Genomic DNA, 68361 nt, shown 5'->3' on the forward strand with positions numbered 1-68361 from the left:
GAACACTAGTACTAACATCGGATCATCTGGTGAGTACACTCTCACAAACTAGCCGATGGAACCCCCACTCAAGCCTCTGTGAACACGAGATACTCCAGTGTATACCGCAACTCCATCACTGGATTATCCGGTGAGTTATCTGAGCCATTCGAGCATCTGCATCTCCTCTGCACAAATTGCTCCGGTGAAAACTCCGGTGTGCACATCTTTATCACCGGACTATCCGGTGGGTTGTCTTCAACCAAACGAGCCAATGCAACCCTCTCTGGAAATATTACTCTGGTGAGATGATCTTCAGAGCACCAAACCTTCCGGTGAGGTCACTGCATTCTCCCCTTTTTCAATAATGCTCCGGTGCTTGCCTCCGGTGTGTTCAAATCAATCACCATACTATCCGGTGTGTTCTTCTGCTTCTTCTTCCTCTTTGCACTATTTATTGTCTGGTGTGTGCACTTCTATAGCACCGGACCATCCGGCGTAACACTTGCGTCTATTTTGCCCACGTATCACTAAGAAATACTCCGGTGTTTAGCAAACACTTGGCACCGGACTTTCCGGTGAGGTCAAATGCCTCTGGACATAATGCTCCAGTGTGTTCAACTATATGACCATCCGGTGAGTTCATTTCTCCTGAAACTTTTTCCAATTTAACCAAATTTTGTCCCAACTGTGGTGGCTGCTTCATGTATTACATCCATGAGACCTACAAACATATATTCTTAACAAATATGTTAGTCCTATTGACTATGTTATCATTAATCACCAAAATCACAATCATGGCTTAGTAGGGCCATTTTTGCTACACACGTACTGCCCTGGAACGAAATCATCTACACGTGGGCACGACCGACAAAAGCACACAAAAGAAACACATTAATAAAAGTGAGAAACCAAGTTGAAATATGCCTTGTTCATTTGTGATGAGTGATGGATAAGGTTGTGGATTTAATTTGTTGATTTATGGGGTTGCAAAAGCATGTATATGCACTGCTATTATGATCATGACTAACCAAAGTTGCAGAGAAAATTGAGTTGATGTGTTTGTCTCTGAGTCTAGAAAAAATGTACACGCCGGATGGTCCGGTGCTCTGGAAGTTGAACTCGGCGGATGGTTCGGCGATCAGATGGAGTACACGCCGGAGTAATTCAAGATAGAGGCAAAACTTAAAGTACACGCCGGATGGTTCAGTATTGGGATTAGTGAACGCCGAAGTATTTTTTGCAGAGAGGTTGTAAATTAGCTTTGGCAGACTTGAACACGCCAGATGACTTTTGCAAAGAGGTTGCAAACTTATATCTTTGCAACTCTTATTGTTAGTTACTTTTAATTTATATGTTCTATATTAAATTACTATTTGTTTTTTGTGGCTGGGAACTCAGTGAAGGTTGATAAAATGTTTGGTCTTAATGCTCTGCAGATTTTCATTTGGAGTGGAAAACCATTTTCCCCTAAATTCTAGCATACAAATAAATTCAATTCTCATATAAATAGAGATAGTTCCCAAATTCTGTACGGGACCTGCAAGAGCCAAAAAGAGATTAGAACGTGCATTTCTAGCGGTAGCATCATGGTGGCTTGATTATTTACACCACCATTTATCATGCCATCTTACTATTCCTTGTTTTACATTTCTGAAGGATGCCATGATCCCAACAATCCTTCCAAAACATGACAGTGTCTCCTTTCCCAACCTTGCAAGTAGCATAGCCCCTGAAAGTGTCAAACAATTTACAGAGGTCCTTCCACCAGAACGAGCCCCTCAGGCTCATAGCATGTGGAGCCTGCATTGACAGATAGTGAGCTTGCCAAACCAACTGCACCCATGGGACATTTGCTTTGTTGTAAAACTTGTGTAAATGCTTTAGGAGGAATGCCTTATTCAGTGCAACGATATTGATTATTCCAAGCCCTCCTTGATATCTAGGGCGACACACACGCCGACCCTCCGATATCAAACTCATGTTATAATTTTGGTACCTCTTAGTACCTTTTTCAAGGACTGTAAAAAAGCCCATAGAATTAACAAGTGTGGTTGTTCACAAGTATATTCATATTGTTTAGCTTCCACCAAGTGGCAGGAAAGATGAAAAATAAATAAAGAAAATGTAGTAGATAAATAAATAATTAAGAATGAAAAGGAGAGGGTGGTATGGGGTAATCCCCTGGGAGTAAACTACACAGATTACTAGTATGTTATAGTTTCAGTTACCTACTTGTAAGTTTTGTTGAGCTGTCTGACAAACTAGTATTAAGGGGCATATTTCAAGCTTCAATAGGCAGTAGCTCTACTCCGGAATCTGATTTGGGAGTTGCTAGGAGCCTAAGTTTATTGAAAGAGGTAGTATTGATTTCAAAACTGCAGTCAAATAGGTTTACTATATCTCAGCTGCACTGCCCCCCGTTTCTTTTTCTTCCTCTGGGATTGTCCTAACCTGATTTACTGTATCATTTACTATACTACTTTGCACCAATTGACTAACAAACGAAAGAAGTAGAAGTAGAAGATGTAGTGCTACTATTAGATGAGCTATTTTATGTTAATTGTGTCTGACATCATACTTTGTTTCTTGCTGATCCCGAGGACCCAGTGGAATGAAGCTACGCAGGACAACTGTGAGCTAGGACCCATCATCAAAAAGCTCATCTAATAGCTGGAATATATATGGTCACAGATAGATAGATCATTTACTAAAGTGTACTATGAGGCTCAAACAGGAATGAAAACTTAATTTAGAGGAAGCCATATGGCGCCTAAGAATTCATTATGTATGATATTGTATGACTTGAGGAGCGGTGCACATCCAGAAAAGAACACTAGAGTTAATTTACCTGAAGGGCAAGTGAACTGGTCTGAGCTTTTACAGTTCAACTAGTTGTACCCATGCACCCTGCAGAAATCGTATGCAACAGCAATACAAAGTATGTATGGTCATGAATAGCAACTCCTCCAACGAGATACCTCTCCAGGTCTTGGGAACATTCACAGTCAACCAGCCGGGGGTGGGGATCTCACAGGCTGAAACCGTTTTGCCTTGGACCGTTACAAAGACCAGCAGACACCTTAAAAGTTCTGATATACTGATAAGGTAGATTTTCAAGCCAGACAGACCAAGGATACATCACTCGTTCAAAAACTTCAGAACAGTCATACAAAGCCAGGACTGGCTAGATTTGCATGTGTCATATAATGCATCATATGTACTTCTTACAGGACCACTAACGCAAACAGGAGATCTATGATCCTGGGACGATTTATTTTGAGAAACTGAGCCACATTAGTGCCCTGAACGCAGCTACGAGACTAAACGGATGTTCAGAAGTCATGACACCAAGTAGAACTGAGGTGCTTCAATCTTTGACAACGGCTCGCAGGATTTTCACTTCATGGATGGGCCTGGACCAACCAAGGTAGAAAGCTCAGTAAGGGTAAACAGGGAACAAATACCAAAATAGAAGGATACCAGAGTTTCACTACTAGATCGAAATGGAGAAACATGAATTTCCATGTAAATATGGTTTGTCTATATATTCACGCGTCATATAATGATATAAGGCATCCTATGTTCATTTCCAAGGAACTTTTGACAGTCCAACCAATTGTTATAAGGCTACAATACATGCATTTCTTCTTCTTTCGTAAGAAATCAATTGTGTCATGTGCCCTTCCAATTCTACAGATACAAAAACAACTACATGCACAGAAACTCCTAATATAAGCTATACGCTGTGAAGCCATTGCCATACAATTAAACCCTTCCTTGATGAGAAATCAGATGCAAGATATATGGTGTGATATGTACAACTATAGGATATAGTTGAAGTATTACCTATCATTTTTGTCGGTCTGCACACTTCCAAGGCGCTTAACAATTTCCATTCCTCTGCATACCCTCCCAAAAATTGTATGCTTTCCTGGAACATTACAATCATGTTAACTGTATGAAATGCAAGCATAATGAGATGATGGAAAATCCAACATGAGTTTTATCTATCATGCCAAATTCAGATGTGAGCAAATTTTGAGAATTGACATTGAGACACAAAACCTCCTATGATTGAATATATCAGACAAAGACAGGTGCAAGAAATAATAGCACAGTTATGCAGCCATTATAATCCCTGGACTGTGTGCATTAGGCACAACATGATAACATAATGATAAAAAAGGAAACACCAATATTTGTCAATGTTTAAACAGGTACATAATGAGCACTTCAAACACCAATGTGACTTAGGTCTTCGCAGTCCTTCAGATTAAATAAGCAAATGCAATATATGGCCAGTTAACTCAATTCCAATCAATTCTATTAGAAAGGACAAAGATATTCAAATATCAGTTTTACAGCTCATGTGCCCACATCACCAATAGACGTCTACTTAATCGACATGTTTTCAGGTGGCAATCAGAAAATCCATTGATGAATCAACCTGTGGAATGAATTTCAGCTTTCCAGTGAAAAAGGTCGACAAAATTCAAAGAAAGCAGACAAGCAAAAAGCATAGATGTACAATGGTGGTAGCAATGATCCAAAGTGCCTAGCCTTACCATCAAGTGACTGACAAGGTGCAAGAGTTATGAAGAACTGGCTTCCATTAGTATTTGGACCAGCGTTTGCCATGGACAGAATTCCGGCCCCAGTGTGCTTCAACTCTGGCTTTATTTCATCCTCAAATTTTGCTCTGCAAAGACAGCAACAGCGGCAAGCGAACCAATCTTAGCCAAGATCCCAACTAAAGAGCAAGAATGGTACAAACAATTTCATCTTATAACCAGCCCTAGGGAAAAAACAGTCTTACAACCGGTGTAACAAATTAGCTTATCCCCAAATAAGACCACATACAGCAGGCCAAAATAGTGGTAACATGGCTACCGAAATGGTCTGCAAACAGAGTAGCTAATCTTTCCCAACACAATGCTTAATACCCATACATGGTATACATCTATTACTTCTGTAAGCTACCATTCATTCAACTTCAGTGACAATGTAATCGTTGATTCAAGAATAAAGCAAGGGCAGTGGACAGATTGCTCACCCGTAGATGGACTCGCCACCTCTGCCGGTTCCAGTAGGATCCCCACCTTGCACGATGAAATCCTAAACAGGCACATGAACACCGTCCACTCATTAAGTAACCTCATTGGATTCGGATCAGACAACACAAGCAAGAAGAAGTTGAGAAGCGAAAGGATAAAAAAAAAGAGACCTTGATGATGCGGTGAAAGATGACGTTGTCGTAGTAGCCGCGGCGTGCTAGCTCGGCGAAGTTCCGGCAGGTCTTGGGCGCGTGCTTGTAGTACATCTGCCGATCGAATAGAGCGCCCAGCAAGCAAAGAACCATCAGCATCAAGAACCAGAAGGGGGAGAGGGGTGGGCTGGTGTATTACCTCGACGGTTAAGGCGCCCATGGAGGTCTCTAGGGTGACCTCCGGCGTCCCGCCGTCGGCGCTGCCCCACATCCTGGGCACGGCGAGGTGGGAGGCGGCGGCGCGGAGGAGGAAGGGGGAGAAGCGAGGGGGGCCGTGCGAGAAGAGAAAACAGAGTACAGGGGGCTTTGGAGATATTTCGGATAAAATTGCATAAACACCCTCCTACTATATATATATTACTGACTCTATTCTTTTACTTTCCGTACGTCTTCAACAAACATATTTAATCATTATTTTTAACAAATACTTCTTGATAAAAGTTGATAAAAATTAGATAATGTCAGAAGATTTTTCATAACAAATTTATTACTATCATTTTTATATAACAAATTCTAATAGTTTTGTGTATATTAAGGATCAAAGTTTTTAAAATTTAATTACATATATTCTAAGACGACATCTATTTGAGAACGGAGGTAGTACACATAAGTCCGGATATGCTTAGAGAATGTGTTATGGAATTTTTTTCTCAACTGTAGTAGCATAGGTATTTAGGTGAAAGACAATATGTTTATTTAAGTATCACCGCTTATATTAGTGGTAGCAGGATAATTAATTATACTTAAGTATTTGTAGTCTTTTTTACCTAGAAAATTACAATTTTTATGTTGGTGTTTAATATTCTCTTTTTTAAAACACTTAGCGTTGTTCATGCCATAAGGTCGTGCGTGTTCGTCGCCGTGCTTCACTTGGAGGCAGCTGAGAGTTTTTTTAGCATGCGTTACACACAAATTGCACTCCTGTCGTTAAGATCCAAAGGTTATATTTTCGCATATTTCCTTGTATAATTGTGACATGCTACATATTTCCTTGTATAATTGTGTAAGCTGAAACCACGTCACATTGGGAGCTATGTATACAGTATGCTGAATGTCCTTCCTTGGTGTGGAAGGCTGACAGCTCTGACACAGACAGACAGACTATGGCGTTCGTCGGGATGATGTACTCCTTGGAGAAGCTCTGCTCCATCATATTCTGAGGTTCAGCTGCTCGACGAAGTATCGATAATCCCAGGTCGCAGACCTCAGCCTCAACATCCCCTGGTTCTCCAGCGATACGAAGATCGCTGACCATCCGCTTCGGTACACCTAATAACAACCAATGTTCTTCAGTTTCATCAATGTTCAGAATTCAGAGCAAAGTTATACCTGAACTTTGTATCTTGCTTGCTGGTCGACCAAGTTGGTAGTTCTGCCGCTGGTTCTCGGCCCACTGCTAGTTGCTGTCTCTGAATCCACTGAGAATATGAAGAGTGGATCGATGCTCATGTCAGAAGGGAAGAGCACCAAAAGTTTTCAGGTAATGTGGCTTAGCCGACAACACAGAAATCATATCCATCCAGCTCGTTCTCGGTGTTGTGCAACAAACTGGAGCAGATTGAGCCTGACCACCAGCGTGCACAGCCAAGTCCACCTGATTGACCGAGGCTACCCGTTTCTAGCGTCAGCAGGAACAACTCAAAACTGTTGAGAATCCTTGCTCAGACGTTCTCCATCTCTTCTTCTGTTCTTTTACGGGATATACTAACTCTATTTTCATATCAATCACCTTTTCCCCCTCCTGTACAGGCTATACAGGTTCTGCTCTCATATTTCAAAAAAAAAAAAACACGGCAGTGTTGTTAATTACTTCTCTGCAAATGCTTGCCATCAACTCTTCAGCAAATGCTGTGGAAAACCCATCGTTGTTATTTTAATTCGACCAAACACCAATTCTAACTAGCTTAGCTAGTAACATGACAATACAAGTACACACTGAGAGCCTAGCAAGGAACAACCCAAGGTATTAATTAGTTATTTTATACGGCATCACATCATCGTCATCATCTTGCCAATTAAAACAGCTACACTATGCCACTTCATCACTTGTGGCACCAGCCATTGCACTTCCCCATCATTCAAGCAGCCCAGCATGATGAATCGGAGGGTTTAAGAAATGCATTGAACCTTTCAATTACTGGGAGTTAAGTGATACATCTGTTTCCTCTTGCGAGGATAACAGGGTAAAAGCTAACATTACTAGACCATCCTATCTTATAAATATTCTCCTTCAGTATGAGGAGTTGTAATTTTTAATTAGATTACATCGCAGGGGGCTGAGATTCTTATGGTCCTGTTGGATCTCAGACCTCCAACAAGCGAGCTTTCTCGTTTATAATCGGCCCAAAGCCTTCCCAGAGCTCCCACAGCTCGTTCCTTAACCATGACAAGTACATGACAGGTCCCAGCGTCGATGGTACCTGAGAGTCACAAACTCTGTCAGAAAGAAGATCATGCGTGCTGTAAGCGTGGCACAGTAGCTTGAAAACTCAGCCGTGCTACGCTAGGCAATGCGTTCTGAACAAGTCAGAAAAACATGACTTGGTAGGGCAAAATGGTAATGATGTCTGAAACCTGATCGTGTAACCAGGCAACACCTACCAGGTACAGTAAGGCGGGCTGGGGAGACTGAGACAAGATCCCAGCAGCCAGTGCAGCTACCAAGCCAATACCATACCCTATTAGGGCATACCACACATAATTCCGCCGTTTTGATGGAGACACGTCTGATGGAACATTCACATCCTTGTGCTTCCGGTTATCAAAAAAGAGCACAAGAGCTAGAAGCATCCCTGGAATGGCCTACAGACATCACAGCAAACATGTATACAACTGATTATAATCATGAATCATGAGTAAGGATAGGGGTTACTTAAAAGTACAGGCAAAGCTGATGAATAATGCAACAATCAGAGAGAGGTTCAATTTGATGCGATGTGACCGCAGCATGTATCTTGGAGACTATTAGTCACTATTTTATCTGAAAAATACTTCATGGTGAATACACAAGGAATAAATAATCGGCAGCAGATATGCTGCCTAAATACACTAACTACACAATGATGAAATCTACATGAATGTAGCTATGAGGAGGCATTTTAAGGCTTCAAAACTTGTAAGGTCAGACATCCTTTTTTTTTCTAATTGTAACATCACAATCCACACCTACTACTCGGTCTGCTTCTATCTCTGAATTGTGAGCTTTAGAGTAGAACAAGCAAATATTTACGTTTGAAGCAGATCTGCCCAGTTAACTATAGAATTTGTGCAGAGTACCGTACTCTAGTGCAATCTTGTACACCAAAACTTATTTGTTTATCAAGCTGATTGGGGAGTGTGCTGTGTTCCCGTGCGTGGCTTGCTGCCTTGATAAACTATTTACCACAAACTGACAGAAACTGAATGGAAAGTTACCGAAACTCAAGTTCACAGTGAACAAATTCTTGCATTGATATAGCCTAGCCTATAAATTCTTTAAGTGAAAATTCAGCCGTTGCCATCTTATCTCTAATGTCAGCTCCATCTAGCGTAAACAATGTTTACTAGGTTGATAAAAAGTCGACATGTCAATTGGCGATAAACTTATCCTGGAACAGAACAGATATATAGTGTGTAGTTCAGCATAAGTTTTGTGGTACGGAAAGTAGGATCCAAGACTACTTATTCTATAGCGTGTTTAAGGATCACATTAGAATTATTAACATCAAAGTCTTGCGAAAACAAAATTGCAATGCAAGTAACTTACCATGTCTCCAAGGCCAAGCATCATGTAGTCACCAGGACTGCTTCCTGGAACAATCCCACCCAACAAATTCCTGGGGAAGACAAGCTTGACCGGAAGCTCCAACTTCTTTGCAATCAACTGCAACCCAGGCAGACTGAGCTTATTTGCTACTGTATGAACAGGATTAGATGCCTTCTGAGTGGCAACAGAGACCATGACATTTGCTCCAAAGAACCTCTCTGAGAAGAACACCCAGAAAATATCGTACACAAACAAGCAGACAAGAAGCAGCGCAGAAATCTTTATGTTGGGAAGCCTCACATGACTGACAAATGCAATGCATATGGAAATCCCCAGTAGATTATTTAGCAACCAATGCCCTGACACCAACCAGGCTAACACCGTGACTATGCAGAACAGCATCAGCAAGCCTTGCAACCGGGTAAATGACTTTGAGCAGCACCTCGACACAAAAGGATCCATTAAATTGTATTGTGACTTGAGGTAGGTGATGTACGGAGACAGACAGAAGAAGAGTGCCATCGCTGAGGCCACAGTAGTAAAGGCTGTCATGAGATCAGAAACAGATGAGAACAAATAGAACATCAGCAACAAACTGCATGAGCTTGCAAGAGGAATCGTCAAGGCTTGTGACCAATCCAATGTGATGGAGGCCTCTGAAAAATCTAAGTTCCTCTCCATCTCCTTGCCGTAGTCCAGAGCACGCGATGCTGATGCATAGGCCACAGAAACGGCAGTTGCTATGAGAGCAAGTGATGCCGGCTCAAGCAAGTAGGTCAGCTTCCACAGGGATTCCATCCTGTGGCAAATTAACCGCACTCCACTCTTATTTTATGCTCTGACTCGACCAATTTTCTGTACCTATTATGCCCAAAATGTAAAACAACAGTAAGCACCAAGGGTAGCTAAAACATACAAGGCAGGATTTGTTCTTCCAATTCTTTTCTTGATATGATCTTGTGTCGTGTTGCACAGGTTACCACCCTTAACAGAACACTTCAAAAAGAGAAATTTGAAAGAAAAAGCGAAGTTTTTGCAACAAAGATACCAACTTTGTTGAAAACTTAGCTCTCTTCCAGGGCGGATTTAGAAGAGGCATGGTGGTTCAATCGATTTTTTTTTCTGGAAAATAAGCAGTTATTACTAATACTTGCTTAGGGTAAAACACCCTAATAGAACAGAATTTGTGTGCTTGAACGTGGGCGGATGCACCCGCACCATGGGTAGTCCAAGGGAAGCAGCCAGCTGAAACGGATCTTGCGCAAGCTGAGGAAGAAGAACCTAACGGAATACAGTAGATGAGTACTCCACAACACCGCAATCAAATCCTAGACTAACAGAGTGGAGAGAAGGAAAAGTCCGGATTCGATTGCCCACGGTCTCAGGTAAAGAAAAGGGAAGATCCCTCGGAACAAAGCTAACTGTTAGAACAGGGGAATCCGTCCATCCAAGCAAGGTAGGTTAAGGGGTTCCTTACCGAGGAAAGAAGAAATCAATCCAAGCCCGGAAGAGGAGGGGGGAGTGGGAGGGTTAGGCCTGGGAGAGAAGACTTGGGTGGAATTAGGCGCGCATGCTGCAGAGTGATTTCGGCGGCGCGGTCAGGCAAGGAGGATCAGTCCGTGTTGACCATGGACCGGAGGGCTGGGTGTCGGGGTGGGATAGACATCCTCTAACATGAGCAACATGAAGTCAGAGTTTACACAGTAAACTGAGTCTGGATGAATACTATTTTGCAGTTAGCTACTTAAAACAGGCACTGTTCACAATACTGTACGCTTTTACTGTTTACCGAATACTATAGTACTAAATCTGAATCGTTCATCTGTGATCCAATAGCTCAGATCCACTTAAAGTCACTGACTTCACATATGAGTGAAGTTAGGTGACTTAAAGTCAGATGATCTGCTTCCGTCGGGTGGGAATTGGATCCTTTGACTTCATCGACGGGTGAAGTTAGGTGACTTTAAATCTCCGTGAACCGTTGAATCCTAGATGAATGGATTAGATGTACTGCTACAGCGTAATGGGAACAATAAAATCGATACAGTAAATTAACAGAACCGTTACTGCATTACTTTTGCTACAGTAACCAGCGTCAGGGAACTGTTCACCTACTCATAATTTACTGTTCCCTCATGACTTCATACCTGAAGTTAGGGATCCGGATCCGTCGGGGTGAGAGCCGGTATGACAAACCGGCTGCCGGTGAGGTGCTGGAGCTGGAGGACAGCTGGAACGCAAGTCTAAAAAGGTTGTGATTTACTATGATATTTTTGATAATTATTCAATTGTCCCTGTTAAAAAGTGATAATTATTATTAAAAATAATATGTGAATCATCTGAGTCTATTTATATAGGTTAGGCGGTAAATAGGGTATCACCGGAGATCCCTATAAAAAAAATTATATCATGTGCGGTAGCGCAGCGGTCAGCTCGTTAGAGTAGAGCTGGTCGGTGCGGGTTCGATCCCCCGTCTGCACACGCCTTCTCATAAGTAGATATTTTGGTCCTACATTTTATAAAAAAAAAAGAATATTCTGATATATTTTGGTAGGTCCTTCCTTCATTCCTTTTTAGAAAAGAGAAACTATGCATCGTGGATGCTCTCATCCTACTATGGCACCGGTGCCATGCAAATACCTGGACTGGATTCATGCGAGTGTGTTAGTTGCTTGACACCCGTGAACAGGGGTGAAACTAGCAACCAAATTAGGTGCAAATACCTGGACTGTTCATCATATGAACAATAAATTATTATTTATGCTAACTATTATTAGCAGTGTTTTTAGATCGGAGGGGTGTACGCACATTCATACTCTATAACTTGGCTCCGCCACTGCCGGTAAATGGATCTACAGCATTCCTCACCTGGTGATACATATGAGTACCATAATTAACAGAAATCTCGATGAATTAATAAAACATCACTGTCCTAAAATTGTAACAAGAGCTAGAAATGGAAGCTAAATATTGAGAAGTACTATTAGGCATACGTACATTCAGCCTGTCAAAAGAAGATGTTGAGAATCAGCTTCTGAAACGGGTAAAATTCATCTATACAACATCTCAGCTAATTGTGCAAGTATAGACAACACGAACGGTCAATATCAAATTAGCGTGCTAGTGATTGTGACTAAGAAGTGCCCAAATTGTAGTAACTCCGTAACAAAGAAATACATGCTAACTGTGATTAAAGGGATGCACACCTCGGAAATGTTGATGAATTCTAGATGAAATTTTTGTAAGACCGGCATATTAATTGAAGCTGTAAACTACGACGTTTAGCAGTATAAATGAAGTTTGAATAGTTCAATCAAAGGTTAAAAATAGCAGTCATTTGACAAACAATAATCACCTGTTAGACGTCATCCTTGATGATAAAAGGTATCTTCCTTGTTGTCCCAGATAAAAAATAATAGGCTACTCAGTAAACCTGTTGATATCACAAGATGTTCTCAACCAGAATGAAAAATAAAATCGTGAAGCAAATAAAATGAGAATGCATGTGCTTCCCACTTTGTGATGTTTATATGATTCATGAACTTAAAATCATGTGGCAGCTTCTAGAACCAGATGCACCAAATATGCAACACTGCTTCCACTCCGCAGCTACTTGCCATCAGTGGTGCCACCAAAATTGTTATTATTCTTACAATGATATATAAAAAAAGAACAAAGGCGTTCTACTAACTTAAAAGGTCTTAGAAAGAGGTAGCTGCCATGAGTGGTTCGACAAAAATCCAATGGCTATTATCAAAAGCGGCAATAAACAAGCATTCATTGTCCACCGTCGGGAAGAGATTCATACAACAAAGAAGCACGCCCTAAAGCTTGAAGAGCAGAACCAAGAATATGCAATTCGCTCGGAGGGAAAAATTTGTACCATAGCTTTGATTCAATCACCGTGAAGAATGAGTAACCGCGGTGCCAGGAGGGTAAAAATATGGGGAGGGAGATGCGATGTCACATAGGACGAGGAGCTCATAGGCCAGATCTTAACACGACTGTCCATGGGTTACGGTTCTAGCGTAATGGTTTGGAGCCAAAAGATGTCTCAAGATCTACAGCGTGATTCGATGGTGTTGGGCTCAGGTGGGAGCCTGTGCAAGGAGAGAATACGGCTAGCCACCGCATCCTCCTCCCCGACCTCCTATTGGAAGGCCTGACTCTGCAGCCTGCACGACTGCTAGCCTCGTCAACGTGCGTGCATGGGGGCTAGGAGGGAAGAGATGCAGCGTTTGGTGAGAGAGGCAAATGGATAACACTTGGGGCGTGGAGGATGGGGGCGGGTGGTTGGAGAAGGAGGGGGAGGGGGTTGTGGGTTTTTTCCGGGTGGTTGGAGAAGGAGGACGGGTACAATTTTGTGGGGTTTTTATCTGTTTTTTATTAGGTGGATGTTGGGAAGGAGAGGTAGGGTGACGCACGAATCAACTCATACTTATAGAGGTTTATAGTGGAGTGTTAAGATTTGAGACTATTGAGAAGTCATGTACCTAGTACTTGTATTCTTTTAACCGTGTTTAGCATGTACATTGGCTCCTTACATGCCTTTCATTTCCAGTAAATTCCTCACGCATGACCTAATTCACTTACTTCGATATTGTAGTAAATAATACTGGAGTAAATAAAAAAGGCACACATTTAAGGCCGCAATTGAGATACCAGACTTCTATGCTTCCTCATAGGAGGGAGCTAAATGATTTTGGTATTTTTACATCATTCAGCCTACCACAGTAACATTAGACCTAGACCTCATCTAAAATAGTCCAATGAACAAAATTTATTGTATCTTTTTTTTAACACCAGTCCTTTTTTTACTCGGGACCTTCACTGGAGGCCAATAGAGGGGAGTGTGACACCGGGGGATCAAACCCTGGCGGGCTCGACCGCACCCTGCAAAACCAAAGCATACGAGTATAGAACCCATGCGCAAAACCAAAACAAAACTACAACATACAGTGTCCAAGGACAAACGTTGAACCCGATCACTTGAGTCTTCAATGGAGAATAGGTCTATTTGATTCCAAGATGCATGACAATTTCTAATGAAAACATATCAATACTTTAAAAGATCATATATATTTATAGACAAACTCTATCTTTCTTAGCCTGACACACATGACTCTAAGTTTTTGCAATGATTTTATAAAACCTAGCACCAAAATTTACCCTAATTAGAGCGTCTACAACAATGGTCACATTAGTAAGCTATAGTGGTCCACATTATTTTGGAGAGTGTGCTCGAGCTGGATTATAGTAGTCTTTTGTGTTATATTTTAGATGATATGGCAATGAGATAGTATGCTATAACTTGAAGATAGCTATAACGCGTATAGACGTCCTTATCAAGCCATGTATACTGTGAGACTGATAAATTTTACTAGTCACAACCATAAAGTGGTACCATTGTAATTTGTAAGTAGAATATTGACTGGTATCTAGGTATGGATTGTGAAATCAATATGCCCATGGAGCAAAAGGAAAAAGAAAAGGAAAAAAACATAAAAAGAGGAAGATGAAAAGTTGGTTTTCTCTGCAATTTACTAAAATTTACCACAGTGAATACTATAATCCAGCCGAGGCAAAAGACACCCTAACCCGGTTGTGCTGGCTCGTCGGCTTCCTCCCGCCGCCCGCCGCCGCACGCCTCCACTTGTCCCTATCCATCCACCCCATCGCTTCTTAGTTCTCCCTCTTCCCCACCCGAAAACCCTAAACCTCACTCCAAACCTTGCCGCCGAGGCCGCTATGCAGTCCCTGGCGCTCACCTTCCCCTCCCTCCCGGTTGCCGGCCCCGCCTCTGGCCGCCGCCGATGCCGCCTCCAGCGCGTCCGCGCCACCGCGGTTTCCGACGAGCCCAAGCTCAACAAGTACAGCGCCCGCATCACCGAGCCCAAGTCGCAGGGCGCGTCGCAGGCCGTGCTCTACGGCGTCGGCCTCACCGACGCCGACCTCCGCAAGCCGCAGGTCGGCGTCTCCTCCGTCTGGTACGAGGGAAACACCTGCAACATGCACCTGCTCCGCCTCGCCGAGGCCGTACGCGACGGAGTCCGCGATGCGGGAATGGTGGGGTTCCGATTCAACACCGTCGGGGTCAGCGACGCCATCTCCATGGGCACACGGGGCATGTGCTACAGCCTCCAGTCACGCGACCTCATCGCCGACAGCATCGAGACCGTCATGGGCGCGCAGCACTATGACGCAAACATCTCCATCCCTGGGTGCGACAAGAACGTGAGTCCCATTCGGCTAGGATTGCACTATTGCGCCGGAGATGAGGAATTTTAAGTGTTCTTAGATGTGTTCGCGCTTCAGTTAGTTCAGTAGGACTGTAGAAGTAGAGATAAAGCTTGCAACTTTCATCATCGCTGCACTGATACTCCGAAGTGCTTTCATCACCGTTACATTTTGATTTTGATTAGTGCTAACTTTTGTGCCGGAGATAGGGCCGACTAAGGGTTGGTGTGCTAGAAAGGGGAAGAAAAATCAGCAAGAAAAACTGGAGCTTTCTTCTCCTCTGCACAACTGCATAACCATCTCAGTAATGATTCCCGGATGCAACAAAAATGCAGTATTTGCTGAAAAAAAGTACGAGCTTCCCTATGTATTTGGTTAATAAATTTGTACCCTGTCTGTTGTTTGAAGGCTTGCTGAGGTGATTGGACACGTCTTTTCAGTGCAATCTTAGGAACTAGGAGGGGGTTGAGCTTTCTAGTTTGCACAACATGAGTCCTAGAATAATTATGCACATTGAGATCTTAACTGTAACTGGATGTAACGTTCCTTTGCATTGCAGATGCCAGGTACAATAATGGCAATGGGACGGCTAAATCGACCTAGTATCATGATATATGGCGGAACTATTAAGGTAATTATCCCCTGCTCTCTTGCTGTATTTGTGTAATTAAAAAATGTTCTATTGTTCAACAGAATGTTTGATTGGTTTGAATATATGAATGACAATTATGATGGAACAAACAGCTTTCTAGGACATAAAATTGGTGCTATGCGCAAGGATAAATTAGTTACTGCTAGTTACATGTGGAGTTATTTATGCTAGAAGTCTAGGTTAATGTAGTTGGGACCATGTGTGTTTTGGAGTCCTTAACCAGTTATGGAACCCCTTAATATATGGGTTTCTGAACTGTCTTACCGACAACTTTCTGACCGATTTGTTTGATGCAGCCTGGTCACTTTCAAGGCGATTCTTATGACATAGTATCTGCTTTCCAGGTATGTCTGTCACCTTTGTTCTGTTCAACAACCCGTCTTATATACAAGTACTTATTCAACAATGTACACTCTGCAGCATATTCTTAGTTTTATTTTGATGTTTTATGCAGTGCTATGGAGAATTTGTCAGTGGATCAATCACCGATGAGCAAAGAAAGAACGTGCTTCGCAATTCATGTCCAGGTGCAGGTGCATGTGGTGGTATGTACACAGCAAATACTATGGCATCTGCTATTGAGACTATGGGCATGAGCCTTCCATACAGGTTCACATGATATCTTGATTTTTTTCCTTGTTTATCAGTAAGCAACAAAGATGGTTTTCTTTTACATCAATATGCTTGGACTATGTAGTTTGACAGTTTTTTTAATCAATCTTGCTGTTTTTTATGTACCAAAGTTCTTCGACCCCTGCCGAAGACCCACTAAAACTAGAGGAATGCCGTCTTGCTGGGAAGTATCTTTTAGAATTGCTAAAGATGGATTTGAAGCCTAGGGACATTATCACTGAGAAGTCATTGCGGAATGCAATGGTTATTGTCATGGCACTTGGTGGGTCAACGAATGCTGTGCTGCATTTGATTGCTATTGCTCGGTGAGTCATCATCTTATTGTATACACTTAATTGCATAGGTAGACAAATGCTCATTGATTGCCTTCTTTCAGCTCTGTAGGTTTGCATTTGACTCTTGATGATTTCCAGAAGGTCAGTAACCAAGTTCCTTTCCTTGCGGACCTTAAGCCCAGTGGCAAATATGTCATGGAGGATCTGCACATGGTAAATGCTTAATGCTAAAATGATTTATTTTTGTTCAGTTTCGGGCACAAGTTCAATCCAGCTTAAGTTTCTGTTTTTTAGCTTTTCTATTCACTAGTGTTACATAATGTTATATTTTTCATGGGCTTACACATTTAAGTGATCTGCTTGTGTGAAGCTCTAAGAAAATTTAAGGGCTTAAACCAACAAAGTGAGAACCCATAGACTAAAATTAATTAATGAAATGAGTTTAATAATAAGGAACACTTTACAGATTGGTGGGACACCTGCGGTAATTCATTATCTTCTGGAGCAAGGTCTTCTTGATGGGGATTGCATGACTGGTAAGTACAGTTAATAACCGTTTATCTTTTAACATAGGAGCTCCATTTTTTGGTTAATAACAGTCTTTCTTTTCTCCCCGTCAGTCACTGGGAAAACTCTAGCTGAAAATGCTAAAATCTTCCCTCCTCTCTCTGAAGGGCAGGTAAAGCTCAATTCTGAGTTCTTCAGCCTTATTATCATTTTCGAGATAATGGAATAAGTTAAACATATCCCGCCCTCTACATATTTAGCCTTGTCATCTAACTCCTTGAATGGTAACATTTATATTTGGACACGCAGCAAATTATTCGACCGCTGGACAATCCTATCAAATCAACTGGGCATATACAAATACTTTATGGCAATCTTGCACCAGAAGGCTCTGTAGCAAAAATAACTGGCAAAGAGGGACTGTTTTTCTCAGGTGAATTTTGTTGCTTCCACCTTCAATCATTGGAAGCATCCATATTATGTGCGGAATTTAACTGTTAATGGTCAAATGCCAGGTCCTGCATTAGTTTTTGAGGGTGAAGAATCCATGATTACAGCTATCTCAGAAAACCCAGCGAATTTCAAGGTAATGTGGGCGATACAAGTAATTTCAGCACGTGGTGTTGTCACTGTTGCTATCCTCTTTTGAGGAGCACAGGATCACAATTGCCTTTTTCTGCTCATTGCTAATGGAATATACCTAGTTCCCTAGGGCAAGGCTTGTGTTCTTATGACGAATTGCTTTATTGCCATGATGGTTACGGCAGGGAAAAGTAGTAGTGATCCGAGGAGAAGGACCAAAAGGCGGGCCAGGGATGCCTGAAATGCTGACTCCAACAAGCGCAATAATGGGTGCTGGTCTTGGAAAGGTACTACTTAGCTCACAGCTTGGCATTTGTCAGCTATTATATACTTTAGTTTTTATTTGCTCTTAGATGTAATACAGTAAAACAAGGTCGCTGCCATATTTATCACTTGCCCTTTAGTGCCACACATTTATGAATACTGTAGAAGTGTTTTGTAATGTGACACATACATTAAGACAGCAATACAGCATCTTCCTCGTGTCATATGCTACATAATTCTGATGTTCTTCTGCACAGGTGTAGAAATTGTTGAAATTTCAAAGCAACAAAAATCCTTCGATGCTCTTAAACGCAACACAGGGATCAGATTTCCTTTGCTCTTAAAAATATCAACTTGACCTGTTCTTTGTATTTGAACTTTCTGGTTATTTGTGTAACTTTTGTATCTTTGGTGCCTAGCAGCATGCATGCCAGACTTGTATTTTGCTTCCTTCAGATTAGTTGTTTTTCATGACAGTCGAACGTCGACCACCTTTTAACTTTTGTGTAATTTTATTACACAGGAGTGTGCCCTACTGACCGATGGTAGATTTTCTGGAGGGTCACATGGATTTGTTGTTGGACACATATGTCCTGAAGCACAGGTACTGTATTTTGCTACTAGTTTCTCTTCCATGGCACTTCCAGTTTTTTTCGTCACCACAGTTCAATATAAGAAAAATTAACAACAGAAGGTTCGTATTATTCATAAATGAGCTATTTTACAGGAAGGTGGTCCGATTGGTCTTGTCCAGAATGGTGATACAGTCACCATTGATGTTGTTAAGAGAGTAATCGATGTTGATCTGTCGGAAGAGCAGCTGGTTGAAAGACGGAAGAAATGGAGTGCGCCATCATACAAGGTCAACCGTGGAGCCCTTTGGAAGGTAGATTAGCGCAAACATTAAAAAGTCCTGTTCATATAAGATTACTCATTGGCTCTACGCATCATATTAATTCTTTTCCATCTATTCTTGTAGTACATAAAGCTTGTGGCTCCAGCGTCAAGAGGATGTGTCACCGATGAGTAGGGGTAATCCGTTGTGTCTGGTTGTGCACATCATGTGCTGCCAATCAAAAGCTGATTTGTCAGGAGCAATTTTTCTTGTGAGAGTGATTCATGGTAGTGCGGCTTGAGTGTGGTAGCTAACAATAAAATGTCAGCTTCCTAAGAGCTTAGCAATGTCAAGGAAACTGCTGAATACTCGAGTGTTATTGGTCTGTAGGAGCTAGCGGGCAATTTAGCTTCACTTCTCTTTTGGTTCCTCTTTCCTAGTTTGCCTGTACTGCTTTGAACACATGGGCAATCATGTGGATTGTTCTTTGATCGGCTACTGGAAAACATCTTGAGCATCTGGTGTTCTGAAATCTCGGCCGAGGGCTGAGGCTATCTTGTATTTCTTGCCTTCAGAAGCGGCTAAAATTTTCTTGTCCAACTGGAATAAGTATAAGATCAGTACTGCCACCTGAGTTGTGCTTTTGCCAGCTTGATGGTTTCTGCCACCTGCATTACTGGAGAAATAATTATGCAAAGTTGTATTCCCTATTTTTTGCAAATCTGTGAACAAGATGATTTACATGTACAGTGAATGAATCAAAAATCAGCTTCTTGTTTTTTTTGTGTGGAGCAACAAATTAGCTGTTCTCTTCCGTAGTATGGGCTTGCATTCTTCATAGTAGGACTGGCCCACAAACGACGGCTAGACCTGGGCCCACTATACTTCTCCTGCTACCTTTCCTCCGTCCAGAGTCCGCAGCGCAGCCGCGTTCATCTCGTTGTGCCGCCGCCTCCTCCCCTCCCCTCCCTTCCCAGCCCACCGAGCCGCCGCCCTTCGCGACTCCTGCCCGTTGGTCTGCTGCCCTCCTGCCCCCGCGCACCGCCCCGCCGCTTCATCCGACCGGGCTGCTAGCGATGGCGACCGAGCCGCCGCCGGCCGAGAAGAAGAAGGCGCCGCTCCCCAAGGTGGTCACCCTCAACAAGGCCCTCAAGCTGGTGAGCTTCGCGTCTCCGCCTACTTGTCTGCTCAGTTCCTTCTCTTTTTCCTTCCTTCTGAAGCGTGGTTTCCTCCTTCAGTGGTGTTCGATGCAATGCTTCTCTTGTTCGTCTGAAAATTGGGATTGTGCCAGAGAGTGAGTAAGGACCATGTACGCTGGAGAAACTAGCACGCCGTTGGCTGGAGCCTGCTAAACCGGAGTTCTTATCGCTTGATCAAATGCACCCGCTTTAATTTTGTCATGTGATGCAGCAGACCCTCCTAAACATCTCCCCGATTGATGTCATTTGCTGTCTCCTTGGCGTTCTCAGCGCGCTGCGTTTGTGCTTAGATGTGTCTTGCTGCATCAAGTTAGTGTCCAAACTGCAGCCCTGCTGTTTCAAAAGTAGATCTTTGAAGCGCGTATGCTGCATCAAGAAGCACGCACGGCCTCTGGTAGTGTATAGGTTTCTCTTTGTGATATTTGTGAGTGTTTGATCAAATGGTTTCTCTTGGTGATATTTGTGAGTGTTTGATCAAATGCTTTGGAGTATGTAAAGCCGACGGTTGCCATGAACATTTCCATGAATTTCACATTGCTTTTGCACTCTCTTTTTTTTTTTTTGGATTAATTCCCACCCTTCTTACCCATCCCATAAATCATTCTCAGGCTCAGACATGGGTGGACAAAATGAGTGCGTCAGATCCGGATGAACCAACCGATAAGGATTTTGAGGGCCGGCCATCAAGGTATACTTCACGAATTCTTCTTGTTACTATTCCTGGATAGCTGCTGTGTGACTGGAAAATTTTATTCAGGCTTGGTCTTGGTGCTAAAGTGGCACCTAGTGTGAAGCGCGCAGCTCCCACCGATCCCGTTGAGCGGAGGTTGCTTGGGAAGGTGAATGCGCAAAAGAGAAAGTCCATGGAGGATGAGAATAAAACTGCCAAGGAGGTGAATGAGGCTAGTGATGATGATAGCGATGAACCTGAAAGCAGAACCAATGCCTTCAACAAGAAGAGGACATTGCCTTCAGTTACTTCCATGCCTTTAGGGAACAAGGCAAAGTGACAAGTTGTATGCATGAATCTGAGCGTTCATATCTGCATGTTTTGACCAGAGTTTGTACAAGCTCCCTGGTTGATGCTATTTCATGGGCTAGTATCCCCTTTGTCAGTCTAGTGTGTAATTTCCGAATGTAAAGCGATAGCTGTGCTGGATATTGTTAATGCTTATTTGTAGTTCGGAAGTTCCAATACTGTCTGTTCAAAGTTGAATACCCTGTGATATTCTCATTTGATTATTTGAAGTTTCTAGCCCATTGATTTTACATCCTATCGGTTTACGCTTACTGTACAGCTTTTAGATTTTCATCAACTAAAATTGGTTCATATGTTGCATTTGTATAAAATTATTATGTATAATCATTTCTCAAGAATGGCCGTGTGAAGGTTCCGAAATACAGTATAATTAAACCTTTGCTGTTGTGTTTTTTTGAAGAACAATGTTTTTAATAGTTTACATGCATCATGTGATATCATAATGTTTCTACCTTTAGATAAAATATGACAAATGACTTTTCTTTCTTTTGGAATGGAAATATCTCTTCTGTGTTTTTTTTCGTTATTTTCCTTCCAGGGAAGCCTATGCAGAAACGAAAGATGGGTCCTTGAGTCCTTCAAATAGATCCCTTCTATAGGTTAGCGTTTTCTGTACCATCTTGATGCAGGAGTGCCACAGCTGGTGATTAGAGGATGGAACATGACATTTCTATGACTATGAATGCAAGGTTCCTTATGCTTGTGTCGTTATCAGTGAGCAGATGGATGGATGAGAAACCCTTGCTGCTGCATTGCACAGACCAAACTCTGTAAGTAATCAGTGATACATCAGTCTTAAGTATTTCTAGCCTTTGGGCATTCCATAAGGTACCTAACATGTCCATTTATTTTCACTATGTCATTAGTCTATAGCTAGACAAGCAAGATGTGATGTCAAGACCACTTGAACTTAGTACAGAATACCTTAGATACTTGCAATTGTGCATAAATAGAAAACATTTTTGCAAAAGGAGTGGGGGAGAAAGTGCAAGATAAGGAGCCAGAGAGGCATGAATCTACTCTAGGGAATGTGTGAAAAGAAAAGGTTAGATCCTTGCTTGCAGTAGTGCTTCTGTCCTAGGTAGCAATCTACCATTCTGATCAACAAACCATGTCCTAGCACGAGAGGATGCTGATATGACTCGAAGTCGTTGCCAAGGCCAGCAGACATATCTTAATCTTCTGCGAGCACTTTCTCTCTCCTTTCTTCCATGTGCATCTTCTTGCTCTATTTGTCTTGTCAACTCTTCTATCCTCTGTTGCAGCCCTGCAGATCTTCTGTCAGCAAGCTTGAGACATGCATCTGCAGCAGCTTGCGCTGCCATTGCACTGGCTGCTAATTTCTCTTTTAGCTGTAGCTTACTATTTGCAGCCTCCAAGTCTGCTTTTACGCTTCCCAGTTCTTCCCTGAGCAAAGTAATCTGGATAGATACCTCATTAAAACAAGTGCAACTTATCTCATAATTGAGAATGATGATCTACCATTGAGATTTTGCATTAGTAAGGTATTATCAATTCATCACAGATGCTTTTTACCCTGTTGGTATGACTGCAAACTCAAGGAAGTCAAACTTGTGAGTTTTCTATGTTGATAAATCGTGCATGTATTAACTAAGGTACCTCGTTAACATATGTCATTTGCCAGAATGAGAAGTACATCTCATGACATCATCTTAAGGAAACTTGGGTCAAACTTATTTTTGTTGGATTACCTCCTTGTTGAGTTCTTTGATGGCAGATTTTCCAGCTTCTACCTCCAGTTCACATGCCTCCCTCCATCTTGCAGCCTCCTGTTCTACCGCTTTCATCCCTAGAGTGAGCTCGTCCACCTTAGGCATTGAAAAAGAGATTTCAGGTCCTTCTCATTTACCTGGCCAGTGATGAACATGCTGCATAGATAGATTTCTTCTTACACTGTGAACTAGGAGCCTTTCTCTTTCTTCCAAATCTTTTACGTGCGATTCATGATTGATTATCTTCTGAGCCCGTTCAGCAGCAAGAAGTTGGAAATGATCACAATCTGACCTGTTACAGCAATTTGACATTGCCATTTAGCACAGATCACAGGAAGGCCCTAAATCAGTCCATCTTTGGTCAATGTCTTTCTTGGTTTACCTGGACTCGTCTAAGGTCTGCCTTAGATCACTGATCTCGTGATGCAGGGTTTTCATTGTCTTTTCAACTATATAAGCCTGAAAGAGAACAGCTTGAATTATTTGATTAGCTGACAAGTCTTTTAATGCCAAAAGATAGTTGCGTGAATGGTCATAGAATATGATTTTTTAAAGACAATAATACTTGATTAAATAATAAAGACTTAAAGGTGCCAAGATGGGATGATGGAATCACGGGAACAATTATAATTGGAGGGTTCTATTTGCAGGACGATTAGTTCTTAAATCACAATGTTTGATGAATTATTATTTTTAAATGAGAAAGAGCAAGACCAAGGTGTAGGGCAATATTTATTCGACGCGAGTTATTTTGAATTTGTCGGCCCCACATAAATGCTTCTAGAAGGCCTTGAATAAATCGGATACTCTTTCGTTAAGAGAGCACCAAAGATTAAGGGAGTTTTGAATCGGACTCGCAGTTGAAAATATGGCTCCTAGAAGGGTGAATAAAAAGAAACAGAAAGATTAAGCCGTCTAAACTCACATGCAACCATCATTCGACGACATACGATGACCGTGACACAACTAATTAGAGGTATTCTGTAGGCTTGTCCTGCAGATGTAATTAACTAGACATGTCTAATCAGGCCTCGGGAATCAGCAAACTAAGCAGTTTCTCTAATAAGATAATCTCTTTAAGCATCGATGCAGAAGACAGAAGAAGGCAAAACTCCAACGGTGCCATGTATTTTGTAAAATCACAAAATTAATGAAATAGTGGTTCCTGGCATATGCGTGTGTTATTTGTCTTCATGTTGTTTTCACAAACACACACCTACTGAATTATATTATAATTCGTAGTAGCTGCAGGAATCAGATAATTTTTAAATAGTTCTATTTGTATGCATGGTCATGGATGAGATTTTTTCTAAGACAACTTCCTCCAATCATAAATAAATGACGTTTTGGACAAGACCCGTGAAACTTTTGAAACTTTGATCATCAATAACTTTTAAAATATTTAGTTTCAAAACATGAAAAATTATAAGCGTGGATTTGTCTTGAATACTTTTATAATCTCATAAACTTATTGGACTTAATAAATATATTCTAATAAAAAATAGTGGACAAAGGTACGCATCTAAGACCGTGCCATGTCCAAAAGTCAAGTATTTTTTACCTAAGTGAGTATTTACTTAAACAATAAAGACTTAAAGGTGCCAAGATGGGCTAATGGAATTATGAGAAAAATCACTAACTGGAGGGTTGTATTTGCTGGACAATTTGTTCTTAAATCGCAACTACTGAATTATACTATAATTTTTAGTAAGTGCAAAGGGTTATTATTCTCTATTAGCTAAGCAACAGAACCACTGCAAATAAATAAAGACTAAGCTAGTAAGGAGTGATGTAGAGCTATTTACCAGACTGATAACCTCTTGTTCATTTTCTTTTCCATCAGATGTTGCAGTGGCACTGAGAGTGCTCAGCTCCTCGCTTGCTGGTTCTCCACTTATCACCTCCATGATGAACCCAAAGCCAACCTTCTGTAATCCTTTCTCAGCAATCTGCAAGATCGCACTTCTTCCCTGCTCTCTTTCATCCTTCAATGTACGAAAGCTATTCTCCGTCGCCTCCTTCTCAGTTATGGCAATCTTCAACATGCTGTGGATATCCCTGTTCTCCTTCATTAAACTTGATACTTTGCTCTCCATCCTACTTTTCTCCTTCCTTTGCATCTCCATACACCCTGAGAGCTTGAATTCGACCTCCTTGGCTAGCTCATGAATGTTATCAGCCTCACACGCCAGAAATTTCAGCCCATCATTTGCATCGAAATATAATCGCTCACCAATTCTGTCAGCTTTGTCATCAGAAACCATATCCAATATATTCTCCAAGATCCCATGGACTGAGTGGAGTGAGCCAATAATCTGTTGCAAGGCAACGTTGGGTTGATCCATGACTGATCTAGTGTGTGCAGATATTGGTGTAAGGGAAGAGAAGGGAAATTGCTTGGGGAGGAAAGCATAGTACTACGTATCTAACAGTCAAGGAAAAACCTTGAAGAGTTGTTGGCTGAGGGGTTTGTCCTTCTTCTTTAACACATAAACCTTGAAGAGTAGTTGGCTGATCCATTGGCTTGTTTTTCTTCTTTAGCGCATAAATACAGTGTTGTCCTTCACTCTCAGTGGCAGGCAATTAACTTGGTAAATCCTACAGTTGGCTGATCTCTGTCAGACTAGGACTCTGATTTGAAGCTTTAGTTTTGGACAATCAGTAGGGAACTAGGGATACAACAGATGAAAAAGAATTTCACTGAAACTAGTGCTGAAGACTGGCAACAAGGAACAAAATATCCTTGCATTGCTCTCCATTTCTTATGCCAATACCTGAGATAAATTTTGAAAGTTTAGGTGATCAGAGTTGTTACTTAAGTGTGTTAGTACTCAGTAAGATGCTATATTTTCGTTTTTTTAAGAAGGATTACCTTGGCATTCTTATGTTATCCTATCCTTGATCGACTGACTTTTGGTACAACACTGGTTTGCCCAGCCTGAAAGTTACATCGATCATTGGAGGATGACAAGATGGCAACGGAGAAATGGAAGCGAACGAACCAAGTGGCGGCGGCTGTCAGAGACTGATGGTGCCATCGTCGCACTCAGGGTGGGTGCTGGATGGGCAGCAGCGATGCCAAGCTCCAGCCAGCAGGTGGCATTCCTCCATGGGCCTTGTGTGCAGGCAAAGCAAAAAAGATTTTTCCTTTTCTGTTTCCGTCAGAGACCTTAAAAAAAGGCCGCTTGGCCTATGCATACATAATGGATGGGGTGTTCTGACCTTGACCCCTCGCCCCACCGCGACGTGCTCCGCCCCGATCACGACGGCCGCCGCCCTCCATGGCTGCCGCCGCTACTTCGCTCCCCGCCCCACACAAAGCCGAGCCCTCCTCTCCCCGACACCACCACCCCAGGTTCGTTCTTCGCCTCGCCCCTTCTCTCTCTCTTTCCCCGTATTTATTACGGTTTGGTTGCTTTTCCGTCTCTTTGGCGATATTGGAGATGCGGAGGCAAAAAATTAGTCGGGTCTTTGCTTGTTTCTTCGTATTGGATGATTGTGTGTGTGTGTGTGTGTAGTTTGCTAAGATATGCTTTCCCCCTTTGAGAAACCGCTGTGATGGCGTTGCTTTGTGTATCATGGTAAAGATGAGATTTTTCTGATTGTCATGTGTTTGAACTTATTTTCATGGCATCCTGCAGGCCCAGCGTGGCAATCTCATGGGATTCCGAAGGTATCTATCTATCTGCATGCCTGCGGCCGCTCCCGATTTTACACTTGCGTTGCTTCCCGACGCTTGCTGCTCCCCAATGACCAATATACGGAGTACTTGTGGATAGAATGTGACAGTGTTAACGCAGTGTGCTAAATCATTACTTGGAGCTGTACCATTCGCTGTGCAGTTCGAAAAGAAAACATTGTATCCTATCGTTTGCATCAGGAAAGTGGATCCAATTGCATACAAGTGTATTGCATTTCTTAGGAGTCGTTGTAGGTTCATTCTGTAGACGCTTGTTTAATGTCGATTCTGTTGCTTCGAGTATTACAAATATAGTTTCTTTTTTGAAAGAGCACAAATACGTCGTCTCTCTGAGCATACAAAAGGCCAAACAGTTGCAGTTGGGAAGATATTTCTTACCATACTTGCCACCTAGGATTGAGCCTGCACCTGCAGTTCCATGATCTGAAACTTCTATGCATGCTGTAAACGATACTATCTGATCTAAATTTTGGATAACATGCAGCACTGAACAGCCATGCAGAAAGCTGCGAGATGGAGTCACAGGCAGTCGTCATTGATCCTGCTCTGCTTCGAACTCTAGAGGGTTTACTTCAGGAAATGTATGCATCATTACAACCAGAGCCAGTCGACTATGAGCACCGATATCTTATGATCAATGTCTTCAACAAAATTGCTGAACAAATTTTTGGTAAGAGATCTTTTGTGTGCCATCATGGGGTCAAGGACTTATATTCTCGTAATGTGCTCTTGTGATCATTGTTAACGATGATGCCTGGTGTTTATTTAAAATTTAAAATTGTATAGACATATATATTTCCTGAAGTTGTGGAGATATACTTTAGAATCGAAATGTTTTAGACTTAGTAGGACCAAAACCGAGTATATGAAGTGCGATTTCGGTGTTACTAGGCATGATGGAGAAGATGTTAGTCTTGGTGGAGAGGTGGTTCCCAAGAAGGATACCTTCCGATATTTAGGATTGATGCTACAGAAGGATAGTGATATCGATAAAAATGTTAGTCATAGAATCAAAGCCGAATGGATGAAATGGCGTCAAGCTTCTGGCATCCTCTGTAATAAGAAGGTGCCACAAAAGCTGAAAGGTAAGTTCTATAGGACGACGATTTGACATGTGATATTATATGACGCCGAATGTTGGTCAACTAAAAGGTGATATGTCCAATAGTTAAGTGTAGCAGAGATGTATATGTTGCGATGGATTTGTGGCCATACAAGAAAGGATCGGATCCGAAATAATGATATACATGATAGGGTAGGTGTAGCGCCAATTGAAAAAAAGCTGTTCAACATCGGTTGAGATGGTTTGAACATATCCAACGGAGGCCTCTAGAGTCACCTGTGCATAGCGGGATACTTGAAGGCGCGCTGATAATATGAAAAGAGGGGTCGACCAAACCTAACATGAGAAGAGTCTGTAAAGAGAGACTTGAAGGAATGGAGTATCCCCAAAGAACTATCTACGGATAGAAGCGCGTGAAAGTTAGCAATCCATGTGCCAGAACCATAACTTATGCATTAGTCTTCTTATACCATTATTACTTTTATTTTGTTACTGTTACTAGTAACTTTATTGTCATTATTGTTTCCACATCATCTTTTTAGTTGTATTTTGTGGGTTTCATATCTAGCCTACTCTAACTTGTTTGAGACAAAGGCTATTGTTGCTGTTGCTGTATAGACATATATATAACTTGAAATTACCACATTCATGAATGGTTGAAGGTTGCAGAACACCTATTATCTTGTAATCCTTAAGCACATGTGCAATCAGGTATGTTATCGAGTCACACACCAATGATATCTCGTTTTTTAAACACATGACAATTCAGATAACTATGCGACAGCAGAATAGGGTTTCACCAATCACCATACACCTCATTTATGATAGATATCTTACAAGCTTAGCGTATTAGAAAAAATATTACGCTTCAAATGGTAGGAAAAAACATATAAAGCAAATTTTGTGCTTGAACATGATAGAGCATAAAAAAAAGTGCATTCTGAAATCTGAACTTGGTTTAATTTATGACCTGTTAAGGTTTGGGGAATTTTGTTGGAACTTGGTTTAATTTGTGTTAAATTCCAGCCAAGTTCAACTCTTTTCAATGTCCAGCATGCGTTCTGCCGAATTGCATATCTACCACTTTTTACTAGGAAGGCTTTGCTTTCCATCTGAATATTTCGAAGTTGCATGATGGTGTGACCTGTTTGTGGCTGGTCCTTCCTTTCAGGTAAAAAGAATGGGCTTCCAATTGTGGAAGCATTTGGATCATTCACAATGGATCTATTTACTCCTAAAAGTGACCTTGACCTCTCTGTCAACTTTAATACTGATATCAAGGATCAGTTTACTCGCAAGGACAAGATTTCTGCTATTAGGAGGCTTTCCAAAGTTCTACATTCTCATCAGAGTAATTATTGTTCTTAGCAGATTTTTGTTACATCTTTCCTAGCATTTGTTTGTCCTTTCATCTTTGAATGTCCTCTAGATTTTGTTAGATATGCATTCTTAATTTGTTCCTGAATTACTTGCAGCATTAAGGATTGGAAAGTAATGTTAAACCATGTGTATTGGAGACCGTGTCGATGTCCTAAACAACGAGTAAAAGAGAATAGAGGTAGTACAAAGTAATCTTGAAGTGACCATAAATGTTCATCTAAGGAAATATAACTGCAGCAGTAGTAAATAGAGAAGCTGGCCGTGCAGTTTAGTGGAAACTGATCTGCTACCTAGCTTGCACCAGCATGTGCAAACAACAGTAATATGAGTATATGACACAATACAGACAATGTGAAATGGTTTTCAAAAGTTCTGACACACAGTGATGCCACCATGTGTGTATTAAAACTGTTTTGAAGGAAAAATTAAAAATGTAATGCATATGCTTTATTCACCTCAGATTGGCGTCTACATTGAGTTCAATATTTACTCCTGCAAAAGTCATTAATCCAGATTCACCCTTATAAAAAACTAACATGTTACTAATACCCTACAGAGGTGATTTGCACTGATCTTTCCCTGAAATGTTTCGTTATTGTTGTGAGTTTTGACATTACTGTAATCACATAAAATTGGGATGGCGATCTTGACTTGGCAGCAGCTTTCTATTACTATATTCCTTGAGCACTTGTACAATAAGATTCTTTTGTGACAGGGATGTAGAATAGGATTGATATAGGAGGGGTGTAGTGGAGGGGAAAAGTGAGGATAATGTAGCCAACAATTTTTCATTCTGATACATGTTGTTAGATTCCAGCATATTTTTCATCCCTGTACACGTTGGAATGTGACAAGGCTCTTAGCAGAAGCATTTCAATGCCAATAGTGTGTTGTCTTTTCCTTGTCTAATATATCTCTTATATTATCAATTTCAGGATACGGTCGTTGTTATGGGGTTTTACCTATTGTAACTGCTCGAGTTCCTGTACTGAAGGTTATTGATCAGGGAACTGGCGTAGAGTGTGATATTTCAGTAGAAAACAAAGATGGCATGTCAAGATCAATGATATTTAAATTTATTGCATCAATTGATGAAAGATTTCGGATACTGTGTTATCTGGTATAGCGATTTGTGTTGATATCTTGGTTTTGGTGGAGATGCTTACTGACATGAAACTACCCATATAAATTGTATGACAACAGCCGTTATGTTTATTTTGCAGATGAAGGTCTGGGCTAAGGCACATGACATTAACAGCCCCAAAGATCGAACAATGAGCTCGATGGCAATTATTTCTTTAGTTGCTTTCCATTTACAGGTAAACTGACTTTGTTACTTTTAGTAGCTTCACCGTTCGTATGGAATTTCCATTATAGATCTGTGACCTGAATGTATATGATGGCTGTTAGTAGCAGCGCTCTTTCATATTCGAACAAGAAGAAAAATGCATGCACTAATTAATTGTACAATGTGAATTGCAGACCCGGCGTCCTCCAGTATTACCTGCATTTTCTGTCATATTGAAAGGTACTCCCTTAATTTGAGCACATGTCATTCTCCTTGCTACTGCATTTTCTGGGATCATCCTGCTATCATCTGGCTATAGATAATAGTAAGATAGTTTCTATCCTCTTGCAGACGGTTCAGATTTTGCTAGTGTGGAGAGGAACGTCTCGCTGTTTGAGGGTTTTGGGAGCAGAAATAAAGAATCTATTGCTGAACTTTTTGTATCACTAATGAATAAAGTGAGTGGTTTAAAGTTCACCTTCTATTTATGTTTGTTGCATATCAATATTTTATGTTTGGACCCATAGGAAATGCTTTGATGACTTTCTATTTATGGTTTTGGGTATAGTTCAATTCCCTCACGACCCTATCATAAGTCGTTGTAGCTCATTCTGCTCATTTACATATACTCTGGGCCTTCTCTCGTGCAGCTAGTTTCTGTGGAGGGTTTATGGGAGCAAGGGCTCTGTGCCAGCAATTTTGAAGGATTATGGATCTCGAAGACCTGGGAAAGAGGTGTTGGCAACTTGAGTGTAAGTCTCCTATGAATTTGGATTTTAACTTTACATTGGATGACAAAACATTGTTCATCTACCCCAACAATTCATGCAGGTTGAGGACTTCTTGGACCGGTCTCAGAATTTTGCCAGATCGGTCGGGAAGGAGGAGATGCAGAAAATATGTGAATGCCTAAGGGTTACTGTTTCTAATTTGAGCGAGTTCTTTATGGGTAAAATTGATGCGCCCAAGCTAAAGGCCCGTTTGTTTGGGGCCCTTAACCAGGATAAGCCAATCACTAACATCAGTCAAAAAAATGCTAAAAGGAAGCGTGTTAATCCGAATAAGACAAGCACTAACCCTAGTAAGAAAAATGATAAGAGGAAGAACCTTGATCAGGATAAGCCAGTCACTTCTCCCGTTCAGAAAGATGCTAAGAAGAAGAGCAACCTGGGACCTGACTCAGGAAATAGTCATGTGCAACCAAGGAAAGCGAAGCATACTGTAAACACCGTCGGTGCTGCTAATATTCCTGTTTCTGGTTCACGGCCTCCTACTGTTTTTATCCCTCCCCAAATGCATCGACCCGTCTTCACCCAACCAAGTACTCAGTATGCACATATACCTCAGCATCTGATTACCCCTTCAGTGCTTGCCTATGGGTTGCCACGACCGCATTTGCATTCAGCTTATCATCCTCATCTGGGATTGGTAGGTCAACCGCAGGGTAATTTCATTCATTTAAATCCTGGAATGCAACTGCAGCATCAAGGCCAAGTTATGTTTGCTCCTCCAGCAGCCCACCGTCCAGTGATTGATGGGTTTCAGCCGTATGGTATCAATGGTGCTCTGCAGATGCAGCATAACGATCATAGGCTTCTTCAGAGGCCACCATCTGGAATTGGTCCAGGTTTCTGGAGATGACGGTTGCAGTTTGTAAAAGTAAGTAGCTAGTGGGGTTGAGGCAAAAGTTTAGTTTGTTGTGTACGTGGTGCGATTCTATTTGATCTGTTGTAAAAAAGAAATGTAACATCAGAAAGGGAACTGTAGCATCATTTGATTTATAAGCTGCTGATCGTACCATCTAGTTTTATCATCGTGCACATGATGAGCTTGTTTGAGGACTGAGACCAACATGTTCAATGTCATGTGGGGTGGTAAATGTGTCAGTCACATGCAGTGCCCTGCTGAAGGTGGTCAAGTTTGAAGTTTTTCTATAGATGGAGACTGGGAGCTGTGCGGGCAGCATTGTTGCTTGGACCGTGGAAATGCCGGATACATACTCTGCTTTAACGTGGTAAAGGCAGATAGGAGCAGTAGTTCGTGAGGCGTGCTACAGTGTTGGAACAGTACTGCAGCTGATTTTTACTGTTCATGAGCATACTATGTATCTTAATCCCAGGAGGCAACTGCTGCACCAAAATCACCTTGGTAGATGACCAGGATCTTGTGATTTGACTCTATGGATTAGCAGCGTTGAACGGAACCTCTTGTGGTCATTCCTGTCACGACATCATCGTTGTGAAGCAATGCCATAAATATTCAGTAGATGCAGAGCTCAGCTGAGGTATGTGGTAGGTCTTAATCGCTCTTAGACATGATCACTAGCTTTTAAAATTGAACACATACATTTTTAGCAGAAGCGTGAACGTATTATTGGAGCCGAACGATGCCATTAAGTACTTGATGATAGCTTGGAGCAGAGAGAAGTAGATGCAGCAGGTCTGATGCAGAATCAGATCGCCTACATGTAGTCGAGCCTGTGGACGCTGGCTTGGTGTAGCTGGTCAACGTGAAGATGGTGGCGGTGGCCTTCATCCTGTTGTTTGTGCTCCTCTGATCGTCTTAAGGTTTAGGAGTCTAGGATCAACTTAAAACCTCACAGGCTCCCTCTCATCTATATAGACACAGCACGAAGTGGGACCACAACCAAAACATTCGTGTGCTTCTGATCAAACCATGTATGTGAGGGACGTAGTCTCCCTTAGGACTCGGTCTCCAGTTTAGTTATGTGAGGGAGGCCGAGATCAATATCCAACATTCTTCCCCTTGATCATAAGGTTGACATCATGAACCCACTCTCAATGAAACATCATACCAAGGCAAAGCGTTACAACTGCGAAATGCCACTGAAACCAAAAAACCTCGAAATAGATATTCGTTATGCTTAATGAGAGTTGGTTCATTTTATGATCATTTTATCTAGAATCATAGGTTTTCCAATAATCCATGCTGGTAACATAATCATGAAAATTATAGGGTAGTAAGCCTTTAGTGAGAGGCGTCACAAGCATTGTCTTAATACTTATATGCTTAACATTGATAGTTTGTTCTGGATTCTACCTTTCACAACATAATACTCAATGTTGATGTATTTGACAGCACCACTCGACATGTTGTTACTCGTTTAGAAAGCTAAGTATAACATAAGTAGTTTAGTAATGCTATCTTATATTCTTAATTCCGGGATAACATAAGTTCTTTAATCATACAGCTTGCCTGGTAGCTTCATAACATGTTACAAACTCAGCTTGCATCATTGATGATATCGTAAGTGTCCGTTTAGAGTTTTTTCATGAGATACTCCTTTGACGAGGGTGAGGATATAACATGTCGTGGATTTCTTAGTATCAACGCACCTCATAAAATCTGCATCCGAACAACCAGCAATTTTAAGGTTATCAGATTTTCTAAATATGAGTATGTAGTACTTAGTGCCTTGCAAACAACGAATGCCTTTCTTAACGGTTTTCCAGTGGTGCAGTCCTGGATTTGACTTATATTTGCCAAGCATCCCAGTTACAAAAATTAAAATTAGGGCGCGTACATAATACTTCTTACAGCTGAAACATAAGGAACCGACTTTATCTGATCAGTTTCATAATGGTTCATCGGACATTGTGTATTAAAATATCACAAACTTATTACCCTTAACAATATGAGCAGGCGAGACACAATAATTATGCATATTATATTTCTTTAGCACTCTGTCCATGTATGCTTTTGGACCTATCTCGGAGAACATCAATACAAAGAATATAAAAACTTCACTGAGATCCTTCTTATGACTAAGATGGTGAATTTTCCATTCTAAACTTTACTTAAATGCACTTGCTCGTGACTTTATAGAGAATCCTTAGTTGAGCTTTATTATGGTCAATCCCTTCTCTTTGAGTCTTTCTTTGAACCTTTTGATGCTTCCTTTAGAGCCACATTTGGTTTTGTAGACCCATATAAAGCCTATTATTTTGGCCCCATCAGGAATTTCTAGTAAGTCTCATTCATCATTATGTGAATACTCTTTATATTAGTTGGGATCTTCTGGGACTGTTGAGACTCATCGTTAGGTGTTTCATTAGGAAAAATCTCAATAGCTCCCCCTCAATTTATGCAATAGTCGGAATCAGAGAAGTCTAAATGGTGGAGAATCGTTGCTCCTAAAACGTGACCTAAAAGATAATACCACAATTTTGAATAAGTTTCATTATTCATGTCACAAACATTTAGATATATCAAGAATTCATTCAGAGGAAACTAAATAATTTCTGAATTTAAACTTAATAATACAACTATTATCTCTAAAATTACATTAATAACCATAATCGTCCAATAAAGAAACTAAAGTAAGATTGCTCCTATGGAGGAAACATAAAAATATTATTAACGGAGCTTCTTCTTAAATTTGTAATCCCCTTGATTTTTTTTTTTTGTTGGAGCCACTAACGTTATGCTTATAATATTTATTTTTGGCCCTCAGTCTCTCCTCCTCTAGGATACACATCGCGATCAAGTCGCTCATGGTCTACTTCTTCTTCTGAGTGTTGTAATTGATTTTAAATGGAGTAAACTCACGAGGTAGAGAAGTCAAAATGAAATACATAAGAAAACCCTCAGAGATTTTCGTGCCCATACCCTTGAGCTTGGCAGTCATGTCTGTCATCATCATGATGTTATTTCTTATGCCGTCGGACCTATTATACTTAGTGTTGAGGAGTTTCTGAATATGTGTACTGGTATAAACCTTAGAGGTGCCTTTGAATTGCTTCTCCACGGATGTAAAGTATATCTTAACATTCGCTAAGTTAGAAATTGCTCCCCTTATAGCATCTGAGATCGAGTTCCTCATTATCATTAGTGATATGCGGTTCTGAAAGGATCGAATGGTCTAAGAGGGGTGGTGAATTAGGCTATTAAAAATTTACTTCTACCAAATTCTAGAACAAGTAGCAACTTTAGCCTAGATGAATTGAAATACGACTACACGATCAAACTAGATGGAAGCACGATCAAGTTAGAACACAAAGTAAATACGAAAAGAAAAGCTTGCAAGAAGTAAAATGCGCAAATGTAAATGCAGAAAAGTAAGGAGATGGACAAGAGAACACCGATTTTTTCCCGACGTATCGAGAATTTGGCACTCTCCCTTAGTCCTCGTTGCAGCATCCACAAAGGATATAGCTCCCCCTTGAGTCATGAAGTCTTAAGTTCTCACTCATGATTATCATTTCTCTATCTCTAGATTGATGGGCATCAAACCAAACACATAGCTCTTTCCGAAGCTCCCACAAGAAAAAACTCCAAGAACTCACCGAGACACCTCCAATCACCAAAGACCGGTTAGGTGTTGCCAACCACCAAGAGTAACAAGCTAATAGCTTCACTTGATAAAAATTAAGCCCAGACTACAGCTAGATGCACACTCGCTACTCTTGAAGCACTAATAAAGTCCTTAACCTTCAATTAGGGATTTGAAAATCAACTCAAACGCTCTCTCTTTCTTTTTGATGACATACACAGTGTATGAAACTCCTCTGGGTTGCAAGAGTAGGGATGTCAACGGGGTCCCGATTCCCGTTCCTCGACGGGGAATTCCCCTATTAAGGGATGGGATGGAGCCAATTCCCCCCCCCCCCCCCGCGGAGGGTTTAATGGGAGAAAACTCTCCCCCGTCGGGTATGGCGGGGGCGGGGACGGTTCCCTATCCCCCGTCCCCGTTTCCTCGCGGGGCCAATTTCCCAAAATACTTAAACTCCCCATGGCCCATATATGCAAGAAACAGCCCAACTAAAGCCCAACCCACCAAAGCCCGTCAACCAGCGGGCCCTTCACCGTGCTAGCGTAGCGGAGACGGGGAACCCGTCGGGTATACATTCCCCACGCGGGGACAGGGATGGGAGAATTTTCTCCTCCGCAGGCAGGGATAGGGAAAATTCCCCCAATCGGGGCATGGATGGTTACTCATTCCCCGCGGGAAATTTTCCCGTTGACATCCCTATGCAAGAGAGAGAAATGAAACCAAGTGAGGTGGTATTTTATAGCCTAGGGATCCAAAATTAGCCGTTGTCTAACCACCCACTTTTTCTATTAGCACCAGATGATCCAATGAGTACCATCTCAAATACACTGGACAATCCGGTGAGTAGAAACTCCAGAGATAACTATGTCAGCTGCCATTAGCCGTTGATCCTCCTGTGTACTAATCCAGTGACCATTGAAGTAACATCGGACAATCCGGTTAGAAGAACCAGACCAAAACACTCATTGCAAACCTCTCTGCAAGAATTAGTCTGGTGATGTAATCTTTACCTACACCGGACCATCCGGTGAGTGAAGCCTCTTCTGAACCTCTCTACAACATTGCTCTGGTGAATTTGTCTGGTGAGCACAACGTAAACACTGGACTATCCGGTGAGTAAAGCTTCATTTTTTTGCACTTGGAATTTGCCTTTGCAAGAAATAGCCTGGTGATCCCCTCTTTCTATCACCGGATAATCCGATGAGCTCAAATTCATTTTTCCTTGGAAATTTTGCTTCTACTGAAAAAAGTCTGGTTCACTCACCACTCTAACACCGGACCATCCAGTGAAACACTTCGAATACTTTTGAACACGTGTCATCGAAAAAATCTTCCAGTGATTTCACTAGTTAGACACCGGATCATCATATGCACTAAGTTCTCTTCTGCTTTGAACCAAAAGAATAACTTCGGTGAGAATTTTTTTCAAGTCAACGGACTATCCGGTGAGGTATATTTGTTGCTGAGCTCGTCCAATTCAACTCTCTTTGAGCTCTAACTTCTTGACGACTCAACCAAGGCCTTCTATGAGTTACCTACTGCAAGAAATTCATAAATATGCATCAAACCAAGTCTAGATTTAGTAGATCAAGCTACTACTATTAGCCTATCTTTATAGTACGACTCAAAAGACTAAGAAAAAAGATATATACTACTCTAAATATCATACATCTACTTTGTGACACTTAGAACTAAAAGATCATTAATCTTGACGCACAAGACTTTTGATCGTCCATATAATCAACTTAGGAAACAAGAATACCCAATTATCACTGTGAACTAAAATTTTTGATACCTTTCAAAACACACTTGTTAGTCACAATGATACGATTGTCATTAATTACCGAAACACTTACCACTTACCTAGAGACCTAGATGCTACAGGTTTGACCACTTCCACTTATTAGAAAGTGTATCATAAGTTTTCTTTAGTTCATCATAATTCTCCACGCTAATGGCGGGAATAGTGGAAGCGTTAAAAGTCGAAGAGAAAAAATTTGGGTCAGATTAAAACATTATCATGAAGAAATATTTGCATGAAAATGACCCTAAGTTAGTTTGATTAAATTCATGCAAAACTCAATTCCAATCTGTATCACAGTTGTACAAAAAATGTAAAAGAATTTAATAAATTCGTAAATGGCATATAATTACAATCAATATGGGTCAGAAAGTAATTATAGACCTTCATAAAATTAATCATAAAACTTAGCGCATGATTGCAAACAACGCTGGTCAGTATACAGCCTTGGCCAAAAAGATGTCAAAATTCTAAATTTTCCCGTTGTTTCCAATTTATCTAGAAAAATATTCATAAATTTTGGTACATAAAATGTCATTATTTGATCCACATTAGTCAATTAAACCAGTGCATAAAAGAAAAGCATTAAGTTCACTGGAAAAATCAATTTAGAGAAATAATCATGAATTTTAGTACATTATTTATTTGGACCATTATCATAAAAACAAAATTCCAGTGCATAAAAGAAAAATATTATAAATCACTGGAAAAATTACTTCAGAGAAGTAACCTTAAATTTTGTCACATTAAAAAATTATGTATTTGGACCATAATGATCAATTAATCTAGTGCATAAAATAGAAAACCTTAAAAAATTCACTGGAAAAATTCATTTAAATAGAAAATCCTTTCGGCCCAAAACGGCCAGTCGGCCCAGCCGGGCCAGAGCAGCTCATGCACGCGCGCTATGCGGCCTAGCTTTCTTGCACCGACCTATCTCTCCTATGCACGCTCTAGCCTGCGACATCGGCCTAGTAGGGCTACACTGGGCCTAGCCAATCTCATGCGCACCATCAGCCGTCGAATTCAATCCAACAGTTCACCGCTAAGATCGGCGGAACAAAACCCCACCGATGATGGGCCAAACCCTAACCCTAAATCATTTCCACTTCTCTGATCAGAAACGTTCGTGAGTGAGAGAGAGAGAGAGAGAGAGAGAGAGAGAGAGAGAGAGAGAGAGAGAGAGACGTTGTTTGCGATCTGAGGGTTCCGGTGGTGTCCTGCCCACCGGCGAGAGTGTGACAGACGAGAAAGCAAGGCGATGCTACCGTTGCCCGTCGTTAGTGGAGCTGCGGCGACGCCTGACGTGCGTGAGGCAAAAAGGAGGAGGGTCCGGCATACCCCGATGCACGAAGGAGACACGACGTTGGTGCGGAGATGCCCCCCCCCCATCTGAGTAGTCCACGCACGCAACGGAGACGTCGAGGAGGAGGAGAATCCGTCGGTGAAGTACGAGAGATGACAACGGTTCTCTATGGCAACAACGACAACAATACGTAAGTATCGCCTCCCCTTTAGATTTTAGGGTTAGGGATTTGAGAATTGGTTTCGGATTTAGGGATTTTACGTTAGGGTTCTTAGGGATTTCTCCTAGGTTCTTTCAAAAAAAAAAGATTGCTTTCCTTCCTTCCTATGCTGCCCGAGACCATAAGACCCCAAACCCGAGCCAAAAAAGAAATGTATGCATACACATTAGCTCTAATCTGAGTCTAGTCAACTAAAACCCGAAACCAAAAGCAAACACACATACACGTACATAAACACGATTGAATCGTGCTCAATGTGCTCTAAACCAAGACCAAAATGAACTAATCATGATCATGTATTGCTGATTAATGGATAATTAGCACTAATCCAAACATAAAGTTTGGGCTAAAACACATTTAACCGAGCCTAATTCACCCTAATCGAATAAATACAACGCTAATCTGTAAATAATTAGAGCTCAATTAACATCAAATATACCTAATTCATGAGCAGACGTGCGTAAACATAACATAAGGTACTGATCCGAGCCTAATTAATCTAAAACCGGAGGCTAATTAGAGCTAAACATGGCTAATCTGTAAACATCTAAGCCCTAATGATCATCAGTCTGCAATAATTCATCTGTCCTGAGACTAATTAACTTGAATCAAACATTAATTTACATCATCCAATTATAATCGAACATGATTAATCCTAATTGTGTTTGATTGGGGGGTTAGCAATGCTCTGATACTAGTGTTAGAACTTATTCACCATAATACATGGCCCTCAAAACCGTACATTTATAATATTAGTGGGAGTGTGAACACATACTATAGCCGGGCGATGCCATTAGGCTCGGTGCAGAGAGATGATGACGTATATGTAGAAGTCGGTGAAGGCAGTCACATCGGTGTAGATGAGCTTGGTGAAAAACCAGCATGACGTAGGTGCGAATGGCAATGACAGTCTTCACCCTGTTGTCTGTGCCTCTCTGATCAACTTAGAGTTTGAGAGTTTAGAATCAACTTTGGTTATCCCCTTATCTATATAGGCACAGCATGAAGTAGAATCATAATCAAAATATTAGTTATACTTCCGATCAAAATACGTATGCGAGTGACATAATCCTTTAAGACTCAATCTCCAGTTTAGTTACGTGAGGGAGGACGAGATCAAATATCCAACAGAATGCTGCGGATTGGAAGGAACCGTCTGCTCTGCTCTGCTCTGCTGTTGGCTATCTGAAACTGCGACTAGGCAGGACATCTGAAACTGCTTGCTGCTGGAATCAGGCAACGAAACCGGTTGCGCCTCCCCGCCCATGGTAATCGGGGCGGGTGACGACGACTTCATGGGCGGTGGAGCACTACTGAACCTGGAAAGAAACGGCATCCATGCATCTCACGTAGCCGGAACGGGAGGCTTTCGTCGGGCGCCAACATCACGCTTGCCGTGCGCAGCTGCCTCAGGTGAAGTGATGGCATCGACAGGGAGAGATATTAGACGAAAGAGACTGGTCGGCCTGCCTTGCACCGTTTCTGAGTGAACAGTGTCTTTCCAGGAGTTGTGGTGCATGGAACTTAGCTACCTACAAGTTTTGGAGCAATGCATGTAGGGCAAAGAAAAAACTCATCTGTACATGGCTTCTTCTGCTTGATTATATTGGTTGAATGACTAGGCTGTTCCCTGGAGAAGAAATTAAATAGGGCAATTTAGTATCCAACCATGTAAAAGATGCAGATTATTGAGCAATTCTACGCACATGTGTTGCTCCCAAGTATATATATACCATTCTGAAAAGGAAGAGTTGCTTTCGGTGGATACGAGATGAAATCTTTGATTACGTGTCCGAAATCTTGAGCATGTCGGTTGCTTGCCTGCCTCTAGCGTGTCCTCGGAACAGAGCCTGGTATATATTGTGCGTGATTATTATTATCATTAAGCAATTTTGACTAGTTTGATAGAGCTATCTATGTAGGCGTGGTGATGCTACCACATATGTTGATGCAGTGAATCTGAAGCTAAAAGACACAACGGGACGCAGTGTCTGCAGGGACCCTGATAAGAAATGAAGCATCAAGTCAACAGCACCGCCTCTGAACTGATATGTGGTTTACCTATCGATCAGTTGATTGTGTTTTTGCAGCAGGTTTTTTCATGCATTTGGAAATTAGTAATCCAAATATGAACCACTGTCATCCTCGGCGAAAACAGAGAGAAGGCAAAAGAGAATGGCAGGTGCATCCATCAGCATGCATGGAGATATTTTCAACTGTAGCGACGGGCTGTGATTCTCCCAGGTCGTACGGGTGGCACCGTCTTTGAACTGTTAACGCCCTGAATTACACTTCACCGATCTCACTCAAAAAAATTAGCAGTTGAGGATGTAGCCACCGACGTCGATGTACAGCAGCAGAAGGGTCGGTCTACTCGAGGGAAGGGAAAGGGAATTGGAATAGGAATAGGAATAGGAATAGGAATAATACACTCCATTATACCTTTCGCCCGCTTCTGCGTCGTATATATAATAATCATGACCATACAAAGTCTCAAAGTCTAACTCTATCTGTAGGTGGAGAAATGAAAGTGAGACCTTGTACAGCGACAAAGTGAAAAAAAAGAAGAGATGGAAGCCGAGCTGGAGATTCAGTTCGTCAGACCACCACCGCAAGTTCAGTCGCATACGCTATATGTACTGCATGTGACCAGGGAAGAAAAAGGAGATCAGATATTTGCCGTTTTACTCATTTGGATTGGAAATTAAAAGCTACTAATACACATTACCCACTGTCATTCTCACACAGAAAAAAAGGATAGAGATTATGTCGTTCTCACACAGAAAAAAGCTCCGCTGTAATATTAATGGGCATGAAAAGCTCCGCTGTAATATTGTAAACTATTAACGCCCTGAATTACCGTTCATCCATCTCACTGGCAGAGAAATTTTATTTACTTTTTGACATTTTGCACGTGAATTTCCACGCATCCGGCCACTTGAAGAGCTAGCGTCGTGTCTTCTTCTTGAGCCTTTTCCCAGTACTCCAGTCTCGATCTACAGCACAAGAGAACAGAGTCGTTTCCGTCAGTGTTTCCTAATCATGTGATATGATTGGACTCGAGTCATATACTACGTACTGTGCACAAAGGAAAGGGCATGTGAGCTACATTTACCATGCTCACGGGCCAAATAGCCATCTATCTGTCTTATGTCATTGTGCCAATGATCTCCAAGTTGGTTGTGGTCTTTTATTTTCTCGTTCCCCCGCGCCCGGTTCGTTCCGAAATGGAAAATGTCACTGTACCAATCAAAATAGATCAATTTCCAGGCTCTAACTAGTTCTACTGCATTTGAGAAGAAATATTGAACTGTACACAACAGAGAGTTGAGCATATATTGGTTAGAGAACTCCTCGTCATCTTTTATTAACAAAATTGAAGTTAAATGGGATGTGCATGCTTTGATGCGAGCTTAACCATCAGTCATTAGCATGCTCTGTGACTGTGAGCACACTGCCAACAAGAACACTCTGACCCCTGTTTGGATGACAAGGATTTCTCCGGAGATCTCGCCTTCAAGCTGGACCGCAAGCAAGCTTAGCTACCACTACGTACGTCCTCCACAATATAAGGCAATGCGTGGAATAAATAAAGAGACGACGAGCCTACCTATGCACAGAAATCAGTCAAAGGGTAATGAATAATTTATCTAATATAGCTAATGAGTAGCTCAAGAAGTCATTACTTAATCTGTACTGTCGTATAAATTAAATTATCTACGGATTTTTTTCAATAAAAGTAAAACACATTCGTCGCCGAAAGCAAGCATTCATAACTTTATCTAGAGGCCCTTCTGGTCTAAAGAGAGGCATTCGTAAGTGTAGCCACTACTGGTAATTGTTCCATAAGCAGATGTGTGGCCACGTGTACGCTCGAGATGCTTATTCTTTGGAAAGGCATCGCACGGCTAGCTAGCTTGTCATAGACGCTCTTAAGCCGTACACCAGCAGCTACGTAGCTGTATAGCTTTAGCATCTCTGTTAGGCACACGTGTCGCGCTGGCCAGGCTCGATCAAGATCAGTCAAATATGCCGCTAGATAGTGCTCAATGATGCGACGATCCTTTTCCTTCTAAGAGAAAAAGATGGAGTGTCCTTCATGGGAAAGAAAGGCCACCATATTTTGTTCTTGGATCGACTTAATAAGTCGTGTCACAAGGCCTACTTCATCTCGTCATATATACTACTCTATCTGATTCTAAATATAAATCTATTAGATCTTCAATACAATAAGTTAACTAATAATATTTATAAAAATATATTATTTTAAATAGAAAGTGTTATATACTATAATATTATTTTTTATAACGAATCTCATAATATCAACTTATGTTTCTAGAGTTTTTAGAGTTACATCTGAGCGCCAGCTCAGTTGGCAAGGACAGAGCGTCGCTCCCGAGCCGCCCGTGTTCGAGCGTAGGTGCTCGCATAAGTATGCGCCAGCTAAAGATTTTCTCGGCTTACTCGTGGACACGCACGGAGCATGGGGCTCGACTCTACTCCAAGTTGAGTCTCGGCGGGGATTCTGCCCTAAGACATCCAATATAGATAGTGTAAATTAGGTCGCACTGTTAAAAAAAGTTTTTAGAATTTGTCAATCGAGTTGCCGTGCATGCATACGTTGCTATTTGGTCAGAAAACCTTTTTATCTAACAATGCCAGAAAATCTTTTATAGAGAGATGGATGCAAGCAACCTTATTTGATGAGCCAAGGAGAGCAGCTAAGAACAATTTTCCTTGCGATTTTAAATAACGCTTTTAATTCTCCGAAATATATATTAGCCTACTAAGCCTAGTACTAGCGATATTACGAAAAGAGGCACTGGATCAGGTGAGATCGATGGCAAAGATCTTGGACGCGTTGGAAAAAGCATGATAATATCCAGTTGAGGCAACCCCATGCTTAGAGTATGCCGAAGAATTACTAAGATCACACAGCCAAATACAAGATGAACGATACTAAGACATAATATTTTTTAAAAGATGCTCCTCCTCAGTATTCATGTATCGATCTAAATTCTCAGAGGCATGACTACGGTTACAACGATATACTCAATATTTATAGACCTAAAAATACAATCTAACTATAACTCTATCCCTAACCATCTAATTTAAACTCGACACATTCCAACAGCCACCTCACGTCTTTTTTGGTGCCGACCGACCAACACTTATCTTGTGTTCCCGGGATCCCTCGACCAAATCAAAACCTGGACTGTAACATATGTCTTCCATCGATCGCCATTGCTAACAATTAAGCTTCTGATCTTTTCTTTGAGAGAGAGAGACGGTCGTGGGGGTATTCGTATTCTCCTTGAAGGAAGACAACACTAATACAGAAATTCTCTTCACTGCTAGTTTTGAGTCGGCAGTAGGTAACGGATAGTGATAGTCAGGGACTATCACCATCGGCTTTGTGGACCGACAGTTAAAGAGGTTATCACTGCTGAGTGAAGTATTCGGCCAGTATGATTGTAAAGTTCGATTGAGATGTTTATTACAGATACATCTTACACGTCTTTTCACTATCTTAGTAAAACTGGCGCTGTGCAATAAAAAACAGCGTCAAAGATGTTGGTGCCATGAAAATGGTCCATTTTTGGACTAAATTACCAAAAGGTCTATTTGTAAAAATATTTTCGAAAATGATTAAAAAATAAAAATTCACGGCAGCAAACTAGCTTGCCCAAGATACCAAGGACTTTGTTTAATTTGGACAATATATAATTGTAGCCCTCCAGATGGATTGCATGCAGTTTTGCTAGCTGTGCTGGTGCGTTCAATTATCATGGACCTTACTGTACATGCATGTTACTGTTTCTTATATGTATGCAAATGTACTCGACCAATGACATCACGCATGCTATGCCCTCAAAATATAATTCTCCTTAATGTACGCTGCACTATCAAATATGTTTCTTTTCTAGATAATTGAATAATTAAATACCAGCGCCGTATTGTCGTTCATGGTATATATGTTGTCCACGTAAGGCCAGCCCGCCCAGCTTATTTATTTATTTTATACGTACCGAGTCAGCTCAAGGGCCTCGCACGCACGCACGCACGCCTATCCACGTTTCACCCATTATTTTATGCCCGACGCAGAATTATGATTGACTGGTCAACGGAATGCATAAACAAACAAACAAAACAACCCAGAGACCTGCTGCAGAAACCGACTGGAGAGAGAGACGAAACCAAACCATGTCCGGTTTCAGAGCAGTCGCTCGCGTCCTCTTTTCCTGCTCTCCATCGTCTTCTATAAATAGTTCTCCATCTCGACATTTGCACGATGTCAATCCAAGCTAGAAATCTAAAGCCACAGCTAGCTGTTAGTGCAAAGCTCGAGCGGCTACCTATGACCTCGAGCTTGGTTGCCGCGCTAATGGCGATCGTTGACATGGCCAACGTCGGAGACCGCCAGCTGCAGCAGCAGCAGCAGCAGCAAGCCGCCAACACACAGGTAGCCGAGCAGCAGCACCAGGAGGAGGAGGAGGAGGAGGAGGAAGACATGGACAGCGGCAGGAGCGAGCAAGAATCGTACTGCCTCAATAAAGGCGTCAGGCACCTCTCCGACAGCGGCATTACCAGGCTGCCCGACAGGTACGTCCTGCCGCCCTCCGACCGCCCGGGCGCCGCCACCGAGGCCGTCAAGGACGACGACGACGGCGGCCTCTGCAGGGTGAAGCTCCCCGTCGTCAACCTGGCGCGCCTCCGTGACCCCTCCCAGCGCGTCGCCGTGCTGGAGACGCTCGACGCCGCGTGCCGGGAATACGGATTCTTTCAGGTGACCGGTCACTCGAGCATGCCTACGCGCGACTGCTCCATGCATGCATGCGACGTCAGCTTGCCTAATTGCATTTGTGCATGCAAGCGCAGGTGGTGAACCATGGTGTGGAGAGCGACGTCAGTGGCGGGATGCTGGACGTGGCGCGGCGGTTCTTCGAGCTTCCGTTCGCCGAGCGGGCGCGGTACATGTCGCCGGACGTCCGGGCCACGGTGAGGTACGGCACCAGCTTCAACCAGGCCAACGACGCCGTGTTCTGCTGGCGCGACTTCCTCAAGCTCGTCTGCCAGCCGCTCCACGCCGTGGTCCAGTCATGGCCCGACACCCCCACAGACCTCAGGTACTAGCTTCATATCGTTGTCTCATTCCCAATCAGCTTTCTTGCTTGCATCATGTAACACTGCGTATTTCCTTCATCGTTAACATGGTCCCCAGCAAACAATAAATATTTAGCACTCTGGTCAGTAGCGTGTAGTGAACATGTCCAAACTTTGACTTCAATATTCTTTTGAATATTTGTATTGATTTTTAAAAATGGTATAGCTAGATTTGTCTTCAAAAATATTTTTACAATATCATAATTTGTTTTGTTTTACATATAATCTATATCAGTAATTAATGGTTAAAATAGTGTTGTTAAAAAACGATACTATTTTGTGACTGGAGGGTGCAGTACGTGCTAATTAGAATTATTAGCTAGTCAGTTTCGCAGATGAAGCAAAATCTAATCATGGACATAAATTTAGTTACTTTGTGAGACTTCCTCCTCGGTGCAAACTAATAAGCCCCCTTTTAAGTAAAAAATGTTTGTGCTACTTACTCTTGTCACAAGTAAGTGACTTTCCGGGTTACGGGCAATCAACTGATTAAGACTTCGATCGTGTGCATAACGTACGACGTGCGTGCTTGATCATGCAGGGAGGTGGCATCCAGGTACGCCACGGCGAACCATGGGCTGTTCATGGAGCTCATGGAGGCGGCCCTGGAGGTCCTTGGCATCCCCTGCGGCGGCGGCGGCTGCTTGCTGGGGGAGCTGACTGCGGGGTCGTCGCAGATGATGACGGTGAACTGCTACCCGGCATGCCCGCAGCCGGAGCTGACGTTGGGGATGCCGCCGCACTCGGACTACGGCCTCCTCACGCTGGTGCTGCAGGACCACGTGGAGGGCCTCCAGGTCATGCACGACGGCCGCTGGCTCACCGTCGAGCCCATACCGGGATCATTCGTCGTCAACGTCGGCGACCATCTCGAGGTACGTACCTACGTGTGCCTATATGCACACGTCGTACCTGACGGTACTATACACGTCGTACTTTTGTACTAACCAAAAGTTTCTGCATTCGCATTAATGATACTTGCATTGACAGCATCAAGCTAGCCAATCACTTTTGGCTTGTACGTGAAATATAATCGATCTTAAAAAAGTGCTAGCGCAACTTTGACTTTTCTGCCACGGTCGATATAAAGATTAAAGGACAGTCAGATACATCACGAATTAGTCAAATGCGTAAAAGGTGTTAGATCATCTCGTCAGCCAATAGGATGAACGCCCCATTACATGTCAAAGAGCAGCAGTGACGAGCTGGCTAGCTCCCTAAACAGCATATATTACATGTGTTGATTACTGCATTATATATACTTTATCTTATCCTGGCTAGCTAGTGGAAGTAGTTATATATTGTCGTTTCTCCAGAATTAGTTGGATTTAATTAGTTGAGGTGGAGAATGGGAACAAAAAATAAAATAAAACACAATGATGCATGGGTCTCCAGCTCAACCTGGTTTTATGCATATTGGGGCATTATACATAAGTTTTGGCGTTGAATTTGTTTAGAGATTGATGTGCCTCGCTCATGCATGCAGATCTACAGCAACGGGCGGTACAAGAGCGTGCTGCACCGGGTGCGCGTGAACTCGACGCAGCCGCGCATCTCGGTGGCGTCGTTCCACAGCGTGCCGGCGGAGCGGGTGATCGGGCCGGCGGCGGAGCTGGTGGACGACGAGCGCAGCCCGCGGCGGTACATGGACACGGACTTCGCCACCTTCCTCGCCTACCTCGCGTCCGCTGAGGGCAAGCACAAGACCTTCCTCCAGTCAAGGAAGCTGCCTGCTGCTATAAGCTAGCTGATTAACCACTCAATAATCAGCTAACTGCAGCTGGTAGCTTATACTATAATGTATTTCGATCTTAATCTAATCGACAAATAAAATTAATCTCCCTCAAGCTTGACCAGTCTTGGCTAGAGGTTGCATTCATCCCAGGGTTGCGTTGACTTGGTTCTTGGTGATAGATATATATACCTTTTGTTTAATAATAAGAGAAGCCTCTGCATCCACAACCGACAACCTCGGCGATACAGCTAAGTTCCGAAACAAACACAAATGCTCTTACTGTTCAGCAAGTACGTGGTGAGTTAATAATTTAATATCACCAAGCTTGGTTACTGTTTCAAGTGTGTTAAATATGATGTATTATCATGTCATAGAATTAAGATGTAATGCGTGCATGCGCATGCCTACATGCATATAAGCATTCTGGTTAATTGTCTAATGCAACAGTGTAAACTTTAGTTTGTTGATATTTCAAGTCGGAACGCATTGCTCATGCTGTCGATCATCTCTCAACTTGCAAGCAGCAGCAAGGAATGTACGTAAACATGCATCTCTCAAGAGATTATAACTGGCAAGAGACGTCACTGCTCGGGGAAAAAACTATTAACAGCTAGCGATGCATGCACATTGACATTGCAAAAATGTCGACAAAGCCAGCAAACAAACGGCGATTTCAACCAAATAGATGGGCCAAGGATCAATTCTATATTTCACAGCGAACAACTGCTCTACTACGACTTTAATTTGCCTCCTAAAAAGATCGTACAATGAGAATTATATAACAGGGTCAAAGAGTCATTGGCCAAGGAGGGATTGCCACGTTATTGTTTGAAAAAGATTGGAGGTATGCTAGGTCAGCCACATTAGAAAATTTCGACCGGCCGATCTTAAAGCTCAACGAAGAACAGCACAGGACAGACTATTCATTGACGTCAATGACAGATAATATGATACCATTTGACTATATATCGTTTCGTTCCCAGGCAGTTCGTCCCGGTGCAATTTTATGTGTGGCGTCCGAAGGGTTTGACAAATTTGTTCATCGATAGATGGATGGAGGATGGATCGACGACATGGAATTAATAATCAATCATGCATCTGGCAAGGTTGCCCCAAACCAAACATTGATGTGATGCGAATTACATTACTTAAGTTGGATGATTTTTCAGATGAAGTAAGCTTTATTTTGAAATGGAACACTGTTTGAGCCTCTGCACCAAGCAAAATGCTCATGCACCTAACCATAACAAAAGAAAGGGGGAAAATGAAAGAAAAGAGAAAAGACTGAAACTAAGTATGCACAAAGTAACACCAAGCCTCAAACCTAAATCGACAGCTCAAAACCACCCTACAATCTAGCACAGAACTCTTGCTATGCACTAGCACCTATTTTCTTACAAAATGGATTGAGATATCTCGAAGAATCCCAACAAGCTAAGTCCTCTCAAAAATAGGAGGTGAACAACAAGTGCACCTAAAGTAATTCAAAAGCACTCACCTCCAAACAATGATGGACAACCACTAGCCCTAAAACTGCACACAGCTAGCCGCTACCATCGAACATTAATGTACGACCACCCAGCATTACATACGACCCGACTGGCAAACTGTTGAGCTTTAGTTGAGCATTTTCTCTCCAAGCGAGCTCCAACAGTGCAGGCAGGAACTCCAAAGTGACACCTTCAAGGAGGACACCACGTTAGGATGCTGTCATCGCCTGATCTGACATGAAACCTAGATTTTCACCCGGAGAACCAACTGAGGGTCAAAGGCATCACAACAACACCTCCAAAGGGGGGAATGATACCCAACAGTGTTGTCATCACAAGGCTTTCGCCCGGAGCCCCTTGCACCACCCACCGCACCCGTTGCCGCCATAGGACCCGTAATGTGGTGGCCATGGGTAGCATTTAGGCGCCCATGGGATTATCGAAGACATGGTCAGCGTGCCACTGTGCGCCGGTCATAAGCGTCGGGCCGCCGCCACATCCAACCAACCCACCGCGTGGATAGGCAGCGCCCATGAAGAGAGACGTGGCACCAGCCCGACCGCATAGGCCGTGGCCACCAGGCACGAGTGCACGCCAACCAGACGAATGCTACAAATGTGAACCTCTCTGTCCACAAAGACACGTGGATCTCAACTGCCCTGCCATTGCTACCTCGATCTAGCCATCGTCGCAGTCTCCGATCACATCCACACGCAGATCCTGGCTGCCACTGCGTAGATCCCGACTGCCAGGGCGTGACCCGACTGCCACCGCCCTTCGCACCTATCACCGCTCTAGACCACCACCATAGAAAGGGATTGGAAGAAAGTGAGGAAGGGAGAATAAAGCAAGATGGACTCATTGATCATGACAATTAACTCACTCCAATAAAATACACCAATTGAAATCCATCTCCAATTAGGATTTGCCAAATCCTTCTTCAACTAGGATTGATCTCCATAGATGGCATTGAATGAGTTGCTTCCTTCTCCTCTTATGAAGATTAGTTCCAATAAATAAGTGGCTCGGCATGGCAACCATACTCTTGTGATGCTCTAAAACAAATGAGAAACTATGCCAAATCCTTCTTCAACTAGGATTGATCTCCATGGATGGCAATTGAATGAGTTGCTTCCTTCTCCTCTCATGTTGATTAGTTCCAACAAATAAGTGGCTCGACATGGCAACCATACTCTTGTGATGCTCTAAAAAAAAAATGAGAAAGTACCGATCTAAATAGGAGCAATTTTTGGTGCACTACTTTCTAAAATAATCAAATCATTGCCCTTTTGTTGGGAGTCACTAGCTAAAATAATTTGAGGAGCCATAGATGAATCACCTCGCTCAATAGTATCAAATAGAGACAAAGTCTTCACAAGTATTTTTTTGGAAGGAATTGTTCAAGCTCCTAGACACCTAACTATTGTTAAGCACATCTTATCATCGTCAAACCAATGGGCAATCGGAGAGAGTCAATCAGTGTTTGGAGATGTATCTCAGATGTGCTATCAGTGAGTCACCTACATATTGGAGAAAGTGACTTCCATTAGCAAAATTTTGGTACAACTCCAGGTTCCATTCAGCTCTGGGTTGTTCACCATTCAAAGCATTGTATGGTTATGACCCTCAGGTAACAGTTGCTCCATCTCCGCCATCATCTGATATATCTTCAGTGTTTGATCTGATACAGGACAGAGAAGCTCATATTGCTGCCCTGAAATAGCATCTGTCAACAACACAAAATAGGATAAAGCTATATGCAGATCACAAACGATCTCACAAAGAGTATCAAGTGGGTGAGCAGATATTGGAGAAGATTGGTGCAGCAGCCTACAAACTGGACTTGCCAGCAACAAGTGAGATACATCCAGTGTCCCATGTCTCTCAGTTGAAGCCATTCACTCCAAGTTACACACCTGTGTATTCTACTCTTCGGCAAGTTCCAGATTTGGTACCAATGATGTTTAGCTAGAGTCGATTGTGAATAGATTATTGGTGAATAAAGGTGGACAAGCTGTGCCACAAGTGCTCCTGAAGTGGACAAATTTGCCAATTGAATCTACTACTTGGGAGGATTTTTATGTCGTCAAGAGAGATTTCCTCATTCGGTTGCAACCTCTATAGGGGGGGGGTGAGATGTCACTCAGGCAGCAAATGAGTGACAGTGAATAGGAAGTTTAGACGAAGGAAGCGGTCAAACGGTGAAACGAAGAATCGAGTGATGAGCTAACATTAGCTAGCTGCGTAGGGTGTGTGGGCCCTGAGGGTAGTGTAAGCATGGCCAGAGTATATAACTGGACCCTTATGGATGTTGGAGAATTAAGAAATGAAAAAAGAAAAAGTAATCCACCTCTTTCCCCTCATTCGTGCTTTTCTTCCTCCTCTGTCTAGTTCTGTCCTATTCGTCTTGCTCATGTCCCGGTGCTCTCACTAGCGACCACGGGTGTGACACTTGATTGAGGTGCAATATATCAACATAAGCACGGTTGGCAATTGGAGCGAATCAACTGTGTAGATTCACAAATTGCATGCATGTCCAAATTGGATTTGTTTTTCTCCATCGTCATATAAAATCCATGATATGGCATACGCCATATAGAAATCGAAATCTTGTCTTCTCACACGCATGACTGAAAAACATTGAAATTCTAGGATGAATTGAAGTTACAATTAAGTCGCACTCTCGGAATTCAGAGCACAATTAAGCTAAATTCCGTGGAAAGAAGGTACTTAATATATTTTTTTCATAGGAAGGTGCTTATGCCACTCCCAATGATTCGCCTTGGTAGGATGAAATATGATGTGGCAAGCAATTAAATGAGGAAAGAGAAGGAGTCAGTGCCTTATGAAAGTAATTGTTGAATGACAATTGTAATAGAGACAGTGAATTCAGTAGAATAGATGAATTTCATCGTATTTCCATTGATCTATTTGTGTATACATACAAGATGAGGAGGTGCCGGTTAGGAAGACATTCACTCCCCAACGGATGGCAAAACAACCGCCTGTGTTAGTAAGACGATCAACTACTACAGAAACAAGCTAGGTTTGAAATCTAAGATATAAGAAACAACCAAACATGTATTGGAAGATAGATAGTGTCATCAGTACATGTTCTCGCTATTGATCATATAAAGCTCTTTAGACACAAGCTATAGATATTATGTATTATGAGTGTTGTTTTTTAGCATATATTTCTTGTATTCTCTCTTCTCTAAGACATAGCTATAGACATCATGCATTAGGAGTGGCCGTAGCATTTAAGAATCATGACGTACTTAACTGAACAAAGGGAGACTGGAAGCAAGCCCACTACTACTATCTAAAACAGGCCGGGTTGCCCGTCTGTTTCAAAGAGCATAGTTCTAAGCCCATGGACTATTAGAAGTTGGACCACCAGCCCATCAAGAATTATCTTCTTTTTTGTTTGCAAGGAGGCCCATGAAGAATTAGGTAGCCATTCTCAAGCAAGCTGGCGCGGCTATTCTCAAATAAATAAATAAAACAAGAAGAAAAAGCACGGTTACCTACCAACCATTTTATTTTGCGAGAAGATAGTGCTTTATTGATTACTCTATAGTGCTTTATTGGGATGTATCACATCATGGCCGTCAATTCATCATCATGAACTAATGTTCCGGGGACCAAACCAGAACATTAGCTTTAGCTTATTAGCTAGGAGAAGGAAATGCATGACAAATGCGAATTTCATTCTTTCCAACAGGGTCATCAAGCGAATTAATGTGGATGCGCCATGGTATCGATAAGGCAACAAATTGTCATGATGCAATATTGTTTTTCTTGTCGAGGGAAGCTTTATATCAATATAAAATAATGTTCCGATCTCTACACTAAGCAGGTACATGACGCAACTTTATGGAACACCAAGTTAATTAAGAGCAGCGGTTAGAGCTAAGGGATAAAAAAATGGTGGCTAGGTTTCCCTGTCATGGTCTCGATTCTGTGATGGGCCCAATGCAATGCAATGCGAGGCAACTAGTCTAGTCCATGGTGAACGTGACAGGTTTCCTTTGGCATTTCGTTTGGCTCCACTCCACTATTTACCCGCTGCGCTGCTCACTACATGAAAAATAGATTAAAAAAACACTATATAAGTAACATGTTATAATATAATTTATCATTTATGATAAAAATGATGAGTCGCAGTTATGATACATCATTAATGATGACTCATCAGTGACGAGCCATACTATGCTAATCATTGGTGACAGATCAAATTTTGACCTGTCACCAATAACAAACTCATCAGTGACAGATCTCTTAGACTAGTCATTAGTGACATATCAAATTATAACCCGTCATTAATGATAATATTCACAAATACTTAATTTAATTTCGGTAGTAAGATAGTTGTAACCCGTCACTCATATACTCTATAGTCATATACGACATAAATGTCAAGTGAAAAAGTGTTAATTCTCCGATAGATTTGCTTCTCATATCTTGCTTGAAGTGAAATATTTTTTATTTTTATTTTATTTTTCTCTTATTTTTCTCACTTTAGCAACACTAGCATAAGAACCATTATATATTTTTTCTCAAGTTTGATGTAGGGTTTGAAATTCGTCGGTTACCGATCGATAACCGTGATTACCGAGCTTGTGGTCCACGCCAATTTCATAATGCGACCAATTTTCAAATTTGAATTCAAAAAATTAAAAAAAAACTAGAGATAATTCTAAGTCCTTGTGTGAAAAAACATTAAAAAAATAATGTCATTTGCATCATATTCTATAAGGAGGAAGTTTTTTTTAAAAAAAGAAAAAAGTTAGAGCGTGTAGCTCATTTATTAACTTATGTTAAAAAAAGTTTAACATGTAAACATATATTTTCCTAATGTAGGATGTATCTTAACAGGATCTTTAAAATTAGTTTTACTTTATTTAGAGTTTTATTAATTTCTCCATAGTTTTTACAATGTTCACAAGCAGAAAGTGAACATGTTAAAAAATAGCATTGTAATTAACTTTTTCATATCTACCATTATTTTACCTACATAAAGTATAATATAAGTAAACTAATAAAAGTGGTTTCACTAATTTTGGAGGTATGATGGGAAAGTTATGAATTAATCAGTTGTAACACATTTACACAGTCCTGCATATTACAATAACTATTTCATGAGTTCATGTATTATTAAAAGATATAGGATCATGTAAGAAGACTAACAAAATTTGTTTCATGATTTTTGGATTAGTAAAGAGTTAACTATGCATTTAACTAGGTTTAGCAAATACATTTCCACACAGAAAATATTTAAATTTTTATGAGTATAAATACTTTTATCATGTAGATCATTTTACAAGAAAACCAATAAAATATGTTTCACTTTATTTGAAGCTCAGATGAATTAGTTATTGATTTTACAAGATTGTGCTATTTTTTGGTTTTTTTTGTTGAACTTCACCGTTATCAAGAAATGTGTTCGGTAAATCACGAAATTCGGCCGGTGAATATGGTAGATGTGAGAAATGCAGAAAATCTGATCGATAAATCGGTCAATTCCCTAGGTTATTGGTGGAATTTGATCAGTTACCATTCGGTCGATTCGGTCTGATTTGCCCCTCGAATTGTAAATTTGACCAAGCAAATTTGTCCCAATTCTCGCTGAATTTTAACCAGTTTTTTGGTAACCGTGCATTTTTGTTTACCATCGAGGACCGGTTTTCGGGGTCCAAACAAATTTGTGAACCTTGATTTGATGTAAGGGGTGACGACTATGGACACAAATGCGCGTTCTGAAAATGGTGTAGAAACTTTCAGGTGATGACTCAATCTTCGAGGCTGTTTTTGGTCTCGAAAAATTTACCAAACCTGAGGAAGTGTGGGACAAACGAATATAACTTTTTATGTAGGTGTCCATAGAGTTAAAAAATGTTAAATTCAGAGTCCATATGCAAAAGTTATACCCGTTTACCGAAAGAACTCCGCGTCAGCTGGTTTGTGTCTATTATACAATGAACATTAGTGGCGGGTCATAATTGTGACCCGTCACTTATGACTTGATAAGTGACAGGTTACAGTTATGATCCGTCACTCATGACCTTCGGTGAAAAATTTAAAATGATATTTATCTAGCTCCCTTCAGAACGCATGCGAGAGTGAGATTGTAAGGTTGTTACGCGCGTGAGGGTATGTCGTAAGTTCGATTCCCACGGAACGTAAAGTATGAAAACAATATGAAAAATTGCAAGGGATATGTGGCGAGTGATGATAGTATTAAATTGGGTTGGCTCGGTTGAAAAAATATATATATTTTTAACTTTTTTCGTGTCTAAAAAGCATAAAAATTGTTCATCAGTCATATATGACGGGTCAAAATTATGACCCGTCACTTATCAGCTTTATTAGTTTTGATCTATCACCAATAATTTAATTAATTATCAATGATATGTTCAAGATGATGGGTATTTTTCTTGGGTGCAGAACCCGTCCTTATAACGGTTATCACTCATTATTTATGATATTTTTTCATGTAGTGGCTAATCATTTGCGTTGCAGAATTGCACTATCAATGATGCATTCAAGATGATAGGTATTTTTCATAGATGCAGAACCTGTCCTTATAACGGTTATGACTCATTATTTATGATATTTTTTCACGTAGTGGCTAATCATTCGCGCTGCATAGTTGCACTATCACGGCATGGCATGACATAGCATAGCCATACACATTTCCATGGCATGTTCTCTCTCAATTCTCATTTATCATGCGTGGTTTGGTATGGTACTGATTGATTGTGTGCACTGATGGACCAACCACATTAGCAGCATACATACATACATTCACATTAGCAGCATACATACATACATGCATGCATGCATCCATTCGAGATCAATATATTAGGCGTAACAACATGATCCACCAGTAATGTAAGCAAACTATGGCCGGCCGGTGCTAGCTGCCACTTGAAATATACATATAACTAGCAAGGTGGCCACATTAATAACGGATTAGTCTTGTTATAATATTTTATTATGATAATATTTGATTAAAAATCAGCCTTTTAGTTTCTTATGAGATTAGTATTACTTAATTACAAAACACATAAAATTAAAAGAAGAGGTAAAAATTATATTAGTGAAAAAGAAAATTATTTATGTTCCAAACTTGTACCCGAATCATATACACGTATTGGTTCAATTCGTATATGGTTTGACCAACTGTTAAAATCATACGTCAGGTGTAGGCAGCCTAACCAAAATCAGAATAGTTTTGTCTTGCATGCATGCTGTGTCTTGCTTGCTGCCTGTTTGATGTGATGAAATTAAGCTACACGATGCTTTTAAACCTATTATCTTTGTAAGAATTTTGATTTTTTTAATTTTTATTATAAATTTTAGTTATTGATTAATTGTATTTTGCATAGACTCTTTATTTAGGTATTTGATTTTTATAAGACTATATTTGATATGAATCATTATTTTTTCTATTCTGACCCAATTTAAATTATTATTAAATTTATTTTATTTGAGCTCTTTTTTTTTAGATATTTTGCTTCCCAAACTGTATAGAAATCAAACTGGTAATGTTTCATAGTTTTTTATTCCGAATTTAGCTATTTATTAATCGTATTTGATATAAACTCTTTAGTTTTCAAATTTAGCTATTTATTAATAGTATTTGATATGTGCGCTTTGGTCTAATCTAGACCGTTAGATATTCATAACAATGAGTGATCTAGATTCTTTTTTTATTAATGTAGTAATTTCATGACCTTAAAAGCGAATCGTTGTGGCTTCTTTTTCTTCTCAAATAATAATATAACTATAAAGGTGACACATACTAATAGCATGACTAGACTCACTATAATATTTTGTCATGATAATCTTTTATTTAAAATTAGTCTCTTTAGTTTTATATGAGGTTAGTGTCATTTAATTACAAAACGTATAAAACTAGAAGCAAAAATAAAAATTATGTTAGTCAAAAATAAAAATATTTATACTCCAAACTTGTACCTGAATTGTATATTTTGTATTGCCTGCTTGCTGTGCTTGATGTGATGATCTTGAGCTACACAATACTTGTTAATCTATTATCTTAGTAAGAATTTTAAAAAAATCATCATTTTTTTATTACAAATTTTAATTCTTGATTAGTTATATTTTACATGGACTCTTTATTTAGGTATTTGATTTTTATAATAATTTGATTTTAAAGACTATATTTGATATGGATTCTTATTTTTTTTCTATTCTAACCCCAACTTTAATTATTATTAATTTTATTTTATTTGGACTCTTTATTCAAATATTTTACTTTCCGAACCGTATGAAAATCGAACCGGTAGTTTTCCATAATTTTTAATTCCGAATTTAGATATTTATTAATCTTATTTGATATGAACTCTTTGTTTTTCAAATTTAGCTATTTATTAATCATATTTGACATGAGCTCTTTAGTTTAATCTAGACCGTGTAGACTAGATCTTTTTTTCGATTAACATGTTAATTTTGTGACCTTAAGAATCAATATAGTAACTCTTTTTTCCCTCAAATAATAATATAATAGATAGATCACAGTATTTAATCCACCTTACCCTTGATTTTGATTCGATTTGATTTATCAGAAGAGAAACAAACAAATGAATACTGCCGTCCCGAACGAACCAATGCAATAATGCGGCATTCCTAATTCCTCGGCTCATCCATGCAGCCAGAAAGGCACATTACATTCGCTCCAAAACGAGGGAGGGGGCAATCAAAACAAGGCTAGCTTGGGCATCAACGACTGGCAGACCGACACACAGACAGCGTTGCATACAGAATTTATTTAACAAAGGAGCAGCCGCGCCATTAGCCAGCTCGGACGAACTACCTGCCACTAGTGAGTAGAGTAGTTGTTAGAAACCGGGCAGGCACCAGACAAGCAAAAAGACAATCATTCGTTTCCCTTTCCTTTGGTTTTCCCATATGATATATGGGCGACCTTCTTTTGTCATCATCATTTTCAAGAATTCACATATATCCTCCCCAAGGATCGGAGCAGTAAAATACCACAATGCAATGCGTAACGAGGAAGCAGAACAGTGCAATAATACTCATCAACCAATGTAAAGATCAATAATGCTCACTATTATACCAACCGATCGATGTAAAAGAATTCATTTTTTATCCTAATTAAAATTTATCTATGACTGGGAGTTCATCCTACACCTCCTACCAAATGTCGGTATGGTCATGGTGTGAGACAGAAGAGATTAGGAGAGAGAGATGGGGCCAGACATGTTGCTTACTGCAGTCCAGCGCGCGCGGTGGTTGGCGCGGTGCCGAGCTTGCTTTTCTATCTTCATTTCTTTCTTTCTTTCTTTCTTTCTTTCTAGTTGGCCAGTATCTTTTCTTTTCTTTGTTGTTTCTTTCTTTTGGTAAGTAAGTACAACTGAAGCCGGCAGGAAGGGAGGAAGAAGCGTCCGTCCAATTCCTATTCTTCTTGCGTGCGGTGCTCCCCTCCGTTCATTTCCCTTCCACTGCTGGCAATGCCGGCCTTGACGATGCTAACGCTGGACGCCATTGATCGATAAAATAATGGAATGCCATTGGTGGTGGTCACTGGTCAGGACCAGAAGGGCGCGCGGTGGGGGATCCCCTTCCGCCGCCGGCCCTGCGGCCGAGCCCCGTTCTTGCTCCCGCCGGCCGCCGCCGCCTCCTCATTGGCGCCGCCTGCATCGCCGACGCTGCCTCCGGTGGCCGCCGCGTGGCCGGTGCTCCTCTTTGTGTCCACCAACTGCAGGAGGTACGGTGGAGAAGAAACGAATTAAACGTGACCAAACTGAACAGAAACCGAACGGCATTGGGCAGTTCGGCATCGGCATTGGCCGGAATTCCCTCCCTTGGAATTGAAGAAAGGCGCAGTCTTTGATTTCTTTGAGGGCGGAACAATCAAGAATGTACCTTGCACCCGAGGGAGCAGAAGCGGAATGGGTCGAGCAGCGCGCGGCTGCAGATCTCGCAATTGTAGGGGGACGCCGCGGCCTTGCCCGCTGCCGCGCCGGCGCCGCGCGGCTGGGGGCGCTCGTTGAGGAAGAGGACCCTGGCGCTGTTGATGACGTAGGTCTGGACGCCGGTGATGTCGAGGACGTCCTCCACCTCGGACACGCGCACCACGTCGTGGTAGGAGGACCGCCGTATCTATATGCATCCAGACAAGTATCGAAGTCGAATTCGGCGAACAAAAGACTGGAACTTTGCAGCGAAGAAGAGGCTGCATTGCAGTAGCAAAGAGCGAAAGAAAAGAGAGAATGGAAAGCAACCAACCTGGATGACTCGGTGGGCGGCGTGTCGGTGGGCGCGGCAGTAGTAGCAGAAGGCGGGCGGGGGCGCGCCGCGGCAGTCGAGGCAGAACATGTTGCACTCGTTGCGTGGGGAGGCCGGGTGGGCGGCGCAGGCGAGGAAGAAGCGCGTGGAGAGGAGGGTCTCCAGCCAGTCGGGCACCGGCGTCGACGCCACGCGCCGCATCATCATACACCCCCTCAACTTCGTCGCGCAATGCCGGGCGGCCACCGGCGAGAGGAGGGGGAGAAAGGGGGATTGGAAGGTAGCGTGGGCTTTTCGCTCCTTCCCTTGGCTTCCTTTTCGTGTTTGCCTTTCTGCTGCCGCTTCTTGGGTTTGGCTTGGTGTGTTGGGAGGGACTTGCTGGTGCGCCACGCGCACGCGATGCCGATGCAGATGCAGATGTTCTTCTCCTCTTCTTCTTCTTCTTCTTGTGACTCGAGAGAGACTGGACCAGAGTAGCTCTCCTGCGAGATGATTATTGAGTGAGTGATGGATTGGATTCGGCACCAATCCCTACCTATCTGCACTAGTACCAGCACAGCAGCCCCCTCATTCATGTAGCATACGATACGTGTAGTCACTGACACGCTGCCCACCGGCTTTTGCAAGAGGAGAACTGGACCATGCTGCAGTGGCAGTACACTGCAGTAGGAAAGAGTACAGCAGCACCTGAATGCGAATGTGAATGGAATTCCAGTCCATGCTGCACTTATCTTGACCAAACAAAAGCTGACTCTCGCTCAGCTCCGGCTGCTTTGGCGGGCCGCTAAAGTTGCTTTCCTTAAAAAGTGGCCTCATTTTAATTTTAACACGACACAGCAGCAGCAGCAGCAGCAGCAGGAGGAGCGGAGGAAAGTGGCTTTCAGTTTCAAGTAACGCAGCAGCTAGCGGTTTTCTGCGTGCAAAGCGCCAACGCAAATGATGTATTGCTCTGTTGCTAAACCGAAGCTGATCGACGCCCATGCCATCCTCATGTATCTCATCTGTCAGCACCTACATCTTTTCCATCAGTTCCTTCCTTCCTCCACGAAAAGCAAGCTAGCTAGGGGAACTCGAAAGTAAGCCAGGAAGCTTCAGGCTTTTCTTCCGTCAGTCGAATATAATCCCTCCATCCCAAAAGGAGATAGCGCTCTGAATTACGTACTCCAATGATTAATGAACTATTCAGCACAAATTAACCATCATAGCGTTACAAAATAACAGCTCAAACAGGCATCCTTCCCGCTTGACCCAACCTCTGGATTGCTTTATATTTGCCATTTTGTTTTTGTGGTTAGAATTGTCACGCCAATGAAATGTCAAGGTAAGCACTACTGCTCTCTAGTTCAGTAATCCTTGAAACTGACTGCTGACACACTATGATATTTTTTTTGAAAGCTACCATGTGGGGGTTTATATTACATAGAAAAGAAGATGCATCAACACAGTTCATGCCTATAGGCCAGCCAACTCCAAGGCTGAGGAAAGGCGAGAGGAAAAAACATACAACATCAAAGTCTCACGGCTATCTCTAAGAAATGACAATTTTTCTATGATTTAGAAGCACTTTTAAGGTTCAGTAGTTCAACACTGTGATTCAAGAATTACTGAACAAAGCTTACTCTACCGACAAACTCAAAATCGATTGTAGCACCCAAGTAATACGAAAACTGTGTCGGTATTTTATCCTTTCATGCTTTCAGTAGTTCCAATTCGCAGCAAAATTCGTGTGTAGTCCACCTTTCATGCTTCACTAATTCTTGAATCATCTACATAAAAATTGTAATTTACAATGCAAACAAAAACTACAAATGTTTAAACATAATTAATTATCTTATTAGTACTAATATAAGTATGGATGGTTAAGTAAGCACCTCACCCTTTGTCTAAATATATGTGCCAGTAAAGTTGAGAAAATACTTAGGTTTTTTCCAAAAGCAACCCCTCTAAGTACTCCAATGTACAGGCTCTAATTATTTAGTGTAGTTCATCGTTTGAAAGATGAGAAGTTGACCCTTTTCAATATTCAGTAACACGTGATTTCAACATTGAGTAACTCGGTTTTCGAGCGTTCAGTATTTTGCAGATGAATGGATTGGTGGCGGTGTCAGTGGTTGTTACTGATGTCATAGAAAAGGATTCAGTATTCAAGTAAAGCGTCAGTAATAGGGTCCGTCGTCTTCCTCCTCGGTCAGACTCACCTAGAGCACACCCAACACCAGCAGTCAGTCCTCCAATTCCCATCAGCTCCTCACCATGTTTTTCCAAATCTGCCAAAACGGGATTTTTTTTCACCAGGGCGTCCGATTCCTCTCTTCGATTTCTCCCGTCGAGCCACCGCCCACCGAGGCGTTGTAGCTGCACTCCAGTCGAGCTCTAGCGGCCATGGCGAGGGGGAGGGCCGTGCAGCCGGTCGGATGCGGTCGGTGAAGGGGTCCGTTTGGAAGCGCTCGGGCTGGTTTGACCTTGGTTGGTCGCGTCGCGGGCGCAGCACCAATGGCGGAAGGAAGCAGGCGCTCGGCTGGTTCCTAGGGTAACTGGCGCGCAATTCGGCGCGCCCTCCACCAGTGCACCCAATGTACTTCCTCCCTCTCAAAATATACAACGTTTTAGCCACTTGTACAGTGTTTAAAATATATAATATTTTACAATTTTAAGGTAAATTTAACTTAAGTTTTCCAATCTTACTCACTGTTAAGTAATTTTATTTCCAACACAAGTCTCATCTATTATATTATTATTTAAGTAAAAAATTAGCCACTACGTCCGCTCTCAAGATCACAAAATTATCGTATTAATTAAAACAAAATTTAGACCAATTATTGTTATAAACATCTAACAATCTAGATTAAATCAAAATGCCCATATCAAATACGATTAATAAAAAGGTGAATTCGAAAACAAAGAATCCATATTAAACACGATTAATAAATAAGTAAATTCATATTAAAAATTATAGAAAATTAGCGATTTGATTTTCATTAGCTTAGGAAGCAAAATATCTAAATAAAGAGTTTAAATAAAATAAAATTAATAATAATTAAAATTAGGGTTAAAATATAAAAAATAAATATCAATATGAAATATATTCTTATAAAAATCAAATATCTAAATAAAAAATCTATGTAAAATACAATTAATCAATAGATAAAATTAAAAATAAACATAATGAAAAAATTAAAATGCTTACTAAGATAATAGATAAAGAAGTATTGTGTAGCTTAAAGACGTCATATCAAACAGACAATAGTCAAGGCACAGTAAGCAGGTAAGAAAAACATATTCTAATTTTGGTTATATTGCTTACATCTGATGTATGATTTTGATAGTTGATCAAAATATATACGAATCAAAAAATACGTGTATACGATTTGGGTGCAAGTTTAGAGTATAAATAATTTTCTTTTCCACTAACATATTTATTATTTTTTCTTCTAATTTTATACGTTTTGTAACCAAATGACGGTAACCTCATAAAAAACTAAAGAGACTATTTTTTATCAAAGATTATCGTGATAAAAATATTGTAGCTAGGCTAGCCACACTATTAGTATGAATCAGCTTACTAGTTTCCTATATAATACATGGTATTGAAATATGGTAAGATAATTATTTTATTTTTCTTCTTAATATTTATACTTAACTCTAAAATATTATCTATTTTGAAATAAAGGGAGTAGTCAAACCAATATTTGCAATAGTAAAATTTGATCCTGCAAGCATAGAAGTCACTCTGCCACATTAGAAACCACCTAGCCCAGGTCAATCAACCTCCATGAGTATAAAATCCTATCCCGCAATCGTAGAAACTATCTCCGCCACCACCCCGAGCCATTTGCATCCTCTCTAGTCGATCCACTAGCTAAGCAATTGTTGCTTCAGAATGACTTGTCTATTCGAGACCTCACGTCATCCCCCTAGGAGCGATTGACCTGTTGCCTAGAGCCCCCCTCATGCCACCCACCCAGTCGCCGTCGTCATCGGCTTCCTGTTCCGGTGATGGCGACCCCCCTCCACTCTCTTACCTTGCTTTCTCCTCTCCCCTCCTCCTTTCTCCTCTCTTGCTAGCTAGTTTTTCTCTATCGAGGGGTGCTTATCGAGCCCATTATGTCCTCGTTGGATCCACTCCGGCCAGATCGGATCGGGTCTCCCACCGACCAGATCTTCATCCTGACGGTCGTCACGGTTCCACGCCTCTCTGGTGCTTCGGTGTGATGGTGGCTGCTGGCGCGTCGTTGGCACATGGATCAGTGCTCCTCTGGATGGATCTACGCTCTGACGGCTTTTCAGCCACTGGTCTCTTCTTCAGGTGGCGGCTATCGTCTTTGTGCGGCATCCGTAGTTGTTGTGGCTGGATCTAGCCGCCCTGGGCCAAGTTCTACGACCTCCGTCCCTCTACTCGCCCCTTTGAGGCTAGATCCACGTTGGGCGCCCCTATGCTCGCCCCTCTGTGCTTAGGCGCATCAACGTGCTATGTGTGCTGACGTGCTCGGTCGTGACCCCTCTGTGCATGGGCGTGCTGATGTGCCCTAACGTGCTGCAGGTGCCAACGCGCTCGGCCGCAGTGGCTGCCTCAAGTCACATGCCTCGTCGGGGGAGTGATCTGGGCGCGGAGCGGCACATTGTGGATGTGCTTGAAGGGTACGACCGGGTCGGGCCTCGTGTTCGCCGGTGTGGTGCCTGCATTTCTGTGTGAGCGTTCCAGGTGGCGTCGTGCACATGGATGTTCGCGCCGACACGGTGCTGTTGCCGGTGCTGGTGCTGCTGGGCGAGTGTCGCATTGCCTGTACTACCTTTTGTGCAAGTTTCCAGGGCGGGGCCCGTGAGCGAAAGCTCTATTCGGCTTACTTGTGTCAATGTCGTTAACGCCAGGGTTAACTCATGTCGCAGGGATCCTGAGGGACCCCTTTTTAGAGATTCGGCCGGGGGATGATCCTGAATATGTTCACCGGGGAAATAAATGGGTATGAATGCGATGGCCGGTGGGGTGGAATGATCTAATGCGGAACGGAGTGAATACGCTGGTGTTTAGACAGGTTCGGACCGCACGGAGGCGAAACACCCTACTCCTGTATGGATACTATAAATGCCTTGAGAATGTCCCTCAAGGATGTTGCTGGTTACAAGAATGTCTATCTATCTTAGAGCCTGGGGCTCCTTATTCTTCGGTCTGCGCTTCTCTTCGCTACCTCCAAAACTTCTCAGGGATCGTCTAACTTGTCGAGCTTGCTCAGAGGTTTCAATGCTTCACCAAGAGTAACTTCGAAAAAGACTTTTTTTTGTCTGTGCTGCCGGCGGCTTTAAATACCCACCGACAGTAGCGTGCCCCGAACGGGAGGGGGCACGAGTTCCGAGACATCATAAATGGAAAGGGCGTCATCATAGCCTCTGTGCGAAGTGACCGGGGGTGGAAAATGCGTCCCACGCCCGGTCATCCGTCACCATAAATGCACTGGCAACGGGCGCCGTGGAGAGGGCCCACCGGGCAGCCGCGGAGCGGCCCGGCGTGCCCACCCTGTCTAGTTCTCCTGCCACAGCAGCGCGGCAGACGGAATGCCTCGGCCCTTACGACGTTATCCCGAGGCGGGCAGGATGGCACGGGATGGGACCCGTGCATTCAATGACCCCACGCCCTTCTGCCAGAATGTGGCAGGAACTGACACCGAGCGTGGCGGGAGCAGTTGGGGATGACAGGCCACGCGCGCTCTTTAAATGCGGCCTTGAGCCTTTGACTGACTGACACCTCATCAGTGGACCCCTCCGGGGCCACTGTCGGGGGGCTTTCTGAGTCGTCAGGGAACCGAGTGCTCGGGGGTCTCACTGCTCACCTCCCCGAGCACTCTCTCCCGACAATGCCCTTTCTTGATCCTCGGGGAACCGAGTGCTCGGGGGTACTGTTCACCTCCCCGAGCACTCTCACCCGGGCACGCTTGTGCGGATCCTCGGGGGACCGAGCGCTCAGGGGCCGCTGCACGCAGCCCCGAGCACTCTCTCCCGGAGCTTCCTTCTGTGGGTCCTCGGGATACTTGGGTGCCCAGGGGAACACCGCTCGCGGCTCCGGGCACATTTCTCCCGGTACTTAGCTTTCCTGAACGTCGGGGTGCTCGGGTGCTCGGGGGCCACCGCTCGCCTTCCCGAGCACTTTCTTCCCGGCACTTAGACTTCGTAGATCATCGGGGAACTCGGGTACTTGGGGACCACTGACTGTGACCCCGAGCACCCTCTCCCGGGACTTAATCTTTTTTACCTCGCGGAGGAGACTCCGCGGGATGACACCATGTGGCGGATTGCTAGGCTAGCCTCGGAATTCGGGGATCCCCGGTTTCTGATTCACCGACACCCTTGGGCGCTATTTCCTCCCTAGAGGTGACATTATCGCATCCCTTCTACCCTTGTTGCTTCTCCTGGTGAAAACTTGTCTGGGTGTCCGAATGGGTGACGGTGGCATTGATGTCGTTACCTTCTTGAAAGCGTCGCTTCGAGAAGCCCCTGCTTACTTAATTTTGAACCATGGCTTCTTTTGTATGTGTCCTCGATTTACGGCGGCTCTTCATTCTGGATTGGCCTTCACGACAGTGATTTGGTACAATGCATGCTCCTTTGAAATGACACGCTGCCGACTTATGTGACAGAAAGGTGCGGCGTGGGAGCAGGGCTTCGTCGACCTGAGTTGTCAGAGAGGTGCGGTGTGGGAGCTGGGCCCCACTGACCGAGTTGTGAGGAGATATTTGTTTAGTTGGTTAGCGCGCGAGTTGAATTGGATTGGACTCGTCTATTGTCTGGTTATGTCATTTGGTATGAGCATTGTTCTATTCGAATTGATGTTATATTGTCGTCTTGAGTTTGATTGCTACCTTTTCTCTTTAAAACCGTGCTTTTGTTAAGATTTTTGGTTCATTTTTTTCTTATAAACCGAGTTAATTCTCTCTTTTTTTAAATATATATGTTCGGTTGGAGCTCTAGCTTCATGGGATCTTTAGGGAAAAAAAGCAACAGGTGCTTCACGGCGGAGCCCCAGATCTGCAAAAATTCCAGTTTTTAGATGGCAAAAGCATCATGTAAGTCAATGGAGAGATTTGTAGCTCGCCCACCTGAGCGAGCGTCGCCACCGTCATCGTAGATCTGACCATCACGCAGACTCCATCCACACCGTAGAGCCGCCGTCTTCGGAGAGAGAGAACGTCGTTTTGGGTTGCATGCTAGTAGATGAGTTAAGAAATACTCACTCTAGGCATAACAAAACATCGTTTTAGGTTCATGCTGTCAACACATTTCAATTTTTTATCATCAATTTAAGGATCAAATGATACCTAAAAATATAGTACTCCTATATTGCAACTTGTTGCTATACATACATATATTGATCGGAAAGAGTATTTGACATAAAATTATTAGAATATAATAATAATAATAATAATAATAATAATAATAATAATAATAATAATGTATTTATCATAAAAATACTTTCACGGTATTAAATTTTTATCAACTTTTATAAGTAGTTGTGAAAAGTAATATCGAACGTGTTTGAACTACTTATTACTTAGCGAATCAGATTCTCATAGGGGGAGAAGGGATATACTGTTCGGCTATCCTATCGGTGTGTGTGTATATATATCCAGTTACATGCTTGTGCAGCTGTAGAATATTTTTCCTTCTTTTTCGAGATGTCCAAATTAAACTCCCTATAGCTGTACATGGTGATTACAGAGAAGTTTGTGACTTGGAAATTCGTAGTCGTAGTCGGACGGCCCATGCACTAATCTGTTCGATGAAACAATAAACAATAATCAGGCCATTGCGTCGATCCAAATGCCAACTTGCCATTCGGTACAAAAATAATTAGTGATACGTACTACGTAGATAGATGCGTACGTACAAAAGAAAAGGCACATGCCGCGGCGGCCATTGGCGTCCGTCCGTACGTGTACCGCCCGAGTACGTGACATCCAGCTATACCAAACGAAACAAGGAGACATTCCAAAACATATGTCTAGATCACAAAATACAATACACGAGACCGATCGATATATATAAGCTTTTCACAAGAAAATTCCTTTGATGGCCCGTGCAATATATATATATATATATATATATGATACTACAAAATTAAGTACTACTTTACTGTATTGTGACGTACCTAGCTAATGACCTCACTCATCACTTCATCAGTTTACTCTCTATCCTAGCCTGCTATATATAGAGAGAGTCAGAGAGAGAGAGAGGGGAATGAAGCGACCGGCATATATATATATATATGTAGTCTTGTTGATGTGAACTGGGCCAGACGTGGCTACCTGGGCTGACGAGCCAGGTTGGTGGTGTACTAGCTACATGATAGCCATGCATGCATGCATGCATCTGCAGCTAGCGCACTTCTTCTGAAGTGTCGTCACTACTCCAGAAACATGTGTATTGCAAGCTTATTAGTACGTATTAGCACTCGCCAAACGGCACAGCAAAATACGTAGTCACGTAGGAGTATATATGCATTGAAATCTACGTGCCAGATGTTCCAACGCTCGGATGAGCTACACACCAGAGCATTTTAACTCGCATGTAAAATTTAAAGTACACGCTGGATGATGTGATAATAAACACTATGAATATCAGAGTATTTCTTGCAGAGATGTTGCAAGTCAACTCTGGTGGACTTCTACGTGTTGAATGGTTTGGCGATGAGCAACAAGTATGTCG

At 42.0% G+C, this 68361-nt stretch overlaps 8 protein-coding genes across 12 annotated transcripts; 4 read left to right on the top strand and 4 right to left on the bottom strand.

Moving 5' to 3' along the window:
* Positions 1 to 3056: 3056 nt before the first annotated feature.
* Positions 3057 to 5561, bottom strand: LOC133899627 (peptidyl-prolyl cis-trans isomerase CYP18-2-like). Its single transcript, XM_062340650.1, has 6 exons — positions 5388 to 5561; positions 5207 to 5302; positions 5036 to 5097; positions 4548 to 4681; positions 3829 to 3913; positions 3057 to 3395 (listed from the first exon to the last, which is right to left on the bottom strand). The coding sequence occupies exons 1-6, from the start codon at positions 5457 to 5459 to the stop codon at positions 3350 to 3352; spliced, it is 495 nt and encodes a 164-aa protein (XP_062196634.1). The 5' UTR covers positions 5460 to 5561; the 3' UTR covers positions 3057 to 3349.
* Positions 5562 to 7356: 1795 nt separating this feature from the next.
* On the bottom strand, positions 7357 to 10661 carry LOC133899805 (signal peptide peptidase-like 1). Of its 2 annotated transcripts, XM_062340870.1 has the most exons (5): positions 10471 to 10661; positions 10212 to 10274; positions 8994 to 9854; positions 7850 to 8050; positions 7357 to 7668 (listed from the first exon to the last, which is right to left on the bottom strand). In XM_062340870.1, the coding sequence occupies exons 3-5, from the start codon at positions 9789 to 9791 to the stop codon at positions 7552 to 7554; spliced, it is 1116 nt and encodes a 371-aa protein (XP_062196854.1). In that variant the 5' UTR covers positions 9792 to 9854; positions 10212 to 10274; positions 10471 to 10661; the 3' UTR covers positions 7357 to 7551. The 2 variants fall into 2 exon arrangements, with proteins under 2 accessions (XP_062196854.1, XP_062196853.1); XM_062340869.1 differs by lacking the exon at positions 10212 to 10274.
* A 3908-nt stretch (positions 10662 to 14569) lies between these two features.
* Positions 14570 to 19367, top strand: LOC133899806 (dihydroxy-acid dehydratase, chloroplastic-like). 2 transcript variants are annotated; one of them, XM_062340871.1, is made up of 14 exons: positions 14570 to 15227; positions 15790 to 15861; positions 16179 to 16226; positions 16337 to 16491; positions 16626 to 16820; positions 16892 to 17003; positions 17257 to 17326; positions 17411 to 17469; positions 17607 to 17730; positions 17813 to 17882; positions 18055 to 18166; positions 18667 to 18747; positions 18871 to 19029; positions 19123 to 19367. In XM_062340871.1, the coding sequence occupies exons 1-14, from the start codon at positions 14742 to 14744 to the stop codon at positions 19171 to 19173; spliced, it is 1794 nt and encodes a 597-aa protein (XP_062196855.1). In that variant the 5' UTR covers positions 14570 to 14741; the 3' UTR covers positions 19174 to 19367. The 2 variants fall into 2 exon arrangements, with proteins under 2 accessions (XP_062196855.1, XP_062196856.1); XM_062340872.1 differs by having other exon boundaries at positions 14571 to 15227; positions 17813 to 17883; positions 18065 to 18166.
* Positions 19368 to 19841: 474 nt separating this feature from the next.
* Positions 19842 to 21449, top strand: LOC133899807 (uncharacterized). The gene is made up of 3 exons (XM_062340873.1): positions 19842 to 20135; positions 20786 to 20865; positions 20935 to 21449. The coding sequence occupies exons 1-3, from the start codon at positions 20055 to 20057 to the stop codon at positions 21185 to 21187; spliced, it is 414 nt and encodes a 137-aa protein (XP_062196857.1). The 5' UTR covers positions 19842 to 20054; the 3' UTR covers positions 21188 to 21449.
* Positions 21450 to 22092: 643 nt separating this feature from the next.
* Positions 22093 to 25909, bottom strand: LOC133899375 (uncharacterized protein At3g49055). The gene is made up of 7 exons (XM_062340365.1): positions 25822 to 25909; positions 25394 to 25723; positions 24755 to 25301; positions 23332 to 23408; positions 23130 to 23241; positions 22929 to 23045; positions 22093 to 22637 (listed from the first exon to the last, which is right to left on the bottom strand). Exons 3-7 carry the CDS (start codon positions 25292 to 25294, stop codon positions 22263 to 22265), a joined length of 1221 nt encoding a protein of 406 aa, XP_062196349.1. The 5' UTR covers positions 25295 to 25301; positions 25394 to 25723; positions 25822 to 25909; the 3' UTR covers positions 22093 to 22262.
* A 159-nt stretch (positions 25910 to 26068) lies between these two features.
* On the top strand, positions 26069 to 32190 carry LOC133898987 (protein HESO1-like). Of its 2 annotated transcripts, XM_062339838.1 has the most exons (10): positions 26104 to 26304; positions 26591 to 26622; positions 27134 to 27319; positions 28884 to 29063; positions 30028 to 30212; positions 30316 to 30411; positions 30575 to 30620; positions 30732 to 30838; positions 31031 to 31132; positions 31212 to 32190. In XM_062339838.1, the coding sequence occupies exons 1-10, from the start codon at positions 26231 to 26233 to the stop codon at positions 32019 to 32021; spliced, it is 1818 nt and encodes a 605-aa protein (XP_062195822.1). In that variant the 5' UTR covers positions 26104 to 26230; the 3' UTR covers positions 32022 to 32190. The 2 variants fall into 2 exon arrangements, with proteins under 2 accessions (XP_062195821.1, XP_062195822.1); XM_062339837.1 differs by lacking the exon at positions 26591 to 26622 and having other exon boundaries at positions 26069 to 26304.
* Positions 32191 to 45282: 13092 nt separating this feature from the next.
* Positions 45283 to 48043, top strand: LOC133898409 (probable 2-oxoglutarate-dependent dioxygenase SLC1). The gene is made up of 4 exons (XM_062339091.1): positions 45283 to 45787; positions 45880 to 46127; positions 46706 to 47039; positions 47651 to 48043. The coding sequence occupies exons 1-4, from the start codon at positions 45293 to 45295 to the stop codon at positions 47909 to 47911; spliced, it is 1338 nt and encodes a 445-aa protein (XP_062195075.1). The 5' UTR covers positions 45283 to 45292; the 3' UTR covers positions 47912 to 48043.
* Positions 48044 to 57958: 9915 nt separating this feature from the next.
* On the bottom strand, positions 57959 to 60343 carry LOC133898428 (protein RGF1 INDUCIBLE TRANSCRIPTION FACTOR 1-like). Of its 2 annotated transcripts, XR_009906236.1 has the most exons (4): positions 59668 to 60343; positions 59305 to 59541; positions 58650 to 59137; positions 57959 to 58237 (listed from the first exon to the last, which is right to left on the bottom strand). XR_009906236.1 is itself a non-coding variant. In XM_062339119.1 (3 exons), exons 1-3 carry the CDS (start codon positions 59872 to 59874, stop codon positions 58967 to 58969), a joined length of 615 nt encoding a protein of 204 aa, XP_062195103.1. In that variant the 5' UTR covers positions 59875 to 60343; the 3' UTR covers positions 57959 to 58966. The 2 variants fall into 2 exon arrangements, 1 of the variants encoding a protein (XP_062195103.1); XM_062339119.1 differs by having other exon boundaries at positions 57959 to 59137.
* Positions 60344 to 68361: the final 8018 nt, after the last annotated feature.

Source organism: Phragmites australis, chromosome 18 (genome assembly GCF_958298935.1).
Source record: "Phragmites australis chromosome 18, lpPhrAust1.1, whole genome shotgun sequence".
In the NCBI taxonomy this organism is placed as follows: Eukaryota; Viridiplantae; Streptophyta; class Magnoliopsida; order Poales; family Poaceae; genus Phragmites; species Phragmites australis.

Excerpts from the sequence above, each read along its gene's own strand:
- LOC133899627 (XM_062340650.1), bottom strand. The coding sequence starts at position 5,459 with ATGTGGGGCAGCGCCGACGGCGGGACGCCGGAGGTCACCCTAGAGACC. Across the intron at positions 5,098-5,206 it reads TCTTTCACCGCATCATCAAG|GATTTCATCGTGCAAGGTGG; the intron begins GTCTCTTTTTTT and ends GTGCCTGTTTAG. Across the intron at positions 4,682-5,035 it reads GGTGGCGAGTCCATCTACGG|AGCAAAATTTGAGGATGAAA; the intron begins GTGAGCAATCTG and ends CTGTCTTTGCAG.
- LOC133899805 (XM_062340869.1), bottom strand. The coding sequence starts at position 9,791 with ATGGAATCCCTGTGGAAGCTGACCTACTTGCTTGAGCCGGCATCACTT. Across the intron at positions 8,051-8,993 it reads TGCTTGGCCTTGGAGACATG|GCCATTCCAGGGATGCTTCT; the intron begins GTAAGTTACTTG and ends TGATGTCTGTAG. Across the intron at positions 7,669-7,849 it reads AGCCCGCCTTACTGTACCTG|GTACCATCGACGCTGGGACC; the intron begins GTAGGTGTTGCC and ends TGTGACTCTCAG.
- LOC133899806 (XM_062340871.1), top strand. The coding sequence starts at position 14,742 with ATGCAGTCCCTGGCGCTCACCTTCCCCTCCCTCCCGGTTGCCGGCCCC. Across the intron at positions 16,492-16,625 it reads GGCATGAGCCTTCCATACAG|TTCTTCGACCCCTGCCGAAG; the intron begins GTTCACATGATA and ends TATGTACCAAAG. Across the intron at positions 17,327-17,410 it reads TGATGGGGATTGCATGACTG|TCACTGGGAAAACTCTAGCT; the intron begins GTAAGTACAGTT and ends TCTCCCCGTCAG.
- LOC133899807 (XM_062340873.1), top strand. The coding sequence starts at position 20,055 with ATGGCGACCGAGCCGCCGCCGGCCGAGAAGAAGAAGGCGCCGCTCCCC. Across the intron at positions 20,136-20,785 it reads TCAACAAGGCCCTCAAGCTG|GCTCAGACATGGGTGGACAA; the intron begins GTGAGCTTCGCG and ends AATCATTCTCAG. Across the intron at positions 20,866-20,934 it reads TTTGAGGGCCGGCCATCAAG|GCTTGGTCTTGGTGCTAAAG; the intron begins GTATACTTCACG and ends AATTTTATTCAG.
- LOC133899375 (XM_062340365.1), bottom strand. The coding sequence starts at position 25,294 with ATGGATCAACCCAACGTTGCCTTGCAACAGATTATTGGCTCACTCCAC. Across the intron at positions 23,409-24,754 it reads AACAAGAGGTTATCAGTCTG|GCTTATATAGTTGAAAAGAC; the intron begins GTAAATAGCTCT and ends GTTCTCTTTCAG. Across the intron at positions 22,638-22,928 it reads TCAAAGAACTCAACAAGGAG|ATTACTTTGCTCAGGGAAGA; the intron begins GTAATCCAACAA and ends GTATCTATCCAG.
- LOC133898987 (XM_062339837.1), top strand. The coding sequence starts at position 26,157 with ATGGGGTGTTCTGACCTTGACCCCTCGCCCCACCGCGACGTGCTCCGC. Across the intron at positions 30,213-30,315 it reads TTCGGATACTGTGTTATCTG|ATGAAGGTCTGGGCTAAGGC; the intron begins GTATAGCGATTT and ends TTTATTTTGCAG. Across the intron at positions 30,412-30,574 it reads TAGTTGCTTTCCATTTACAG|ACCCGGCGTCCTCCAGTATT; the intron begins GTAAACTGACTT and ends TGTGAATTGCAG.
- LOC133898409 (XM_062339091.1), top strand. The coding sequence starts at position 45,293 with ATGTCAATCCAAGCTAGAAATCTAAAGCCACAGCTAGCTGTTAGTGCA. Across the intron at positions 45,788-45,879 it reads GGGAATACGGATTCTTTCAG|GTGGTGAACCATGGTGTGGA; the intron begins GTGACCGGTCAC and ends ATGCAAGCGCAG. Across the intron at positions 46,128-46,705 it reads GACACCCCCACAGACCTCAG|GGAGGTGGCATCCAGGTACG; the intron begins GTACTAGCTTCA and ends TTGATCATGCAG.
- LOC133898428 (XM_062339119.1), bottom strand. The coding sequence starts at position 59,874 with ATGATGATGCGGCGCGTGGCGTCGACGCCGGTGCCCGACTGGCTGGAG. Across the intron at positions 59,542-59,667 it reads CCGCCCACCGAGTCATCCAG|ATACGGCGGTCCTCCTACCA; the intron begins GTTGGTTGCTTT and ends GGATGCATATAG. Across the intron at positions 59,138-59,304 it reads TCTGCTCCCTCGGGTGCAAG|TTGGTGGACACAAAGAGGAG; the intron begins GTACATTCTTGA and ends TACCTCCTGCAG.